The following is a 72,089-nucleotide window of genomic DNA, read 5'->3' as shown; positions in this document are numbered from 1 at the left end:
TCCGTGCCGGATGGCGTGGTAGGTGTGTTTTGCTATCTGGGACGGACCTGGACGAGTGCAAGTTCATATCTGCCGCAAATCCGTCAAAGAGATCCAAAACAATTTTGGACCGATGTGCGTTTGGACGCCGGATCAGGTCCATTATAAAGATCCGTGCCGAATGTTGTGGTACATGTGGCCCAGTTCCGTCCCAGTGCAGTTTTGCTATCTGGGCGGCCAGTAGCTCATTGAGGCCCTTTGTGTTGTATGCGCTTGGTTTGAAGCTTCTAAGACCTTCCAATTTCAAGCTATGAAGGAAAAGTGAAGACACGTTTACTTTTCATATTTCATGACAGTTGGCTGAGACGGCCAAAACATGCGCTCGTGGAAACTTTTTTCAAAATCCACTTTGGGCTTGTAAGCTGTTGTAAAGTGACTTTCTGTCACAATGCAGTACATGCACCTCAACACCCAACTTCATGAACACCACATCAGAGTGAATGATGCGACTGAACCGCGTGCGCTGGAGCCACCAGTGAGCGGCCAGTAGCTCATTGAGGCCCTTTGTGTTGTATGCGCTTGGTTTCAAGCTTCTAAGACCTTCCAATTTCAAGCTATGAAGGAAAAGTGAAGACACGTTTACTTTTCATATTTCATGACAGTTGGCTGAGACGGCCAAAACATGCGCTCGTGGAAACTTTTTTCAAAATCCACTTTGGGCTTGTAAGATGTTGTAAAGTGACTTTCTGTCACAATGCAGTACATGCACCTCAACACCCAACTTCATGAACACCACATCAGAGTGAATGATGCGACTGAACCGCGTGCGCTGGAGCCACCAGTGAGCGGCCAGTAGCTCATTGAGGCCCTTTGTGTTGTATGCGCTTGGTTTCAAGCTTCTAAGACCTTCCAATTTCAAGCTATGAAGGAAAAGTGAAGACACGTTTACTTTTCATATTTCATGACAGTTGGCTGAGACGGCCAAAACATGCGCTCGTGGAAACTTTTTTCAAAATCCACTTTGGGCTTGTAAGCTGTTGTAAAGTGACTTTCTGTCACAATGCAGTACATGCACCTCAACACCCAACTTCATGAACACCACATCAGAGTGAATGATGCGACTGAACCGCGTGCGCTGGAGCCACCAGTGAGCGGCCAGTAGCTCATTGAGGCCCTTTGTGTTGTATGCGCTTGGTTTCAAGCTTCTAAGACCTTCCAATTTCAAGCTATGAAGGAAAAGTGAAGACACGTTTACTTTTCATATTTCATGACAGTTGGCTGAGACGGCCAAAACATGCGCTCGTGGAAACTTTTTTCAAAATCCACTTTGGGCTTGTAAGATGTTGTAAAGTGACTTTCTGTCACAATGCAGTACATGCACCTCAACACCCAACTTCATGAACACCACATCAGAGTGAATGATGCGACTGAACCGCGTGCGCTGGAGCCACCAGTGAGCGGCCAGTAGCTCATTGAGGCCCTTTGTGTTGTATGCGCTTGGTTTCAAGCTTCTAAGACCTTCCAATTTCAAGCTATGAAGGAAAAGTGAAGACACGTTTACTTTTCATATTTCATGACAGTTGGCTGAGACGGCCAAAACATGCGCTCGTGGAAACTTTTTTCAAAATCCACTTTGGGCTTGTAAGCTGTTGTAAAGTGACTTTCTGTCACAATGCAGTACATGCACCTCAACACCCAACTTCATGAACACCACATCAGAGTGAATGATGCGACTGAACCGCGTGCGCTGGAGCCACCAGTGAGCGGCCAGTAGCTCATTGAGGCCCTTTGTGTTGTATGCGCTTGGTTTCAAGCTTCTAAGACCTTCCAATTTCAAGCTATGAAGGAAAAGTGAAGACACGTTTACTTTTCATATTTCATGACAGTTGGCTGAGACGGCCAAAACATGCGCTCGTGGAAACTTTTTTCAAAATCCACTTTGGGCTTGTAAGATGTTGTAAAGTGACTTTCTGTCACAATGCAGTACATGCACCTCAACACCCAACTTCATGAACACCACATCAGAGTGAATGATGCGACTGAACCGCGTGCGCTGGAGCCACCAGTGAGCGGCCAGTAGCTCATTGAGGCCCTTTGTGTTGTATGCGCTTGGTTTCAAGCTTCTAAGACCTTCCAATTTCAAGCTATGAAGGAAAAGTGAAGACACGTTTACTTTTCATATTTCATGACAGTTGGCTGAGACGGCCAAAACATGCGCTCGTGGAAACTTTTTTCAAAATCCACTTTGGGCTTGTAAGATGTTGTAAAGTGACTTTCTGTCACAATGCAGTACATGCACCTCAACACCCAACTTCATGAACACCACATCAGAGTGAATGATGCGACTGAACCGCGTGCGCTGGAGCCACCAGTGAGCGGCCAGTAGCTCATTGAGGCCCTTTGTGTTGTATGCGCTTGGTTTCAAGCTTCTAAGACCTTCCAATTTCAAGCTATGAAGGAAAAGTGAAGACACGTTTACTTTTCATATTTCATGACAGTTGGCTGAGACGGCCAAAACATGCGCTCGTGGAAACTTTTTTCAAAATCCACTTTGGGCTTGTAAGCTGTTGTAAAGTGACTTTCTGTCACAATGCAGTACATGCACCTCAACACCCAACTTCATGAACACCACATCAGAGTGAATGATGCGACTGAACCGCGTGCGCTGGAGCCACCAGTGAGCGGCCAGTAGCTCATTGAGGCCCTTTGTGTTGTATGCGCTTGGTTTCAAGCTTCTAAGACCTTCCAATTTCAAGCTATGAAGGAAAAGTGAAGACACGTTTACTTTTCATATTTCATGACAGTTGGCTGAGACGGCCAAAACATGCGCTCGTGGAAACTTTTTTCAAAATCCACTTTGGGCTTGTAAGCTGTTGTAAAGTGACTTTCTGTCACAATGCAGTACATGCACCTCAACACCCAACTTCATGAACACCACATCAGAGTGAATGATGCGACTGAACCGCGTGCGCTGGAGCCACCAGTGAGCGGCCAGTAGCTCATTGAGGCCCTTTGTGTTGTATGCGCTTGGTTTCAAGCTTCTAAGACCTTCCAATATCAAGCTATGAAGGAAAAGTGAAGACACGTTTACTTTTCATATTTCATGACAGTTGGCTGAGACGGCCAAAACATGCGCTCGTGGAAACTTTTTTCAAAATCCACTTTGGGCTTGTAAGCTGTTGTAAAGTGACTTTCTGTCACAATGCAGTACATGCACCTCAACACCCAACTTCATGAACACCACATCAGAGTGAATGATGCGACTGAACCGCGTGCGCTGGAGCCACCAGTGAGCGGCCAGTAGCTCATTGAGGCCCTTTGTGTTGTATGCGCTTGGTTTCAAGCTTCTAAGACCTTCCAATTTCAAGCTATGAAGGAAAAGTGAAGACACGTTTACTTTTCATATTTCATGACAGTTGGCTGAGACGGCCAAAACATGCGCTCGTGGAAACTTTTTTCAAAATCCACTTTGGGCTTGTAAGCTGTTGTAAAGTGACTTTCTGTCACAATGCAGTATATGCACCTCAACACCCAACTTCATGAACACCACATCAGAGTGAATGATGCGACTGAACCGCGTGCGCTGGAGCCACCAGTGAGCGGCCAGTAGCTCATTGAGGCCCTTTGTGTTGTATGCGCTTGGTTTCAAGCTTCTAAGACCTTCCAATTTCAAGCTATGAAGGAAAAGTGAAGACACGTTTACTTTTCATATTTCATGACAGTTGGCTGAGACGGCCAAAACATGCGCTCGTGGAAACTTTTTTCAAAATCCACTTTGGGCTTGTAAGCTGTTGTAAAGTGACTTTCTGTCACAATGCAGTACATGCACCTCAACACCCAACTTCATGAACACCACATCAGAGTGAATGATGCGACTGAACCGCGTGCGCTGGAGCCACCAGTGAGCGGCCAGTAGCTCATTGAGGCCCTTTGTGTTGTATGCGCTTGGTTTCAAGCTTCTAAGACCTTCCAATTTCAAGCTATGAAGGAAAAGTGAAGACACGTTTACTTTTCATATTTCATGACAGTTGGCTGAGACGGCCAAAACATGCGCTCGTGGAAACTTTTTTCAAAATCCACTTTGGGCTTGTAAGCTGTTGTAAAGTGACTTTCTGTCACAATGCAGTACATGCACCTCAACACCCAACTTCATGAACACCACATCAGAGTGAATGATGCGACTGAACCGCGTGCGCTGGAGCCACCAGTGAGCGGCCAGTAGCTCATTGAGGCCCTTTGTGTTGTATGCGCTTGGTTTCAAGCTTCTAATACCTTCCAATTTCAAGCTATGAAGGAAAAGTGAAGACACGTTTACTTTTCATATTTCATGACAGTTGGCTGAGACGGCCAAAACATGCGCTCGTGGAAACTTTTTTCAAAATCCACTTTGGGCTTGTAAGCTGTTGTAAAGTGACTTTCTGTCACAATGCAGTACATGCACCTCAACACCCAACTTCATGAACACCACATCAGAGTGAATGATGCGACTGAACCGCGTGCGCTGGAGCCACCAGTGAGCGGCCAGTAGCTCATTGAGGCCCTTTGTGTTGTATGCGCTTGGTTTCAAGCTTCTAAGACCTTCCAATTTCAAGCTATGAAGGAAAAGTGAAGACACGTTTACTTTTCATATTTCATGACAGTTGGCTGAGACGGCCAAAACATGCGCTCGTGGAAACTTTTTTCAAAATCCACTTTGGGCTTGTAAGATGTTGTAAAGTGACTTTCTGTCACAATGCAGTACATGCACCTCAACACCCAACTTCATGAACACCACATCAGAGTGAATGATGCGACTGAACCGCGTGCGCTGGAGCCACCAGTGAGCGGCCAGTAGCTCATTGAGGCCCTTTGTGTTGTATGCGCTTGGTTTCAAGCTTCTAAGACCTTCCAATTTCAAGCTATGAAGGAAAAGTGAAGACACGTTTACTTTTCATATTTCATGACAGTTGGCTGAGACGGCCAAAACATGCGCTCGTGGAAACTTTTTTCAAAATCCACTTTGGGCTTGTAAGATGTTGTAAAGTGACTTTCTGTCACAATGCAGTACATGCACCTCAACACCCAACTTCATGAACACCACATCAGAGTGAATGATGCGACTGAACCACGTGCGCTGGAGCCACCAGTGAGCGGCCAGTAGCTCATTGAGGCCCTTTGTGTTGTATGCGCTTGGTTTCAAGCTTCTAAGACCTTCCAATTTCAAGCTATGAAGGAAAAGTGAAGACACGTTTACTTTTCATATTTCATGACAGTTGGCTGAGACGGCCAAAACATGCGCTCGTGGAAACTTTTTTCAAAATCCACTTTGGGCTTGTAAGCTGTTGTAAAGTGACTTTCTGTCACAATGCAGTACATGCACCTCAACACCCAACTTCATGAACACCACATCAGAGTGAATGATGCGACTGAACCGCGTGCGCTGGAGCCACCAGTGAGCGGCCAGTAGCTCATTGAGGCCCTTTGTGTTGTATGCGCTTGGTTTCAAGCTTCTAAGACCTTCCAATTTCAAGCTATGAAGGAAAAGTGAAGACACGTTTACTTTTCATATTTCATGACAGTTGGCTGAGACGGCCAAAACATGCGCTCGTGGAAACTTTTTTCAAAATCCACTTTGGGCTTGTAAGCTGTTGTAAAGTGACTTTCTGTCACAATGCAGTACATGCACTTCAACACCCAACTTCATGAACACCACATCAGAGTGAATGATGCGACTGAACCGCGTGCGCTGGAGCCACCAGTGAGCGGCCAGTAGCTCATTGAGGCCCTTTAGCTGTGTCTCATTCCAGGGGCTGCGTGGTTCTAAGGCCGGATTCGTAGACCGGTTGCGTCATAGTGGCGCGCCTAGTACTGTCCCATTCCGTGGGCTCCTTCGAATCCGGCCGACAAACCCACCCTTCTTTTCCCCGAAACGGAGTGTGCATCGGATGTATGCTTCGCGGCCTACCTGGCCACCAAGATTCGATACGTTTATGACGTTTCATTGAGTTTCATTGAGTTGGCGAGATAGTCGGCAGAGGAGTAGCCTACACGTTTAAACATTTAATAAACGTTATAATAATATTTAAATGAAGTTATTATATATTTTCAGTTAAGTCTCAGTTTCGAAAATAACTTTTTGAAATGTGAACTATGCTTAAACGATGTCGCCGATTTCCGTAGGCTATCAAAATAATCTTCCTAAATAAAGCTCAAACATTGGCCTTTCACTTTCAAATGGTTTATCAAGTCATATGCCAATTAACATTATGCTCAGATAATCACTAGTGAGTAGGCCTAGGCTATATTATAACTGGTTCCCACTAGAAGATCGTAATGTTAGTTGATGGCCGTTTGCGTAAAGTCCAAGGGTGAATGACATCCACCAAATGTTTCTTAAAGCATTTGTTGGTGACATCTAGCCTAATGGAAACTAGATTAAATTTGATAGATTACAAATGTGTCCCTAGCAAATTAAGTAGCAAATACAATTCCATCAGTTCAAAGAAAATGTGTAGCCTGAATTAACCACAGCCTGCACACACGATGCCGCTAGTTTTCGTGTAGGCTATATAATCAGTAGCCTAAGCCTAATGAAAGCAAGCCTGCACTAATTGTAAACCTGCGATAATAGAATGCCTAACGGAGAGAGAGAGAGAGAGAGAGAGAGAGAGAGAGAGAGAGAGAGGGTGTGTGTTGCGTTGGGTCGCTTAATTAAAGTAAAGGAACGGACAAAAATAGAATTGAAACAAACTGCGACTGTCCTATAGCCTATGTAAAGTTTCTTGGTGATAAAGTTTGTAGAAGGCAGTAGGCTAGTCAGAGGTCCGAGGCACACCGATTAAGTGAAAGCATTTTTAAAAAATCCTTTATTTCATTGGATAAAGTTAGCGCGTTTCGACTTATATGAGAGCGCATCTTCTGCCGTTATATGAGACTGCCCTTCAACAGGAGCGGGTCTTCCTCAGGGCAATCCAATAGAGTAACCTACTTTGTCGATCTATTTTATGTGGCAAATGCATGTGATGCTTTGTGCATGATCGAGATATGAAAAGAGATAGCCTATTTAAACATGATATAAACCTACAAACAGCACTTGCGCAAGAGATCAACTTCTGCTAAATGGATAACATGGATATGATCATCAGCTGAGCCTCAATGACGTTTGTCAACGTTGCAATGGAGCTACAAGCTAGGTCAGTTAACGACAAAGTCCAATAGTTATGCATTTAAGCCTGCAAACGACCAGCATAAGTTCACATCAGCTGATCACAGCTCGTTATCCTGCAATTCCGCCAGTTATCTAAACTCCTGTTATATTCCCTCCGATGTTTTTGAAATTATGTCAAGCAGCGAAAGCAATTACGCTAGCCATGCCCATCTGTACCCTACCTGTAAAGTTTGGTTTTAACCAGGCTAGAAAGAAAAAGGGCAAGGCTACTCACATGAACGCTATATCCAACTGCCTTTGAAATAGCCATCTCTTGAAAAGTAGCCTAATGCGACAGTTGTGTGGCCGCTTTTAGCCGGTGGTTTAACAAATTATTTTAAATTGGAGATGGACAAGGCAAGCATAGAATATGGCCATATAGGCTATCCTATCACTGTTTTGATAATAAAATAAGATTGGCATTGCCTATGCCACATTAATTCCTTGTTAGCGTTTCCTCTGCACTGAATGTTATTCTAAGCGTCTGCTAAATAAAAAATAAAACATCGAATAGATGATTGTTCTCAGTCAGTAGTAGCATGTTGTACTGTTGTAGCCTATGAGTTAAATGTAACATGTTTTGATGACATGGGCGTGTTGAAAGGATGCTTTTCACGTAGCCTACATGAGTTTGACAGATCAGTAGGCCAAGCTCGGACTCATGACGTAACAGAGCCGTTCTTTTGGGCTAGACCGTCCCGTTTAAAAAAACGTTGGTCCAGCTAGGTCGGGTCTATGCGGTCACAGAAGACCGGTGCTAGGTAGCACGAATGCTCCGAAGCATCCAGCCCCTGAAATGAGACACAGCTTTTGTGTTGTATGCGCTTGGTTTCAAGCTTCTAAGACCTTCCAATTTCAAGCTATGAAGGAAAAGTGAAGACACGTTTACTTTTCATATTTCATGACAGTTGGCTGAGACGGCCAAAACATGCGCTCGTGGAAACTTTTTTCAAAATCCACTTTGGGCTTGTAAGATGTTGTAAAGTGACTTTCTGTCACAATGCAGTACATGCACCTCAACACCCAACTTCATGAACACCACATCAGAGTGAATGATGCGACTGAACCGCGTGCGCTGGAGCCACCAGTGAGCGGCCAGTAGCTCATTGAGGCCCTTTGTGTTGTATGCGCTTGGTTTCAAGCTTCTAAGACCTTCCAATTTCAAGCTATGAAGGAAAAGTGAAGACACGTTTACTTTTCATATTTCATGACAGTTGGCTGAGACGGCCAAAACATGCGCTCGTGGAAACTTTTTTCAAAATCCACTTTGGGCTTGTAAGCTGTTGTAAAGTGACTTTCTGTCACAATGCAGTACATGCACCTCAACACCCAACTTCATGAACACCACATCAGAGTGAATGATGCGACTGAACCGCGTGCGCTGGAGCCACCAGTGAGCGGCCAGTAGCTCATTGAGGCCCTTTGTGTTGTATGCGCTTGGTTTCAAGCTTCTAAGACCTTCCAATTTCAAGCTATGAAGGAAAAGTGAAGACACGTTTACTTTTCATATTTCATGACAGTTGGCTGAGACGGCCAAAACATGCGCTCGTGGAAACTTTTTTCAAAATCCACTTTGGGCTTGTAAGCTGTTGTAAAGTGACTTTCTGTCACAATGCAGTACATGCACCTCAACACCCAACTTCATGAACACCACATCAGAGTGAATGATGCGACTGAACCGCGTGCGCTGGAGCCACCAGTGAGCGGCCAGTAGCTCATTGAGGCCCTTTGTGTTGTATGCGCTTGGTTTCAAGCTTCTAAGACCTTCCAATTTCAAGCTATGAAGGAAAAGTGAAGACACGTTTACTTTTCATATTTCATGACAGTTGGCTGAGACGGCCAAAACATGCGCTCGTGGAAACTTTTTTCAAAATCCACTTTGGGCTTGTAAGCTGTTGTAAAGTGACTTTCTGTCACAATGCAGTACATGCACCTCAACACCCAACTTCATGAACACCACATCAGAGTGAATGATGCGACTGAACCGCGTGCGCTGGAGCCACCAGTGAGCGGCCAGTAGCTCATTGAGGCCCTTTGTGTTGTATGCGCTTGGTTTCAAGCTTCTAAGACCTTCCAATTTCAAGCTATGAAGGAAAAGTGAAGACACGTTTACTTTTCATATTTCATGACAGTTGGCTGAGACGGCCAAAACATGCGCTCGTGGAAACTTTTTTCAAAATCCACTTTGGGCTTGTAAGATGTTGTAAAGTGACTTTCTGTCACAATGCAGTACATGCACCTCAACACCCAACTTCATGAACACCACATCAGAGTGAATGATGCGACTGAACCGCGTGCGCTGGAGCCACCAGTGAGCGGCCAGTAGCTCATTGAGGCCCTTTGTGTTGTATGCGCTTGGTTTCAAGCTTCTAAGACCTTCCAATTTCAAGCTATGAAGGAAAAGTGAAGACACGTTTACTTTTCATATTTCATGACAGTTGGCTGAGACGGCCAAAACATGCGCTCGTGGAAACTTTTTTCAAAATCCACTTTGGGCTTGTAAGATGTTGTAAAGTGACTTTCTGTCACAATGCAGTACATGCACCTCAACACCCAACTTCATGAACACCACATCAGAGTGAATGATGCGACTGAACCGCGTGCGCTGGAGCCACCAGTGAGCGGCCAGTAGCTCATTGAGGCCCTTTGTGTTGTATGCGCTTGGTTTCAAGCTTCTAAGACCTTCCAATTTCAAGCTATGAAGGAAAAGTGAAGACACGTTTACTTTTCATATTTCATGACAGTTGGCTGAGACGGCCAAAACATGCGCTCGTGGAAACTTTTTTCAAAATCCACTTTGGGCTTGTAAGATGTTGTAAAGTGACTTTCTGTCACAATGCAGTACATGCACCTCAACACCCAACTTCATGAACACCACATCAGAGTGAATGATGCGACTGAACCGCGTGCGCTGGAGCCACCAGTGAGCGGCCAGTAGCTCATTGAGGCCCTTTGTGTTGTATGCGCTTGGTTTCAAGCTTCTAAGACCTTCCAATTTCAAGCTATGAAGGAAAAGTGAAGACACGTTTACTTTTCATATTTCATGACAGTTGGCTGAGACGGCCAAAACATGCGCTCGTGGAAACTTTTTTCAAAATCCACTTTGGGCTTGTAAGATGTTGTAAAGTGACTTTCTGTCACAATGCAGTACATGCACCTCAACACCCAACTTCATGAACACCACATCAGAGTGAATGATGCGACTGAACCGCGTGCGCTGGAGCCACCAGTGAGCGGCCAGTAGCTCATTGAGGCCCTTTGTGTTGTATGCGCTTGGTTTCAAGCTTCTAAGACCTTCCAATTTCAAGCTATGAAGGAAAAGTGAAGACACGTTTACTTTTCATATTTCATGACAGTTGGCTGAGACGGCCAAAACATGCGCTCGTGGAAACTTTTTTCAAAATCCACTTTGGGCTTGTAAGCTGTTGTAAAGTGACTTTCTGTCACAATGCAGTACATGCACCTCAACACCCAACTTCATGAACACCACATCAGAGTGAATGATGCGACTGAACCGCGTGCGCTGGAGCCACCAGTGAGCGGCCAGTAGCTCATTGAGGCCCTTTGTGTTGTATGCGCTTGGTTTCAAGCTTCTAAGACCTTCCAATTTCAAGCTATGAAGGAAAAGTGAAGACACGTTTACTTTTCATATTTCATGACAGTTGGCTGAGACGGCCAAAACATGCGCTCGTGGAAACTTTTTTCAAAATCCACTTTGGGCTTGTAAGCTGTTGTAAAGTGACTTTCTGTCACAATGCAGTACATGCACTTCAACACCCAACTTCAATAACACCACATCAGAGTGAATGATGCGACTGAACCGCGTGCGCTGGAGCCACCAGTGAGCGGCCAGTAGCTCATTGAGGCCCTTTGTGTTGTATGCGCTTGGTTTCAAGCTTCTAAGACCTTCCAATTTCAAGCTATGAAGGAAAAGTGAAGACACGTTTACTTTTCATATTTCATGACAGTTGGCTGAGACGGCCAAAACATGGGCTCGTGGAAACTTTTTTCAAAATCCACTTTGGGCTTGTAAGCTGTTGTAAAGTGACTTTCTGTCACAATGCAGTACATGCACCTCAACACCCAACTTCATGAACACCACATCAGAGTGAATGATGCGACTGAACCGCGTGCGCTGGAGCCACCAGTGAGCGGCCAGTAGCTCATTGAGGCCCTTTGTGTTGTATGCGCTTGGTTTCAAGCTTCTAAGACCTTCCAATTTCAAGCTATGAAGGAAAAGTGAAGACACGTTTACTTTTCATATTTCATGACAGTTGGCTGAGACGGCCAAAACATGCGCTCGTGGAAACTTTTTTCAAAATCCACTTTGGGCTTGTAAGATGTTGTAAAGTGACTTTCTGTCACAATGCAGTACATGCACCTCAACACCCAACTTCATGAACACCACATCAGAGTGAATGATGCGACTGAACCGCGTGCGCTGGAGCCACCAGTGAGCGGCCAGTAGCTCATTGAGGCCCTTTGTGTTGTATGCGCTTGGTTTCAAGCTTCTAAGACCTTCCAATTTCAAGCTATGAAGGAAAAGTGAAGACACGTTTACTTTTCATATTTCATGACAGTTGGCTGAGACGGCCAAAACATGCGCTCGTGGAAACTTTTTTCAAAATCCACTTTGGGCTTGTAAGATGTTGTAAAGTGACTTTCTGTCACAATGCAGTACATGCACCTCAACACCCAACTTCATGAACACCACATCAGAGTGAATGATGCGACTGAACCGCGTGCGCTGGAGCCACCAGTGAGCGGCCAGTAGCTCATTGAGGCCCTTTGTGTTGTATGCGCTTGGTTTCAAGCTTCTAAGACCTTCCAATTTCAAGCTATGAAGGAAAAGTGAAGACACGTTTACTTTTCATATTTCATGACAGTTGGCTGAGACGGCCAAAACATGCGCTCGTGGAAACTTTTTTCAAAATCCACTTTGGGCTTGTAAGCTGTTGTAAAGTGACTTTCTGTCACAATGCAGTACATGCACCTCAACACCCAACTTCATGAACACCACATCAGAGTGAATGATGCGACTGAACCGCGTGCGCTGGAGCCACCAGTGAGCGGCCAGTAGCTCATTGAGGCCCTTTGTGTTGTATGCGCTTGGTTTCAAGCTTCTAAGACCTTCCAATTTCAAGCTATGAAGGAAAAGTGAAGACACGTTTACTTTTCATATTTCATGACAGTTGGCTGAGACGGCCAAAACATGCGCTCGTGGAAACTTTTTTCAAAATCCACTTTGGGCTTGTAAGCTGTTGTAAAGTGACTTTCTGTCACAATGCAGTACATGCACTTCAACACCCAACTTCATGAACACCACATCAGAGTGAATGATGCGACTGAACCGCGTGCGCTGGAGCCACCAGTGAGCGGCCAGTAGCTCATTGAGGCCCTTTGTGTTGTATGCGCTTGGTTTCAAGCTTCTAAGACCTTCCAATTTCAAGCTATGAAGGAAAAGTGAAGACACGTTTACTTTTCATATTTCATGACAGTTGGCTGAGACGGCCAAAACATGCGCTCGTGGAAACTTTTTTCAAAATCCACTTTGGGCTTGTAAGATGTTGTAAAGTGACTTTCTGTCACAATGCAGTACATGCACCTCAACACCCAACTTCATGAACACCACATCAGAGTGAATGATGCGACTGAACCGCGTGCGCTGGAGCCACCAGTGAGCGGCCAGTAGCTCATTGAGGCCCTTTGTGTTGTATGCGCTTGGTTTCAAGCTTCTAAGACCTTCCAATTTCAAGCTATGAAGGAAAAGTGAAGACACGTTTACTTTTCATATTTCATGACAGTTGGCTGAGACGGCCAAAACATGCGCTCGTGGAAACTTTTTTCAAAATCCACTTTGGGCTTGTAAGCTGTTGTAAAGTGACTTTCTGTCACAATGCAGTACATGCACCTCAACACCCAACTTCATGAACACCACATCAGAGTGAATGATGCGACTGAACCGCGTGCGCTGGAGCCACCAGTGAGCGGCCAGTAGCTCATTGAGGCCCTTTGTGTTGTATGCGCTTGGTTTCAAGCTTCTAAGACCTTCCAATTTCAAGCTATGAAGGAAAAGTGAAGACACGTTTACTTTTCATATTTCATGACAGTTGGCTGAGACGGCCAAAACATGCGCTCGTGGAAACTTTTTTCAAAATCCACTTTGGGCTTGTAAGCTGTTGTAAAGTGACTTTCTGTCACAATGCAGTACATGCACCTCAACACCCAACTTCATGAACACCACATCAGAGTGAATGATGCGACTGAACCGCGTGCGCTGGAGCCACCAGTGAGCGGCCAGTAGCTCATTGAGGCCCTTTGTGTTGTATGCGCTTGGTTTCAAGCTTCTAAGACCTTCCAATTTCAAGCTATGAAGGAAAAGTGAAGACACGTTTACTTTTCATATTTCATGACAGTTGGCTGAGACGGCCAAAACATGCGCTCGTGGAAACTTTTTTCAAAATCCACTTTGGGCTTGTAAGATGTTGTAAAGTGACTTTCTGTCACAATGCAGTACATGCACCTCAACACCCAACTTCATGAACACCACATCAGAGTGAATGATGCGACTGAACCGCGTGCGCTGGAGCCACCAGTGAGCGGCCAGTAGCTCATTGAGGCCCTTTGTGTTGTATGCGCTTGGTTTCAAGCTTCTAAGACCTTCCAATTTCAAGCTATGAAGGAAAAGTGAAGACACGTTTACTTTTCATATTTCATGACAGTTGGCTGAGACGGCCAAAACATGCGCTCGTGGAAACTTTTTTCAAAATCCACTTTGGGCTTGTAAGCTGTTGTAAAGTGACTTTCTGTCACAATGCAGTACATGCACCTCAACACCCAACTTCATGAACACCACATCAGAGTGAATGATGCGACTGAACCGCGTGCGCTGGAGCCACCAGTGAGCGGCCAGTAGCTCATTGAGGCCCTTTGTGTTGTATGCGCTTGGTTTCAAGCTTCTAAGACCTTCCAATTTCAAGCTATGAAGGAAAAGTGAAGACACGTTTACTTTTCATATTTCATGACAGTTGGCTGAGACGGCCAAAACATGCGCTCGTGGAAACTTTTTTCAAAATCCACTTTGGGCTTGTAAGCTGTTGTAAAGTGACTTTCTGTCACAATGCAGTACATGCACCTCAACACCCAACTTCATGAACACCACATCAGAGTGAATGATGCGACTGAACCGCGTGCGCTGGAGCCACCAGTGAGCGGCCAGTAGCTCATTGAGGCCCTTTGTGTTGTATGCGCTTGGTTTCAAGCTTCTAAGACCTTCCAATTTCAAGCTATGAAGGAAAAGTGAAGACACGTTTACTTTTCATATTTCATGACAGTTGGCTGAGACGGCCAAAACATGCGCTCGTGGAAACTTTTTTCAAAATCCACTTTGGGCTTGTAAGCTGTTGTAAAGTGACTTTCTGTCACAATGCAGTACATGCACTTCAACACCCAACTTCATGAACACCACATCAGAGTGAATGATGCGACTGAACCGCGTGCGCTGGAGCCACCAGTGAGCGGCCAGTAGCTCATTGAGGCCCTTTGTGTTGTATGCGCTTGGTTTCAAGCTTCTAAGACCTTCCAATTTCAAGCTATGAAGGAAAAGTGAAGACACGTTTACTTTTCATATTTCATGACAGTTGGCTGAGACGGCCAAAACATGCGCTCGTGGAAACTTTTTTCAAAATCCACTTTGGGCTTGTAAGATGTTGTAAAGTGACTTTCTGTCACAATGCAGTACATGCACCTCAACACCCAACTTCATGAACACCACATCAGAGTGAATGATGCGACTGAACCGCGTGCGCTGGAGCCACCAGTGAGCGGCCAGTAGCTCATTGAGGCCCTTTGTGTTGTATGCGCTTGGTTTCAAGCTTCTAAGACCTTCCAATTTCAAGCTATGAAGGAAAAGTGAAGACACGTTTACTTTTCATATTTCATGACAGTTGGCTGAGACGGCCAAAACATGCGCTCGTGGAAACTTTTTTCAAAATCCACTTTGGGCTTGTAAGCTGTTGTAAAGTGACTTTCTGTCACAATGCAGTACATGCACCTCAACACCCAACTTCATGAACACCACATCAGAGTGAATGATGCGACTGAACCGCGTGCGCTGGAGCCACCAGTGAGCGGCCAGTAGCTCATTGAGGCCCTTTGTGTTGTATGCGCTTGGTTTCAAGCTTCTAAGACCTTCCAATTTCAAGCTATGAAGGAAAAGTGAAGACACGTTTACTTTTCATATTTCATGACAGTTGGCTGAGACGGCCAAAACATGCGCTCGTGGAAACTTTTTTCAAAATCCACTTTGGGCTTGTAAGCTGTTGTAAAGTGACTTTCTGTCACAATGCAGTACATGCACCTCAACACCCAACTTCATGAACACCACATCAGAGTGAATGATGCGACTGAACCGCGTGCGCTGGAGCCACCAGTGAGCGGCCAGTAGCTCATTGAGGCCCTTTGTGTTGTATGCGCTTGGTTTCAAGCTTCTAAGACCTTCCAATTTCAAGCTATGAAGGAAAAGTGAAGACACGTTTACTTTTCATATTTCATGACAGTTGGCTGAGACGGCCAAAACATGCGCTCGTGGAAACTTTTTTCAAAATCCACTTTGGGCTTGTAAGATGTTGTAAAGTGACTTTCTGTCACAATGCAGTACATGCACCTCAACACCCAACTTCATGAACACCACATCAGAGTGAATGATGCGACTGAACCGCGTGCGCTGGAGCCACCAGTGAGCGGCCAGTAGCTCATTGAGGCCCTTTGTGTTGTATGCGCTTGGTTTCAAGCTTCTAAGACCTTCCAATTTCAAGCTATGAAGGAAAAGTGAAGACACGTTTACTTTTCATATTTCATGACAGTTGGCTGAGACGGCCAAAACATGCGCTCGTGGAAACTTTTTTCAAAATCCACTTTGGGCTTGTAAGCTGTTGTAAAGTGACTTTCTGTCACAATGCAGTACATGCACCTCAACACCCAACTTCATGAACACCACATCAGAGTGAATGATGCGACTGAACCGCGTGCGCTGGAGCCACCAGTGAGCGGCCAGTAGCTCATTGAGGCCCTTTGTGTTGTATGCGCTTGGTTTCAAGCTTCTAAGACCTTCCAATTTCAAGCTATGAAGGAAAAGTGAAGACACGTTTACTTTTCATATTTCATGACAGTTGGCTGAGACGGCCAAAACATGCGCTCGTGGAAACTTTTTTCAAAATCCACTTTGGGCTTGTAAGCTGTTGTAAAGTGACTTTCTGTCACAATGCAGTACATGCACTTCAACACCCAACTTCAATAACACCACATCAGAGTGAATGATGCGACTGAACCGCGTGCGCTGGAGCCACCAGTGAGCGGCCAGTAGCTCATTGAGGCCCTTTGTGTTGTATGCGCTTGGTTTCAAGCTTCTAAGACCTTCCAATTTCAAGCTATGAAGGAAAAGTGAAGACACGTTTACTTTTCATATTTCATGACAGTTGGCTGAGACGGCCAAAACATGCGCTCGTGGAAACTTTTTTCAAAATCCACTTTGGGCTTGTAAGATGTTGTAAAGTGACTTTCTGTCACAATGCAGTACATGCACCTCAACACCCAACTTCATGAACACCACATCAGAGTGAATGATGCGACTGAACCGCGTGCGCTGGAGCCACCAGTGAGCGGCCAGTAGCTCATTGAGGCCCTTTGTGTTGTATGCGCTTGGTTTCAAGCTTCTAAGACCTTCCAATTTCAAGCTATGAAGGAAAAGTGAAGACACGTTTACTTTTCATATTTCATGACAGTTGGCTGAGACGGCCAAAACATGCGCTCGTGGAAACTTTTTTCAAAATCCACTTTGGGCTTGTAAGATGTTGTAAAGTGACTTTCTGTCACAATGCAGTACATGCACCTCAACACCCAACTTCATGAACACCACATCAGAGTGAATGATGCGACTGAACCGCGTGCGCTGGAGCCACCAGTGAGCGGCCAGTAGCTCATTGAGGCCCTTTGTGTTGTATGCGCTTGGTTTCAAGCTTCTAAGACCTTCCAATTTCAAGCTATGAAGGAAAAGTGAAGACACGTTTACTTTTCATATTTCATGACAGTTGGCTGAGACGGCCAAAACATGCGCTCGTGGAAACTTTTTTCAAAATCCACTTTGGGCTTGTAAGATGTTGTAAAGTGACTTTCTGTCACAATGCAGTACATGCACCTCAACACCCAACTTCATGAACACCACATCAGAGTGAATGATGCGACTGAACCGCGTGCGCTGGAGCCACCAGTGAGCGGCCAGTAGCTCATTGAGGCCCTTTGTGTTGTATGCGCTTGGTTTCAAGCTTCTAAGACCTTCCAATTTCAAGCTATGAAGGAAAAGTGAAGACACGTTTACTTTTCATATTTCATGACAGTTGGCTGAGACGGCCAAAACATGCGCTCGTGGAAACTTTTTTCAAAATCCACTTTGGGCTTGTAAGCTGTTGTAAAGTGACTTTCTGTCACAATGCAGTACATGCACCTCAACACCCAACTTCATGAACACCACATCAGAGTGAATGATGCGACTGAACCGCGTGCGCTGGAGCCACCAGTGAGCGGCCAGTAGCTCATTGAGGCCCTTTGTGTTGTATGCGCTTGGTTTCAAGCTTCTAAGACCTTCCAATTTCAAGCTATGAAGGAAAAGTGAAGACACGTTTACTTTTCATATTTCATGACAGTTGGCTGAGACGGCCAAAACATGCGCTCGTGGAAACTTTTTTCAAAATCCACTTTGGGCTTGTAAGATGTTGTAAAGTGACTTTCTGTCACAATGCAGTACATGCACCTCAACACCCAACTTCATGAACACCACATCAGAGTGAATGATGCGACTGAACCGCGTGCGCTGGAGCCACCAGTGAGCGGCCAGTAGCTCATTGAGGCCCTTTGTGTTGTATGCGCTTGGTTTCAAGCTTCTAAGACCTTCCAATTTCAAGCTATGAAGGAAAAGTGAAGACACGTTTACTTTTCATATTTCATGACAGTTGGCTGAGACGGCCAAAACATGCGCTCGTGGAAACTTTTTTCAAAATCCACTTTGGGCTTGTAAGATGTTGTAAAGTGACTTTCTGTCACAATGCAGTACATGCACCTCAACACCCAACTTCATGAACACCACATCAGAGTGAATGATGCGACTGAACCGCGTGCGCTGGAGCCACCAGTGAGCGGCCAGTAGCTCATTGAGGCCCTTTGTGTTGTATGCGCTTGGTTTCAAGCTTCTAAGACCTTCCAATTTCAAGCTATGAAGGAAAAGTGAAGACACGTTTACTTTTCATATTTCATGACAGTTGGCTGAGACGGCCAAAACATGCGCTCGTGGAAACTTTTTTCAAAATCCACTTTGGGCTTGTAAGCTGTTGTAAAGTGACTTTCTGTCACAATGCAGTACATGCACCTCAACACCCAACTTCATGAACACCACATCAGAGTGAATGATGCGACTGAACCGCGTGCGCTGGAGCCACCAGTGAGCGGCCAGTAGCTCATTGAGGCCCTTTGTGTTGTATGCGCTTGGTTTCAAGCTTCTAAGACCTTCCAATTTCAAGCTATGAAGGAAAAGTGAAGACACGTTTACTTTTCATATTTCATGACAGTTGGCTGAGACGGCCAAAACATGCGCTCGTGGAAACTTTTTTCAAAATCCACTTTGGGCTTGTAAGCTGTTGTAAAGTGACTTTCTGTCACAATGCAGTATATGCACCTCAACACCCAACTTCATGAACACCACATCAGAGTGAATGATGCGACTGAACCGCGTGCGCTGGAGCCACCAGTGAGCGGCCAGTAGCTCATTGAGGCCCTTTGTGTTGTATGCGCTTGGTTTCAAGCTTCTAAGACCTTCCAATTTCAAGCTATGAAGGAAAAGTGAAGACACGTTTACTTTTCATATTTCATGACAGTTGGCTGAGACGGCCAAAACATGCGCTCGTGGAAACTTTTTTCAAAATCCACTTTGGGCTTGTAAGATGTTGTAAAGTGACTTTCTGTCACAATGCAGTACATGCACCTCAACACCCAACTTCATGAACACCACATCAGAGTGAATGATGCGACTGAACCGCGTGCGCTGGAGCCACCAGTGAGCGGCCAGTAGCTCATTGAGGCCCTTTGTGTTGTATGCGCTTGGTTTCAAGCTTCTAAGACCTTCCAATTTCAAGCTATGAAGGAAAAGTGAAGACACGTTTACTTTTCATATTTCATGACAGTTGGCTGAGACGGCCAAAACATGCGCTCGTGGAAACTTTTTTCAAAATCCACTTTGGGCTTGTAAGATGTTGTAAAGTGACTTTCTGTCACAATGCAGTACATGCACCTCAACACCCAACTTCATGAACACCACATCAGAGTGAATGATGCGACTGAACCGCGTGCGCTGGAGCCACCAGTGAGCGGCCAGTAGCTCATTGAGGCCCTTTGTGTTGTATGCGCTTGGTTTCAAGCTTCTAAGACCTTCCAATTTCAAGCTATGAAGGAAAAGTGAAGACACGTTTACTTTTCATATTTCATGACAGTTGGCTGAGACGGCCAAAACATGCGCTCGTGGAAACTTTTTTCAAAATCCACTTTGGGCTTGTAAGCTGTTGTAAAGTGACTTTCTGTCACAATGCAGTACATGCACCTCAACACCCAACTTCATGAACACCACATCAGAGTGAATGATGCGACTGAACCGCGTGCGCTGGAGCCACCAGTGAGCGGCCAGTAGCTCATTGAGGCCCTTTGTGTTGTATGCGCTTGGTTTCAAGCTTCTAAGACCTTCCAATTTCAAGCTATGAAGGAAAAGTGAAGACACGTTTACTTTTCATATTTCATGACAGTTGGCTGAGACGGCCAAAACATGCGCTCGTGGAAACTTTTTTCAAAATCCACTTTGGGCTTGTAAGATGTTGTAAAGTGACTTTCTGTCACAATGCAGTACATGCACCTCAACACCCAACTTCATGAACACCACATCAGAGTGAATGATGCGACTGAACCGCGTGCGCTGGAGCCACCAGTGAGCGGCCAGTAGCTCATTGAGGCCCTTTGTGTTGTATGCGCTTGGTTTCAAGCTTCTAAGACCTTCCAATTTCAAGCTATGAAGGAAAAGTGAAGACACGTTTACTTTTCATATTTCATGACAGTTGGCTGAGACGGCCAAAACATGCGCTCGTGGAAACTTTTTTCAAAATCCACTTTGGGCTTGTAAGATGTTGTAAAGTGACTTTCTGTCACAATGCAGTACATGCACCTCAACACCCAACTTCATGAACACCACATCAGAGTGAATGATGCGACTGAACCGCGTGCGCTGGAGCCACCAGTGAGCGGCCAGTAGCTCATTGAGGCCATTTGTGTTGTATGCGCTTGGTTTCAAGCTTCTAAGACCTTCCAATTTCAAGCTATGAAGGAAAAGTGAAGACACGTTTACTTTTCATATTTCATGACAGTTGGCTGAGACGGCCAAAACATGCGCTCGTGGAAACTTTTTTCAAAATCCACTTTGGGCTTGTAAGATGTTGTAAAGTGACTTTCTGTCACAATGCAGTACATGCACCTCAACACCCAACTTCATGAACACCACATCAGAGTGAATGATGCGACTGAACCGCGTGCGCTGGAGCCACCAGTGAGCGGCCAGTAGCTCATTGAGGCCCTTTGTGTTGTATGCGCTTGGTTTCAAGCTTCTAAGACCTTCCAATTTCAAGCTATGAAGGAAAAGTGAAGACACGTTTACTTTTCATATTTCATGACAGTTGGCTGAGACGGCCAAAACATGCGCTCGTGGAAACTTTTTTCAAAATCCACTTTGGGCTTGTAAGCTGTTGTAAAGTGACTTTCTGTCACAATGCAGTACATGCACCTCAACACCCAACTTCATGAACACCACATCAGAGTGAATGATGCGACTGAACCGCGTGCGCTGGAGCCACCAGTGAGCGGCCAGTAGCTCATTGAGGCCCTTTGTGTTGTATGCGCTTGGTTTCAAGCTTCTAAGACCTTCCAATTTCAAGCTATGAAGGAAAAGTGAAGACACGTTTACTTTTCATATTTCATGACAGTTGGCTGAGACGGCCAAAACATGCGCTCGTGGAAACTTTTTTCAAAATCCACTTTGGGCTTGTAAGATGTTGTAAAGTGACTTTCTGTCACAATGCAGTACATGCACCTCAACACCCAACTTCATGAACACCACATCAGAGTGAATGATGCGACTGAACCGCGTGCGCTGGAGCCACCAGTGAGCGGCCAGTAGCTCATTGAGGCCCTTTGTGTTGTATGCGCTTGGTTTCAAGCTTCTAAGACCTTCCAATTTCAAGCTATGAAGGAAAAGTGAAGACACGTTTACTTTTCATATTTCATGACAGTTGGCTGAGACGGCCAAAACATGCGCTCGTGGAAACTTTTTTCAAAATCCACTTTGGGCTTGTAAGATGTTGTAAAGTGACTTTCTGTCACAATGCAGTACATGCACCTCAACACCCAACTTCATGAACACCACATCAGAGTGAATGATGCGACTGAACCGCGTGCGCTGGAGCCACCAGTGAGCGGCCAGTAGCTCATTGAGGCCATTTGTGTTGTATGCGCTTGGTTTCAAGCTTCTAAGACCTTCCAATTTCAAGCTATGAAGGAAAAGTGAAGACACGTTTACTTTTCATATTTCATGACAGTTGGCTGAGACGGCCAAAACATGCGCTCGTGGAAACTTTTTTCAAAATCCACTTTGGGCTTGTAAGATGTTGTAAAGTGACTTTCTGTCACAATGCAGTACATGCACCTCAACACCCAACTTCATGAACACCACATCAGAGTGAATGATGCGACTGAACCGCGTGCGCTGGAGCCACCAGTGAGCGGCCAGTAGCTCATTGAGGCCATTTGTGTTGTATGCGCTTGGTTTCAAGCTTCTAAGACCTTCCAATTTCAAGCTATGAAGGAAAAGTGAAGACACGTTTACTTTTCATATTTCATGACAGTTGGCTGAGACGGCCAAAACATGCGCTCGTGGAAACTTTTTTCAAAATCCACTTTGGGCTTGTAAGCTGTTGTAAAGTGACTTTCTGTCACAATGCAGTACATGCACCTCAACACCCAACTTCATGAACACCACATCAGAGTGAATGATGCGACTGAACCGCGTGCGCTGGAGCCACCAGTGAGCGGCCAGTAGCTCATTGAGGCCCTTTGTGTTGTATGCGCTTGGTTTCAAGCTTCTAAGACCTTCCAATTTCAAGCTATGAAGGAAAAGTGAAGACACGTTTACTTTTCATATTTCATGACAGTTGGCTGAGACGGCCAAAACATGCGCTCGTGGAAACTTTTTTCAAAATCCACTTTGGGCTTGTAAGATGTTGTAAAGTGACTTTCTGTCACAATGCAGTACATGCACCTCAACACCCAACTTCATGAACACCACATCAGAGTGAATGATGCGACTGAACCGTGTGCGCTGGAGCCACCAGTGAGCGGCCAGTAGCTCATTGAGGCCCTTTGTGTTGTATGCGCTTGGTTTCAAGCTTCTAAGACCTTCCAATTTCAAGCTATGAAGGAAAAGTGAAGACACGTTTACTTTTCATATTTCATGACAGTTGGCTGAGACGGCCAAAACATGTGCTCGTGGAAACTTTTTTCAAAATCCACTTTGGGCTTGTAAGATGTTGTAAAGTGACTTTCTGTCACAATGCAGTACATGCACCTCAACACCCAACTTCATGAACACCACATCAGAGTGAATGATGCGACTGAACCGCGTGCGCTGGAGCCACCAGTGAGCGGCCAGTAGCTCATTGAGGCCCTTTGTGTTGTATGCGCTTGGTTTCAAGCTTCTAAGACCTTCCAATTTCAAGCTATGAAGGAAAAGTGAAGACACGTTTACTTTTCATATTTCATGACAGTTGGCTGAGACGGCCAAAACATGCGCTCGTGGAAACTTTTTTCAAAATCCACTTTGGGCTTGTAAGATGTTGTAAAGTGACTTTCTGTCACAATGCAGTACATGCACCTCAACACCCAACTTCATGAACACCACATCAGAGTGAATGATGCGACTGAACCGCGTGCGCTGGAGCCACCAGTGAGCGGCCAGTAGCTCATTGAGGCCCTTTGTGTTGTATGCGCTTGGTTTCAAGCTTCTAAGACCTTCCAATTTCAAGCTATGAAGGAAAAGTGAAGACACGTTTACTTTTCATATTTCATGACAGTTGGCTGAGACGGCCAAAACATGCGCTCGTGGAAACTTTTTTCAAAATCCACTTTGGGCTTGTAAGCTGTTGTAAAGTGACTTTCTGTCACAATGCAGTACATGCACCTCAACACCCAACTTCATGAACACCACATCAGAGTGAATGATGCGACTGAACCGCGTGCGCTGGAGCCACCAGTGAGCGGCCAGTAGCTCATTGAGGCCCTTTGTGTTGTATGCGCTTGGTTTCAAGCTTCTAAGACCTTCCAATTTCAAGCTATGAAGGAAAAGTGAAGACACGTTTACTTTTCATATTTCATGACAGTTGGCTGAGACGGCCAAAACATGCGCTCGTGGAAACTTTTTTCAAAATCCACTTTGGGCTTGTAAGATGTTGTAAAGTGACTTTCTGTCACAATGCAGTACATGCACCTCAACACCCAACTTCATGAACACCACATCAGAGTGATTGATGCGACTGAACCGCGTGCGCTGGAGCCACCAGTGAGCGGCCAGTAGCTCATTGAGGCCCTTTGTGTTGTATGCGCTTGGTTTCAAGCTTCTAAGACCTTCCAATTTCAAGCTATGAAGGAAAAGTGAAGACACGTTTACTTTTCATATTTCATGACAGTTGGCTGAGACGGCCAAAACATGCGCTCGTGGAAACTTTTTTCAAAATCCACTTTGGGCTTGTAAGATGTTGTAAAGTGACTTTCTGTCACAATGCAGTACATGCACCTCAACACCCAACTTCATGAACACCACATCAGAGTGAATGATGCGACTGAACCGCGTGCGCTGGAGCCACCAGTGAGCGGCCAGTAGCTCATTGAGGCCATTTGTGTTGTATGCGCTTGGTTTCAAGCTTCTAAGACCTTCCAATTTCAAGCTATGAAGGAAAAGTGAAGACACGTTTACTTTTCATATTTCATGACAGTTGGCTGAGACGGCCAAAACATGCGCTCGTGGAAACTTTTTTCAAAATCCACTTTGGGCTTGTAAGATGTTGTAAAGTGACTTTCTGTCACAATGCAGTACATGCACCTCAACACCCAACTTCATGAACACCACATCAGAGTGAATGATGCGACTGAACCGCGTGCGCTGGAGCCACCAGTGAGCGGCCAGTAGCTCATTGAGGCCCTTTGTGTTGTATGCGCTTGGTTTCAAGCTTCTAAGACCTTCCAATTTCAAGCTATGAAGGAAAAGTGAAGACACGTTTACTTTTCATATTTCATGACAGTTGGCTGAGACGGCCAAAACATGCGCTCGTGGAAACTTTTTTCAAAATCCACTTTGGGCTTGTAAGATGTTGTAAAGTGACTTTCTGTCACAATGCAGTACATGCACCTCAACACCCAACTTCATGAACACCACATCAGAGTGAATGATGCGACTGAACCGCGTGCGCTGGAGCCACCAGTGAGCGGCCAGTAGCTCATTGAGGCCCTTTGTGTTGTATGCGCTTGGTTTCAAGCTTCTAAGACCTTCCAATTTCAAGCTATGAAGGAAAAGTGAAGACACGTTTACTTTTCATATTTCATGACAGTTGGCTGAGACGGCCAAAACATGCGCTCGTGGAAACTTTTTTCAAAATCCACTTTGGGCTTGTAAGCTGTTGTAAAGTGACTTTCTGTCACAATGCAGTACATGCACCTCAACACCCAACTTCATGAACACCACATCAGAGTGAATGATGCGACTGAACCGCGTGCGCTGGAGCCACCAGTGAGCGGCCAGTAGCTCATTGAGGCCCTTTGTGTTGTATGCGCTTGGTTTCAAGCTTCTAAGACCTTCCAATTTCAAGCTATGAAGGAAAAGTGAAGACACGTTTACTTTTCATATTTCATGACAGTTGGCTGAGACGGCCAAAACATGCGCTCGTGGAAACTTTTTTCAAAATCCACTTTGGGCTTGTAAGATGTTGTAAAGTGACTTTCTGTCACAATGCAGTACATGCACCTCAACACCCAACTTCATGAACACCACATCAGAGTGAATGATGCGACTGAACCGCGTGCGCTGGAGCCACCAGTGAGCGGCCAGTAGCTCATTGAGGCCCTTTGTGTTGTATGCGCTTGGTTTCAAGCTTCTAAGACCTTCCAATTTCAAGCTATGAAGGAAAAGTGAAGACACGTTTACTTTTCATATTTCATGACAGTTGGCTGAGACGGCCAAAACATGCGCTCGTGGAAACTTTTTTCAAAATCCACTTTGGGCTTGTAAGATGTTGTAAAGTGACTTTCTGTCACAATGCAGTACATGCACCTCAACACCCAACTTCATGAACACCACATCAGAGTGAATGATGCGACTGAACCGCGTGCGCTGGAGCCACCAGTGAGCGGACAGTAGCTCATTGAGGCCCTTTGTGTTGTATGCGCTTGGTTTCAAGCTTCTAAGACCTTCCAATTTCAAGCTATGAAGGAAAAGTGAAGACACGTTTACTTTTCATATTTCATGACAGTTGGCTGAGACGGCCAAAACATGCGCTCGTGGAAACTTTTTTCAAAATCCACTTTGGGCTTGTAAGATGTTGTAAAGTGACTTTCTGTCACAATGCAGTACATGCACCTCAACACCCAACTTCATGAACACCACATCAGAGTGAATGATGCGACTGAACCGCGTGCGCTGGAGCCACCAGTGAGCGGCCAGTAGCTCATTGAGGCCCTTTGTGTTGTATGCGCTTGGTTTCAAGCTTCTAAGACCTTCCAATTTCAAGCTATGAAGGAAAAGTGAAGACACGTTTACTTTTCATATTTCATGACAGTTGGCTGAGACGGCCAAAACATGCGCTCGTGGAAACTTTTTTCAAAATCCACTTTGGGCTTGTAAGCTGTTGTAAAGTGACTTTCTGTCACAATGCAGTACATGCACCTCAACACCCAACTTCATGAACACCACATCAGAGTGAATGATGCGACTGAACCGCGTGCGCTGGAGCCACCAGTGAGCGGCCAGTAGCTCATTGAGGCCCTTTGTGTTGTATGCGCTTGGTTTCAAGCTTCTAAGACCTTCCAATTTCAAGCTATGAAGGAAAAGTGAAGACACGTTTACTTTTCATATTTCATGACAGTTGGCTGAGACGGCCAAAACATGCGCTCGTGGAAACTTTTTTCAAAATCCACTTTGGGCTTGTAAGCTGTTGTAAAGTGACTTTCTGTCACAATGCAGTATATGCACCTCAACACCCAACTTCATGAACACCACATCAGAGTGAATGATGCGACTGAACCGCGTGCGCTGGAGCCACCAGTGAGCGGCCAGTAGCTCATTGAGGCCCTTTGTGTTGTATGCGCTTGGTTTCAAGCTTCTAAGACCTTCCAATTTCAAGCTATGAAGGAAAAGTGAAGACACGTTTACTTTTCATATTTCATGACAGTTGGCTGAGACGGCCAAAACATGCGCTCGTGGAAACTTTTTTCAAAATCCACTTTGGGCTTGTAAGATGTTGTAAAGTGACTTTCTGTCACAATGCAGTACATGCACCTCAACACCCAACTTCATGAACACCACATCAGAGTGAATGATGCGACTGAACCGCGTGCGCTGGAGCCACCAGTGAGCGGCCAGTAGCTCATTGAGGCCCTTTGTGTTGTATGCGCTTGGTTTCAAGCTTCTAAGACCTTCCAATTTCAAGCTATGAAGGAAAAGTGAAGACACGTTTACTTTTCATATTTCATGACAGTTGGCTGAGACGGCCAAAACATGCGCTCGTGGAAACTTTTTTCAAAATCCACTTTGGGCTTGTAAGATGTTGTAAAGTGACTTTCTGTCACAATGCAGTACATGCACCTCAACACCCAACTTCATGAACACCACATCAGAGTGAATGATGCGACTGAACCGCGTGCGCTGGAGCCACCAGTGAGCGGCCAGTAGCTCATTGAGGCCCTTTGTGTTGTATGCGCTTGGTTTCAAGCTTCTAAGACCTTCCAATTTCAAGCTATGAAGGAAAAGTGAAGACACGTTTACTTTTCATATTTCATGACAGTTGGCTGAGACGGCCAAAACATGCGCTCGTGGAAACTTTTTTCAAAATCCACTTTGGGCTTGTAAGCTGTTGTAAAGTGACTTTCTGTCACAATGCAGTACATGCACCTCAACACCCAACTTCATGAACACCACATCAGAGTGAATGATGCGACTGAACCGCGTGCGCTGGAGCCACCAGTGAGCGGCCAGTAGCTCATTGAGGCCCTTTGTGTTGTATGCGCTTGGTTTCAAGCTTCTAAGACCTTCCAATTTCAAGCTATGAAGGAAAAGTGAAGACACGTTTACTTTTCATATTTCATGACAGTTGGCTGAGACGGCCAAAACATGCGCTCGTGGAAACTTTTTTCAAAATCCACTTTGGGCTTGTAAGATGTTGTAAAGTGACTTTCTGTCACAATGCAGTACATGCACCTCAACACCCAACTTCATGAACACCACATCAGAGTGAATGATGCGACTGAACCGCGTGCGCTGGAGCCACCAGTGAGCGGCCAGTAGCTCATTGAGGCCCTTTGTGTTGTATGCGCTTGGTTTCAAGCTTCTAAGACCTTCCAATTTCAAGCTATGAAGGAAAAGTGAAGACACGTTTACTTTTCATATTTCATGACAGTTGGCTGAGACGGCCAAAACATGCGCTCGTGGAAACTTTTTTCAAAATCCACTTTGGGCTTGTAAGCTGTTGTAAAGTGACTTTCTGTCACAATGCAGTACATGCACCTCAACACCCAACTTCATGAACACCACATCAGAGTGAATGATGCGACTGAACCGCGTGCGCTGGAGCCACCAGTGAGCGGCCAGTAGCTCATTGAGGCCCTTTGTGTTGTATGCGCTTGGTTTCAAGCTTCTAAGACCTTCCAATTTCAAGCTATGAAGGAAAAGTGAAGACACGTTTACTTTTCATATTTCATGACAGTTGGCTGAGACGGCCAAAACATGCGCTCGTGGAAACTTTTTTCAAAATCCACTTTGGGCTTGTAAGATGTTGTAAAGTGACTTTCTGTCACAATGCAGTACATGCACCTCAACACCCAACTTCATGAACACCACATCAGAGTGAATGATGCGACTGAACCGCGTGCGCTGGAGCCACCAGTGAGCGGCCAGTAGCTCATTGAGGCCCTTTGTGTTGTATGCGCTTGGTTTCAAGCTTCTAAGACCTTCCAATTTCAAGCTATGAAGGAAAAGTGAAGACACGTTTACTTTTCATATTTCATGACAGTTGGCTGAGACGGCCAAAACATGCGCTCGTGGAAACTTTTTTCAAAATCCACTTTGGGCTTGTAAGATGTTGTAAAGTGACTTTCTGTCACAATGCAGTACATGCACCTCAACACCCAACTTCATGAACACCACATCAGAGTGAATGATGCGACTGAACCGCGTGCGCTGGAGCCACCAGTGAGCGGCCAGTAGCTCATTGAGGCCCTTTGTGTTGTATGCGCTTGGTTTCAAGCTTCTAAGACCTTCCAATTTCAAGCTATGAAGGAAAAGTGAAGACACGTTTACTTTTCATATTTCATGACAGTTGGCTGAGACGGCCAAAACATGCGCTCGTGGAAACTTTTTTCAAAATCCACTTTGGGCTTGTAAGCTGTTGTAAAGTGACTTTCTGTCACAATGCAGTACATGCACCTCAACACCCAACTTCATGAACACCACATCAGAGTGAATGATGCGACTGAACCGCGTGCGCTGGAGCCACCAGTGAGCGGCCAGTAGCTCATTGAGGCCCTTTGTGTTGTATGCGCTTGGTTTCAAGCTTCTAAGACCTTCCAATTTCAAGCTATGAAGGAAAAGTGAAGACACGTTTACTTTTCATATTTCATGACAGTTGGCTGAGACGGCCAAAACATGCGCTCGTGGAAACTTTTTTCAAAATCCACTTTGGGCTTGTAAGATGTTGTAAAGTGACTTTCTGTCACAATGCAGTACATGCACCTCAACACCCAACTTCATGAACACCACATCAGAGTGAATGATGCGACTGAACCGCGTGCGCTGGAGCCACCAGTGAGCGGCCAGTAGCTCATTGAGGCCCTTTGTGTTGTATGCGCTTGGTTTCAAGCTTCTAAGACCTTCCAATTTCAAGCTATGAAGGAAAAGTGAAGACACGTTTACTTTTCATATTTCATGACAGTTGGCTGAGACGGCCAAAACATGCGCTCGTGGAAACTTTTTTCAAAATCCACTTTGGGCTTGTAAGATGTTGTAAAGTGACTTTCTGTCACAATGCAGTACATGCACCTCAACACCCAACTTCATGAACACCACATCAGAGTGAATGATGCGACTGAACCGCGTGCGCTGGAGCCACCAGTGAGCGGACAGTAGCTCATTGAGGCCCTTTGTGTTGTATGCGCTTGGTTTCAAGCTTCTAAGACCTTCCAATTTCAAGCTATGAAGGAAAAGTGAAGACACGTTTACTTTTCATATTTCATGACAGTTGGCTGAGACGGCCAAAACATGCGCTCGTGGAAACTTTTTTCAAAATCCACTTTGGGCTTGTAAGATGTTGTAAAGTGACTTTCTGTCACAATGCAGTACATGCACCTCAACACCCAACTTCATGAACACCACATCAGAGTGAATGATGCGACTGAACCGCGTGCGCTGGAGCCACCAGTGAGCGGCCAGTAGCTCATTGAGGCCCTTTGTGTTGTATGCGCTTGGTTTCAAGCTTCTAAGACCTTCCAATTTCAAGCTATGAAGGAAAAGTGAAGACACGTTTACTTTTCATATTTCATGACAGTTGGCTGAGACGGCCAAAACATGCGCTCGTGGAAACTTTTTTCAAAATCCACTTTGGGCTTGTAAGATGTTGTAAAGTGACTTTCTGTCACAATGCAGTACATGCACCTCAACACCCAACTTCATGAACACCACATCAGAGTGAATGATGCGACTGAACCGCGTGCGCTGGAGCCACCAGTGAGCGGACAGTAGCTCATTGAGGCCCTTTGTGTTGTATGCGCTTGGTTTCAAGCTTCTAAGACCTTCCAATTTCAAGCTATGAAGGAAAAGTGAAGACACGTTTACTTTTCATATTTCATGACAGTTGGCTGAGACGGCCAAAACATGCGCTCGTGGAAACTTTTTTCAAAATCCACTTTGGGCTTGTAAGATGTTGTAAAGTGACTTTCTGTCACAATGCAGTACATGCACCTCAACACCCAACTTCATGAACACCACATCAGAGTGAATGATGCGACTGAACCGCGTGCGCTGGAGCCACCAGTGAGCGGCCAGTAGCTCATTGAGGCCCTTTGTGTTGTATGCGCTTGGTTTCAAGCTTCTAAGACCTTCCAATTTCAAGCTATGAAGGAAAAGTGAAGACACGTTTACTTTTCATATTTCATGACAGTTGGCTGAGACGGCCAAAACATGCGCTCGTGGAAACTTTTTTCAAAATCCACTTTGGGCTTGTAAGATGTTGTAAAGTGACTTTCTGTCACAATGCAGTACATGCACCTCAACACCCAACTTCATGAACACCACATCAGAGTGAATGATGCGACTGAACCGCGTGCGCTGGAGCCACCAGTGAGCGGCCAGTAGCTCATTGAGGCCCTTTGTGTTGTATGCGCTTGGTTTCAAGCTTCTAAGACCTTCCAATTTCAAGCTATGAAGGAAAAGTGAAGACACGTTTACTTTTCATATTTCATGACAGTTGGCTGAGACGGCCAAAACATGCGCTCGTGGAAACTTTTTTCAAAATCCACTTTGGGCTTGTAAGCTGTTGTAAAGTGACTTTCTGTCACAATGCAGTACATGCACCTCAACACCCAACTTCATGAACACCACATCAGAGTGAATGATGCGACTGAACCGCGTGCGCTGGAGCCACCAGTGAGCGGCCAGTAGCTCATTGAGGCCCTTTGTGTTGTATGCGCTTGGTTTCAAGCTTCTAAGACCTTCCAATTTCAAGCTATGAAGGAAAAGTGAAGACACGTTTACTTTTCATATTTCATGACAGTTGGCTGAGACGGCCAAAACATGCGCTCGTGGAAACTTTTTTCAAAATCCACTTTGGGCTTGTAAGCTGTTGTAAAGTGACTTTCTGTCACAATGCAGTACATGCACCTCAACACCCAACTTCATGAACACCACATCAGAGTGAATGATGCGACTGAACCGCGTGCGCTGGAGCCACCAGTGAGCGGCCAGTAGCTCATTGAGGCCCTTTGTGTTGTATGCGCTTGGTTTCAAGCTTCTAAGACCTTCCAATTTCAAGCTATGAAGGAAAAGTGAAGACACGTTTACTTTTCATATTTCATGACAGTTGGTTGAGAAGGCCAAAACATGCGCTCGTGGAAACTTTTTTCAAAATCCACTTTGGGCTTGTAAGCTGTTGTAAAGTGACTTTCTGTCACAATGCAGTACATGCACCTCAACACCCAACTTCATGAACACCACATCAGAGTGAATGATGCGACTGAACCGCGTGCGCTGGAGCCACCAGTGAGCGGCCAGTAGCTCATTGAGGCCCTTTGTGTTGTATGCGCTTGGTTTCAAGCTTCTAAGACCTTCCAATTTCAAGCTATGAAGGAAAAGTGAAGACACGTTTACTTTTCATATTTCATGACAGTTGGCTGAGACGGCCAAAACATGCGCTCGTGGAAACTTTTTTCAAAATCCACTTTGGGCTTGTAAGATGTTGTAAAGTGACTTTCTGTCACAATGCAGTACATGCACCTCAACACCCAACTTCATGAACACCACATCAGAGTGAATGATGCGACTGAACCGCGTGCGCTGGAGCCACCAGTGAGCGGCCAGTAGCTCATTGAGGCCCTTTGTGTTGTATGCGCTTGGTTTCAAGCTTCTAAGACCTTCCAATTTCAAGCTATGAAGGAAAAGTGAAGACACGTTTACTTTTCATATTTCATGACAGTTGGCTGAGACGGCCAAAACATGCGCTCGTGGAAACTTTTTTCAAAATCCACTTTGGGCTTGTAAGATGTTGTAAAGTGACTTTCAGTCACAATGCAGTACATGCACCTCAACACCCAACTTCATGAACACCACATCAGAGTGAATGATGCGACTGAACCGCGTGCGCTGGAGCCACCAGTGAGCGGCCAGTAGCTCATTGAGGCCCTTTGTGTTGTATGCGCTTGGTTTCAAGCTTCTAAGACCTTCCAATTTCAAGCTATGAAGGAAAAGTGAAGACACGTTTACTTTTCATATTTCATGACAGTTGGCTGAGACGGCCAAAACATGCGCTCGTGGAAACTTTTTTCAAAATCCACTTTGGGCTTGTAAACTGTTGTAAAGTGACTTTCTGTCACAATGCAGTACATGCACCTCAACACCCAACTTCATGAACACCACATCAGAGTGAATGATGCGACTGAACCGCGTGCGCTGGAGCCACCAGTGAGCGGCCAGTAGCTCATTGAGGCCCTTTGTGTTGTATGCGCTTGGTTTCAAGCTTCTAAGACCTTCCAATTTCAAGCTATGAAGGAAAAGTGAAGACACGTTTACTTTTCATATTTCATGACAGTTGGCTGAGACGGCCAAAACATGCGCTCGTGGAAACTTTTTTCAAAATCCACTTTGGGCTTGTAAGATGTTGTAAAGTGACTTTCTGTCACAATGCAGTACATGCACCTCAACACCCAACTTCATGAACACCACATCAGAGTGAATGATGCGACTGAACCGCGTGCGCTGGAGCCACCAGTGAGCGGCCAGTAGCTCATTGAGGCCCTTTGTGTTGTATGCGCTTGGTTTCAAGCTTCTAAGACCTTCCAATTTCAAGCTATGAAGGAAAAGTGAAGACACGTTTACTTTTCATATTTCATGACAGTTGGCTGAGACGGCCAAAACATGCGCTCGTGGAAACTTTTTTCAAAATCCACTTTGGGCTTGTAAGATGTTGTAAAGTGACTTTCTGTCACAATGCAGTACATGCACCTCAACACCCAACTTCATGAACACCACATCAGAGTGAATGATGCGACTGAACCGCGTGCGCTGGAGCCACCAGTGAGCGGCCAGTAGCTCATTGAGGCCCTTTGTGTTGTATGCGCTTGGTTTCAAGCTTCTAAGACCTTCCAATTTCAAGCTATGAAGGAAAAGTGAAGACACGTTTACTTTTCATATTTCATGACAGTTGGCTGAGACGGCCAAAACATGCGCTCGTGGAAACTTTTTTCAAAATCCACTTTGGGCTTGTAAGATGTTGTAAAGTGACTTTCTGTCACAATGCAGTACATGCACCTCAACACCCAACTTCATGAACACCACATCAGAGTGAATGATGCGACTGAACCGCGTGCGCTGGAGCCACCAGTGAGCGGCCAGTAGCTCATTGAGGCCCTTTGTGTTGTATGCGCTTGGTTTCAAGCTTCTAAGACCTTCCAATTTCAAGCTATGAAGGAAAAGTGAAGACACGTTTACTTTTCATATTTCATGACAGTTGGCTGAGACGGCCAAAACATGCGCTCGTGGAAACTTTTTTCAAAATCCACTTTGGGCTTGTAAGATGTTGTAAAGTGACTTTCTGTCACAATGCAGTACATGCACCTCAACACCCAACTTCATGAACACCACATCAGAGTGAATGATGCGACTGAACCGCGTGCGCTGGAGCCACCAGTGAGCGGCCAGTAGCTCATTGAGGCCCTTTGTGTTGTATGCGCTTGGTTTCAAGCTTCTAAGACCTTCCAATTTCAAGCTATGAAGGAAAAGTGAAGACACGTTTACTTTTCATATTTCATGACAGTTGGCTGAGACGGCCAAAACATGCGCTCGTGGAAACTTTTTTCAAAATCCACTTTGGGCTTGTAAGATGTTGTAAAGTGACTTTTTGTCACAATGCAGTACATGCACCTCAACACCCAACTTCATGAACAACACATCAGAGTGAATGATGCGACTGAACCGCGTGCGCTGGAGCCACCAGTGAGCGGCCAGTAGCTCATTGAGGCCCTTTGTGTTGTATGCGCTTGGTTTCAAGCTTCTAAGACCTTCCAATTTCAAGCTATGAAGGAAAAGTGAAGACACGTTTACTTTTCATATTTCATGACAGTTTGCTGAGACGGCCAAAACATGCGCTCGTGGAAACTTTTTTCAAAATCCACTTTGGGCTTGTAAGATGTTGTAAAGTGACTTTCTGTCACAATGCAGTACATGCACCTCAACACCCAACTTCATGAACACCACATCAGAGTGAATGATGCGACTGAACCGCGTGCGCTGGAGCCACCAGTGAGCGGCCAGTAGCTCATTGAGGCCCTTTGTGTTGTATGCGCTTGGTTTCAAGCTTCTAAGACCTTCCAATTTCAAGCTATGAAGGAAAAGTGAAGACACGTTTACTTTTCATATTTCATGACAGTTGGCTGAGACGGCCAAAACATGCGCTCGTGGAAACTTTTTTCAAAATCCACTTTGGGCTTGTAAGCTGTTGTAAAGTGACTTTCTGTCACAATGCAGTACATGCACCTCAACACCCAACTTCATGAACACCACATCAGAGTGAATGATGCGACTGAACCGCGTGCGCTGGAGCCACCAGTGAGCGGCCAGTAGCTCATTGAGGCCCTTTGTGTTGTATGCGCTTGGTTTCAAGCTTCTAAGACCTTCCAATTTCAAGCTATGAAGGAAAAGTGAAGACAGGTTTACTTTTCATATTTCATGACAGTTGGCTGAGACGGCCAAAACATGCGCTCGTGGAAACTTTTTTCAAAATCCACTTTGGGCTTGTAAGATGTTGTAAAGTGACTTTCTGTCACAATGCAGTACATGCACCTCAACACCCAACTTCATGAACACCACATCAGAGTGAATGATGCGACTGAACCGCGTGCGCTGGAGCCACCAGTGAGCGGCCAGTAGCTCATTGAGGCCCTTTGTGTTGTATGCGCTTGGTTTCAAGCTTCTAAGACCTTCCAATTTCAAGCTATGAAGGAAAAGTGAAGACACGTTTACTTTTCATATTTCATGACAGTTGGCTGAGACGGCCAAAACATGCGCTCGTGGAAACTTTTTTCAAAATCCACTTTGGGCTTGTAAGCTGTTGTAAAGTGACTTTCTGTCACAATGCAGTACATGCACCTCAACACCCAACTTCATGAACACCACATCAGAGTGAATGATGCGACTGAACCGCGTGCGCTGGAGCCACCAGTGAGCGGCCAGTAGCTCATTGAGGCCCTTTGTGTTGTATGCGCTTGGTTTCAAGCTTCTAAGACCTTCCAATTTCAAGCTATGAAGGAAAAGTGAAGACACGTTTACTTTTCATATTTCATGACAGTTGGTTGAGACGGCCAAAACATGCGCTCGTGGAAACTTTTTTCAAAATCCACTTTGGGCTTGTAAGCTGTTGTAAAGTGACTTTCTGTCACAATGCAGTACATGCACCTCAACACCCAACTTCATGAACACCACATCAGAGTGAATGATGCGACTGAACCGCGTGCGCTGGAGCCACCAGTGAGCGGCCAGTAGCTCATTGAGGCCCTTTGTGTTGTATGCGCTTGGTTTCAAGCTTCTAAGACCTTCCAATTTCAAGCTATGAAGGAAAAGTGAAGACACGTTTACTTTTCATATTTCATGACAGTTGGCTGAGACGGCCAAAACATGCGCTCGTGGAAACTTTTTTCAAAATCCACTTTGGGCTTGTAAGATGTTGTAAAGTGACTTTCTGTCACAATGCAGTACATGCACCTCAACACCCAACTTCATGAACACCACATCAGAGTGAATGATGCGACTGAACCGCGTGCGCTGGAGCCACCAGTGAGCGGCCAGTAGCTCATTGAGGCCCTTTGTGTTGTATGCGCTTGGTTTCAAGCTTCTAAGACCTTCCAATTTCAAGCTATGAAGGAAAAGTGAAGACACGTTTACTTTTCATATTTCATGACAGTTGGCTGAGACGGCCAAAACATGCGCTCGTGGAAACTTTTTTCAAAATCCACTTTGGGCTTGTAAGCTGTTGTAAAGTGACTTTCTGTCACAATGCAGTACATGCACCTCAACACCCAACTTCATGAACACCACATCAGAGTGAATGATGCGACTGAACCGCGTGCGCTGGAGCCACCAGTGAGCGGCCAGTAGCTCATTGAGGCCCTTTGTGTTGTATGCGCTTGGTTTCAAGCTTCTAAGACCTTCCAATTTCAAGCTATGAAGGAAAAGTGAAGACACGTTTACTTTTCATATTTCATGACAGTTGGCTGAGACGGCCAAAACATGCGCTCGTGGAAACTTTTTTCAAAATCCACTTTGGGCTTGTAAGATGTTGTAAAGTGACTTTCTGTCACAATGCAGTACATGCACCTCAACACCCAACTTCATGAACACCACATCAGAGTGAATGATGCGACTGAACCGCGTGCGCTGGAGCCACCAGTGAGCGGCCAGTAGCTCATTGAGGCCCTTTGTGTTGTATGCGCTTGGTTTCAAGCTTCTAAGACCTTCCAATTTCAAGCTATGAAGGAAAAGTGAAGACACGTTTACTTTTCATATTTCATGACAGTTGGCTGAGACGGCCAAAACATGCGCTCGTGGAAACTTTTTTCAAAATCCACTTTGGGCTTGTAAGCTGTTGTAAAGTGACTTTCTGTCACAATGCAGTACATGCACCTCAACACCCAACTTCATGAACACCACATCAGAGTGAATGATGCGACTGAACCGCGTGCGCTGGAGCTACCAGTGAGCGGCCAGTAGCTCATTGAGGCCCTTTGTGTTGTATGCGCTTGGTTTCAAGCTTCTAAGACCTTCCAATTTCAAGCTATGAAGGAAAAGTGAAGACACGTTTACTTTTCATATTTCATGACAGTTGGCTGAGACGGCCAAAACATGCGCTCGTGGAAACTTTTTTCAAAATCCACTTTGGGCTTGTAAGATGTTGTAAAGTGACTTTCTGTCACAATGCAGTACATGCACCTCAACACCCAACTTCATGAACACCACATCAGAGTGAATGATGCGACTGAACCGCGTGCGCTGGAGCCACCAGTGAGCGGCCAGTAGCTCATTGAGGCCCTTTGTGTTGTATGCGCTTGGTTTCAAGCTTCTAAGACCTTCCAATTTCAAGCTATGAAGGAAAAGTGAAGACACGTTTACTTTTCATATTTCATGACAGTTGGCTGAGACGGCCAAAACATGCGCTCGTGGAAACTTTTTTCAAAATCCACTTTGGGCTTGTAAGCTGTTGTAAAGTGACTTTCTGTCACAATGCAGTACATGCACCTCAACACCCAACTTCATGAACACCACATCAGAGTGAATGATGCGACTGAACCGCGTGCGCTGGAGCCACCAGTGAGCGGCCAGTAGCTCATTGAGGCCCTTTGTGTTGTATGCGCTTGGTTTCAAGCTTCTAAGACCTTCCAATTTCAAGCTATGAAGGAAAAGTGAAGACACGTTTACTTTTCATATTTCATGACAGTTGGTTGAGACGGCCAAAACATGCGCTCGTGGAAACTTTTTTCAAAATCCACTTTGGGCTTGTAAGCTGTTGTAAAGTGACTTTCTGTCACAATGCAGTACATGCACCTCAACACCCAACTTCATGAACACCACATCAGAGTGAATGATGCGACTGAACCGCGTGCGCTGGAGCCACCAGTGAGCGGCCAGTAGCTCATTGAGGCCCTTTGTGTTGTATGCGCTTGGTTTCAAGCTTCTAAGACCTTCCAATTTCAAGCTATGAAGGAAAAGTGAAGACACGTTTACTTTTCATATTTCATGACAGTTGGCTGAGACGGCCAAAACATGCGCTCGTGGAAACTTTTTTCAAAATCCACTTTGGGCTTGTAAGATGTTGTAAAGTGACTTTCTGTCACAATGCAGTACATGCACCTCAACACCCAACTTCATGAACACCACATCAGAGTGAATGATGCGACTGAACCGCGTGCGCTGGAGCCACCAGTGAGCGGCCAGTAGCTCATTGAGGCCCTTTGTGTTGTATGCGCTTGGTTTCACGCTTCTAAGACCTTCCAATTTCAAGCTATGAAGGAAAAGTGAAGACACGTTTACTTTTCATATTTCATGACAGTTGGCTGAGACGGCCAAAACATGCGCTCGTGGAAACTTTTTTCAAAATCCACTTTGGGCTTGTAAGCTGTTGTAAAGTGACTTTCTGTCACAATGCAGTACATGCACCTCAACACCCAACTTCATGAACACCACATCAGAGTGAATGATGCGACTGAACCGCGTGCGCTGGAGCCACCAGTGAGCGGCCAGTAGCTCATTGAGGCCCTTTGTGTTGTATGCGCTTGGTTTCAAGCTTCTAAGACCTTCCAATTTCAAGCTATGAAGGAAAAGTGAAGACACGTTTACTTTTCATATTTCATGACAGTTGGCTGAGACGGCCAAAACATGCGCTCGTGGAAACTTTTTTCAAAATCCACTTTGGGCTTGTAAGATGTTGTGAAGTGACTTTCTGTCACAATGCAGTACATGCACCTCAACACCCAACTTCATGAACACCACATCAGAGTGAATGATGCGACTGAACCGCGTGCGCTGGAGCCACCAGTGAGCGGCCAGTAGCTCATTGAGGCCCTTTGTGTTGTATGCGCTTGGTTTCAAGCTTCTAAGACCTTCCAATTTCAAGCTATGAAGGAAAAGTGAAGACACGTTTACTTTTCATATTTCATGACAGTTGGCTGAGACGGCCAAAACATGCGCTCGTGGAAACTTTTTTCAAAATCCACTTTGGGCTTGTAAGATGTTGTAAAGTGACTTTCTGTCACAATGCAGTACATGCACCTCAACACCCAACTTCATGAACACCACATCAGAGTGAATGATGCGACTGAACCGCGTGCGCTGGAGCCACCAGTGAGCGGCCAGTAGCTCATTGAGGCCCTTTGTGTTGTATGCGCTTGGTTTCAAGCTTCTAAGACCTTCCAATTTCAAGCTATGAAGGAAAAGTGAAGACACGTTTACTTTTCATATTTCATGACAGTTGGCTGAGACGGCCAAAACATGCGCTCGTGGAAACTTTTTTCAAAATCCACTTTGGGCTTGTAAGATGTTGTAAAGTGACTTTCTGTCACAATGCAGTACATGCACCTCAACACCCAACTTCATGAACACCACATCAGAGTGAATGATGCGACTGAACCGCGTGCGCTGGAGCCACCAGTGAGCGGCCAGTAGCTCATTGAGGCCCTTTGTGTTGTATGCGCTTGGTTTCAAGCTTCTAAGACCTTCCAATTTCAAGCTATGAAGGAAAAGTGAAGACACGTTTACTTTTCATATTTCATGACAGTTGGCTGAGACGGCCAAAACATGCGCTCGTGGAAACTTTTTTCAAAATCCACTTTGGGCTTGTAAGATGTTGTAAAGTGACTTTCTGTCACAATGCAGTACATGCACCTCAACACCCAACTTCATGAACACCACATCAGAGTGAATGATGCGACTGAACCGCGTGCGCTGGAGCCACCAGTGAGCGGCCAGTAGCTCATTGAGGCCCTTTGTGTTGTATGCGCTTGGTTTCATGCTTCTAAGACCTTCCAATTTCAAGCTATGAAGGAAAAGTGAAGACACGTTTACTTTTCATATTTCATGACAGTTGGCTGAGACGGCCAAAACATGCGCTCGTGGAAACTTTTTTCAAAATCCACTTTGGGCTTGTAAGATGTTGTAAAGTGACTTTCTGTCACAATGCAGTACATGCACCTCAACACCCAACTTCATGAACACCACATCAGAGTGAATGATGCGACTGAACCGCGTGCGCTGGAGCCACCAGTGAGCGGCCAGTAGCTCATTGAGGCCCTTTGTGTTGTATGCGCTTGGTTTCAAGCTTCTAAGACCTTCCAATTTCAAGCTATGAAGGAAAAGTGAAGACACGTTTACTTTTCATATTTCATGACAGTTGGCTGAGACGGCCAAAACATGCGCTCGTGGAAACTTTTTTCAAAATCCACTTTGGGCTTGTAAGATGTTGTAAAGTGACTTTCTGTCACAATGCAGTACATGCACCTCAACACCCAACTTCATGAACACCACATCAGAGTGAATGATGCGACTGAACCGCGTGCGCTGGAGCCACCAGTGAGCGGCCAGTAGCTCATTGAGGCCCTTTGTGTTGTATGCGCTTGGTTTCAAGCTTCTAAGACCTTCCAATTTCAAGCTATGAAGGAAAAGTGAAGACACGTTTACTTTTCATATTTCATGACAGTTGGCTGAGACGGCCAAAACATGCGCTCGTGGAAACTTTTTTCAAAATCCACTTTGGGCTTGTAAGATGTTGTAAAGTGACTTTCTGTCACAATGCAGTACATGCACCTCAACACCCAACTTCATGAACACCACATCAGAGTGAATGATGCGACTGAACCGCGTGCGCTGGAGCCACCAGTGAGCGGCCAGTAGCTCATTGAGGCCCTTTGTGTTGTATGCGCTTGGTTTCAAGCTTCTAAGACCTTCCAATTTCAAGCTATGAAGGAAAAGTGAAGACACGTTTACTTTTCATATTTCATGACAGTTGGCTGAGACGGCCAAAACATGCGCTCGTGGAAACTTTTTTCAAAATCCACTTTGGGCTTGTAAGATGTTGTAAAGTGACTTTCTGTCACAATGCAGTACATGCACCTCAACACCCAACTTCATGAACACCACATCAGAGTGAATGATGCGACTGAACCGCGTGCGCTGGAGCCACCAGTGAGCGGCCAGTAGCTCATTGAGGCCCTTTGTGTTGTATGCGCTTGGTTTCAAGCTTCTAAGACCTTCCAATTTCAAGCTATGAAGGAAAAGTGAAGACACGTTTACTTTTCATATTTCATGACAGTTGGCTGAGACGGCCAAAACATGCGCTCGTGGAAACTTTTTTCAAAATCCACTTTGGGCTTGTAAGCTGTTGTAAAGTGACTTTCTGTCACAATGCAGTACATGCACCTCAACACCCAACTTCATGAACACCACATCAGAGTGAATGATGCGACTGAACCGCGTGCGCTGGAGCCACCAGTGAGCGGCCAGTAGCTCATTGAGGCCCTTTGTGTTGTATGCGCTTGGTTTCAAGCTTCTAAGACCTTCCAATTTCAAGCTATGAAGGAAAAGTGAAGACACGTTTACTTTTCATATTTCATGACAGTTGGCTGAGACGGCCAAAACATGCGCTCGTGGAAACTTTTTTCAAAATCCACTTTGGGCTTGTAAGCTGTTGTAAAGTGACTTTCTGTCACAATGCAGTACATGCACCTCAACACCCAACTTCATGAACACCACATCAGAGTGAATGATGCGACTGAACCGCGTGCGCTGGAGCCACCAGTGAGCGGCCAGTAGCTCATTGAGGCCCTTTGTGTTGTATGCGCTTGGTTTCAAGCTTCTAAGACCTTCCAATTTCAAGCTATGAAGGAAAAGTGAAGACACGTTTACTTTTCATATTTCATGACAGTTGGCTGAGACGGCCAAAACATGCGCTCGTGGAAACTTTTTTCAAAATCCACTTTGGGCTTGTAAGATGTTGTAAAGTGACTTTCTGTCACAATGCAGTACATGCACCTCAACACCCAACTTCATGAACACCACATCAGAGTGAATGATGCGACTGAACCGCGTGCGCTGGAGCCACCAGTGAGCGGCCAGTAGCTCATTGAGGCCCTTTGTGTTGTATGCGCTTGGTTTCAAGCTTCTAAGACCTTCCAATTTCAAGCTATGAAGGAAAAGTGAAGACACGTTTACTTTTCATATTTCATGACAGTTGGCTGAGACGGCCAAAACATGCGCTCGTGGAAACTTTTTTCAAAATCCACTTTGGGCTTGTAAGATGTTGTAAAGTGACTTTCTGTCACAATGCAGTACATGCACCTCAACACCCAACTTCATGAACACCACATCAGAGTGAATGATGCGACTGAACCGCGTGCGCTGGAGCCACCAGTGAGCGGCCAGTAGCTCATTGAGGCCCTTTGTGTTGTATGCGCTTGGTTTCAAGCTTCTAAGACCTTCCAATTTCAAGCTATGAAGGAAAAGTGAAGACACGTTTACTTTTCATATTTCATGACAGTTGGCTGAGACGGCCAAAACATGCGCTCGTGGAAACTTTTTTCAAAATCCACTTTGGGCTTGTAAGCTGTTGTAAAGTGACTTTCTGTCACAATGCAGTACATGCACCTCAACACCCAACTTCATGAACACCACATCAGAGTGAATGATGCGACTGAACCGCGTGCGCTGGAGCCACCAGTGAGCGGCCAGTAGCTCATTGAGGCCCTTTGTGTTGTATGCGCTTGGTTTCAAGCTTCTAAGACCTTCCAATTTCAAGCTATGAAGGAAAAGTGAAGACACGTTTACTTTTCATATTTCATGACAGTTGGCTGAGACGGCCAAAACATGCGCTCGTGGAAACTTTTTTCAAAATCCACTTTGGGCTTGTAAGATGTTGTAAAGTGACTTTCTGTCACAATGCAGTACATGCACCTCAACACCCAACTTCATGAACACCACATCAGAGTGAATGATGCGACTGAACCGCGTGCGCTGGAGCCACCAGTGAGCGGCCAGTAGCTCATTGAGGCCCTTTGTGTTGTATGCGCTTGGTTTCAAGCTTCTAAGACCTTCCAATTTCAAGCTATGAAGGAAAAGTGAAGACACGTTTACTTTTCATATTTCATGACAGTTGGCTGAGACGGCCAAAACATGCGCTCGTGGAAACTTTTTTCAAAATCCACTTTGGGCTTGTAAGATGTTGTAAAGTGACTTTCTGTCACAATGCAGTACATGCACCTCAACACCCAACTTCATGAACACCACATCAGAGTGAATGATGCGACTGAACCGCGTGCGCTGGAGCCACCAGTGAGCGGCCAGTAGCTCATTGAGGCCCTTTGTGTTGTATGCGCTTGGTTTCAAGCTTCTAAGACCTTCCAATTTCAAGCTATGAAGGAAAAGTGAAGACACGTTTACTTTTCATATTTCATGACAGTTGGCTGAGACGGCCAAAACATGCGCTCGTGGAAACTTTTTTCAAAATCCACTTTGGGCTTGTAAGCTGTTGTAAAGTGACTTTCTGTCACAATGCAGTACATGCACCTCAACACCCAACTTCATGAACACCACATCAGAGTGAATGATGCGACTGAACCGCGTGCGCTGGAGCCACCAGTGAGCGGCCAGTAGCTCATTGAGGCCCTTTGTGTTGTATGCGCTTGGTTTCAAGCTTCTAAGACCTTCCAATTTCAAGCTATGAAGGAAAAGTGAAGACACGTTTACTTTTCATATTTCATGACAGTTGGCTGAGACGGCCAAAACATGCGCTCGTGGAAACTTTTTTCAAAATCCACTTTGGGCTTGTAAGATGTTGTAAAGTGACTTTCTGTCACAATGCAGTACATGCACCTCAACACCCAACTTCATGAACACCACATCAGAGTGAATGATGCGACTGAACCGCGTGCGCTGGAGCCACCAGTGAGCGGCCAGTAGCTCATTGAGGCCCTTTGTGTTGTATGCGCTTGGTTTCAAGCTTCTAAGACCTTCCAATTTCAAGCTATGAAGGAAAAGTGAAGACACGTTTACTTTTCATATTTCATGACAGTTGGCTGAGACGGCCAAAACATGCGCTCGTGGAAACTTTTTTCAAAATCCACTTTGGGCTTGTAAGATGTTGTAAAGTGACTTTCTGTCACAATGCAGTACATGCACCTCAACACCCAACTTCATGAACACCACATCAGAGTGAATGATGCGACTGAACCGCGTGCGCTGGAGCCACCAGTGAGCGGCCAGTAGCTCATTGAGGCCCTTTGTGTTGTATGCGCTTGGTTTCAAGCTTCTAAGACCTTCCAATTTCAAGCTATGAAGGAAAAGTGAAGACACGTTTACTTTTCATATTTCATGACAGTTGGCTGAGACGGCCAAAACATGCGCTCGTGGAAACTTTTTTCAAAATCCACTTTGGGCTTGTAAGATGTTGTAAAGTGACTTTCTGTCACAATGCAGTACATGCACCTCAACACCCAACTTCATGAACACCACATCAGAGTGAATGATGCGACTGAACCGCGTGCGCTGGAGCCACCAGTGAGCGGCCAGTAGCTCATTGAGGCCCTTTGTGTTGTATGCGCTTGGTTTCAAGCTTCTAAGACCTTCCAATTTCAAGCTATGAAGGAAAAGTGAAGACACGTTTACTTTTCATATTTCATGACAGTTGGCTGAGACGGCCAAAACATGCGCTCGTGGAAACTTTTTTCAAAATCCACTTTGGGCTTGTAAGATGTTGTAAAGTGACTTTCTGTCACAATGCAGTACATGCACCTCAACACCCAACTTCATGAACACCACATCAGAGTGAATGATGCGACTGAACCGCGTGCGCTGGAGCCACCAGTGAGCGGCCAGTAGCTCATTGAGGCCCTTTGTGTTGTATGCGCTTGGTTTCAAGCTTCTAAGACCTTCCAATTTCAAGCTATGAAGGAAAAGTGAAGACACGTTTACTTTTCATATTTCATGACAGTTGGCTGAGACGGCCAAAACATGCGCTCGTGGAAACTTTTTTCAAAATCCACTTTGGGCTTGTAAGCTGTTGTAAAGTGACTTTCTGTCACAATGCAGTACATGCACCTCAACACCCAACTTCATGAACACCACATCAGAGTGAATGATGCGACTGAACCGCGTGCGCTGGAGCCACCAGTGAGCGGCCAGTAGCTCATTGAGGCCCTTTGTGTTGTATGCGCTTGGTTTCAAGCTTCTAAGACCTTCCAATTTCAAGCTATGAAGGAAAAGTGAAGACACGTTTACTTTTCATATTTCATGACAGTTGGCTGAGACGGCCAAAACATGCGCTCGTGGAAACTTTTTTCAAAATCCACTTTGGGCTTGTAAGCTGTTGTAAAGTGACTTTCTGTCACAATGCAGTACATGCACCTCAACACCCAACTTCATGAACACCACATCAGAGTGAATGATGCGACTGAACCGCGTGCGCTGGAGCCACCAGTGAGCGGCCAGTAGCTCATTGAGGCCCTTTGTGTTGTATGCGCTTGGTTTCAAGCTTCTAAGACCTTCCAATTTCAAGCTATGAAGGAAAAGTGAAGACACGTTTACTTTTCATATTTCATGACAGTTGGCTGAGACGGCCAAAACATGCGCTCGTGGAAACTTTTTTCAAAATCCACTTTGGGCTTGTAAGATGTTGTAAAGTGACTTTCTGTCACAATGCAGTACATGCACCTCAACACCCAACTTCATGAACACCACATCAGAGTGAATGATGCGACTGAACCGCGTGCGCTGGAGCCACCAGTGAGCGGCCAGTAGCTCATTGAGGCCCTTTGTGTTGTATGCGCTTGGTTTCAAGCTTCTAAGACCTTCCAATTTCAAGCTATGAAGGAAAAGTGAAGACACGTTTACTTTTCATATTTCATGACAGTTGGCTGAGACGGCCAAAACATGCGCTCGTGGAAACTTTTTTCAAAATCCACTTTGGGCTTGTAAGCTGTTGTAAAGTGACTTTCTGTCACAATGCAGTACATGCACCTCAACACCCAACTTCATGAACACCACATCAGAGTGAATGATGCGACTGAACCGCGTGCGCTGGAGCCACCAGTGAGCGGCCAGTAGCTCATTGAGGCCCTTTGTGTTGTATGCGCTTGGTTTCAAGCTTCTAAGACCTTCCAATTTCAAGCTATGAAGGAAAAGTGAAGACACGTTTACTTTTCATATTTCATGACAGTTGGCTGAGACGGCCAAAACATGCGCTCGTGGAAACTTTTTTCAAAATCCACTTTGGGCTTGTAAGATGTTGTAAAGTGACTTTCTGTCACAATGCAGTACATGCACCTCAACACCCAACTTCATGAACACCACATCAGAGTGAATGATGCGACTGAACCGCGTGCGCTGGAGCCACCAGTGAGCGGCCAGTAGCTCATTGAGGCCCTTTGTGTTGTATGCGCTTGGTTTCAAGCTTCTAAGACCTTCCAATTTCAAGCTATGAAGGAAAAGTGAAGACACGTTTACTTTTCATATTTCATGACAGTTGGCTGAGACGGCCAAAACATGCGCTCATGGAAACTTTTTTCAAAATCCACTTTGGGCTTGTAAGATGTTGTAAAGTGACTTTCTGTCACAATGCAGTACATGCACCTCAACACCCAACTTCATGAACACCACATCAGAGTGAATGATGCGACTGAACCGCGTGCGCTGGAGCCACCAGTGAGCGGCCAGTAGCTCATTGAGGCCCTTTGTGTTGTATGCGCTTGGTTTCAAGCTTCTAAGACCTTCCAATTTCAAGCTATGAAGGAAAAGTGAAGACACGTTTACTTTTCATATTTCATGACAGTTGGCTGAGACGGCCAAAACATGCGCTCGTGGAAACTTTTTTCAAAATCCACTTTGGGCTTGTAAGATGTTGTAAAGTGACTTTCTGTCACAATGCAGTACATGCACCTCAACACCCAACTTCATGAACACCACATCAGAGTGAATGATGCGACTGAACCGCGTGCGCTGGAGCCACCAGTGAGCGGCCAGTAGCTCATTGAGGCCCTTTGTGTTGTATGCGCTTGGTTTCAAGCTTCTAAGACCTTCCAATTTCAAGCTATGAAGGAAAAGTGAAGACACGTTTACTTTTCATATTTCATGACAGTTGGCTGAGACGGCCAAAACATGCGCTCGTGGAAACTTTTTTCAAAATCCACTTTGGGCTTGTAAGATGTTGTAAAGTGACTTTCTGTCACAATGCAGTACATGCACCTCAACACCCAACTTCATGAACACCACATCAGAGTGAATGATGCGACTGAACCGCGTGCGCTGGAGCCACCAGTGAGCGGCCAGTAGCTCATTGAGGCCCTTTGTGTTGTATGCGCTTGGTTTCAAGCTTCTAAGACCTTCCAATTTCAAGCTATGAAGGAAAAGTGAAGACACGTTTACTTTTCATATTTCATGACAGTTGGCTGAGACGGCCAAAACATGCGCTCGTGGAAACTTTTTTCAAAATCCACTTTGGGCTTGTAAGATGTTGTAAAGTGACTTTCTGTCACAATGCAGTACATGCACCTCAACACCCAACTTCATGAACACCACATCAGAGTGAATGATGCGACTGAACCGCGTGCGCTGGAGCCACCAGTGAGCGGCCAGTAGCTCATTGAGGCCCTTTGTGTTGTATGCGCTTGGTTTCAAGCTTCTAAGACCTTCCAATTTCAAGCTATGAAGGAAAAGTGAAGACACGTTTACTTTTCATATTTCATGACAGTTGGCTGAGACGGCCAAAACATGCGCTCGTGGAAACTTTTTTCAAAATCCACTTTGGGCTTGTAAGCTGTTGTAAAGTGACTTTCTGTCACAATGCAGTACATGCACCTCAACACCCAACTTCATGAACACCACATCAGAGTGAATGATGCGACTGAACCGCGTGCGCTGGAGCCACCAGTGAGCGGCCAGTAGCTCATTGAGGCCCTTTGTGTTGTATGCGCTTGGTTTCAAGCTTCTAAGACCTTCCAATTTCAAGCTATGAAGGAAAAGTGAAGACACGTTTACTTTTCATATTTCATGACAGTTGGCTGAGACGGCCAAAACATGCGCTCGTGGAAACTTTTTTCAAAATCCACTTTGGGCTTGTAAGCTGTTGTAAAGTGACTTTCTGTCACAATGCAGTACATGCACCTCAACACCCAACTTCATGAACACCACATCAGAGTGAATGATGCGACTGAACCGCGTGCGCTGGAGCCACCAGTGAGCGGCCAGTAGCTCATTGAGGCCCTTTGTATTGTATGCGCTTGGTTTCAAGCTTCTAAGACCTTCCAATTTCAAGCTATGAAGGAAAAGTGAAGACACGTTTACTTTTCATATTTCATGACAGTTGGCTGAGACGGCCAAAACATGCGCTCGTGGAAACTTTTTTCAAAATCCACTTTGGGCTTGTAAGCTGTTGTAAAGTGACTTTCTGTCACAATGCAGTACATGCACCTCAACACCCAACTTCATGAACACCACATCAGAGTGAATGATGCGACTGAACCGCGTGCGCTGGAGCCACCAGTGAGCGGCCAGTAGCTCATTGAGGCCCTTTGTGTTGTATGCGCTTGGTTTCAAGCTTCTAAGACCTTCCAATTTCAAGCTATGAAGGAAAAGTGAAGACACGTTTACTTTTCATATTTCATGACAGTTGGCTGAGACGGCCAAAACATGCGCTCGTGGAAACTTTTTTCAAAATCCACTTTGGGCTTGTAAGATGTTGTAAAGTGACTTTCTGTCACAATGCAGTACATGCACCTCAACACCCAACTTCATGAACACCACATCAGAGTGAATGATGCGACTGAACCGCGTGCGCTGGAGCCACCAGTGAGCGGCCAGTAGCTCATTGAGGCCCTTTGTGTTGTATGCGCTTGGTTTCAAGCTTCTAAGACCTTCCAATTTCAAGCTATGAAGGAAAAGTGAAGACACGTTTACTTTTCATATTTCATGACAGTTGGCTGAGACGGCCAAAACATGCGCTCGTGGAAACTTTTTTCAAAATCCACTTTGGGCTTGTAAGATGTTGTAAAGTGACTTTCTGTCACAATGCAGTACATGCACCTCAACACCCAACTTCATGAACACCACATCAGAGTGAATGATGCGACTGAACCGCGTGCGCTGGAGCCACCAGTGAGCGGCCAGTAGCTCATTGAGGCCCTTTGTGTTGTATGCGCTTGGTTTCAAGCTTCTAAGACCTTCCAATTTCAAGCTATGAAGGAAAAGTGAAGACACGTTTACTTTTCATATTTCATGACAGTTGGCTGAGACGGCCAAAACATGCGCTCGTGGAAACTTTTTTCAAAATCCACTTTGGGCTTGTAAGCTGTTGTAAAGTGACTTTCTGTCACAATGCAGTACATGCACCTCAACACCCAACTTCATGAACACCACATCAGAGTGAATGATGCGACTGAACCGCGTGCGCTGGAGCCACCAGTGAGCGGCCAGTAGCTCATTGAGGCCCTTTGTGTTGTATGCGCTTGGTTTCAAGCTTCTAAGACCTTCCAATTTCAAGCTATGAAGGAAAAGTGAAGACACGTTTACTTTTCATATTTCATGACAGTTGGCTGAGACGGCCAAAACATGCGCTCGTGGAAACTTTTTTCAAAATCCACTTTGGGCTTGTAAGATGTTGTAAAGTGACTTTCTGTCACAATGCAGTACATGCACCTCAACACCCAACTTCATGAACACCACATCAGAGTGAATGATGCGACTGAACCGCGTGCGCTGGAGCCACCAGTGAGCGGCCAGTAGCTCATTGAGGCCCTTTGTGTTGTATGCGCTTGGTTTCAAGCTTCTAAGACCTTCCAATTTCAAGCTATGAAGGAAAAGTGAAGACACGTTTACTTTTCATATTTCATGACAGTTGGCTGAGACGGCCAAAACATGCGCTCGTGGAAACTTTTTTCAAAATCCACTTTGGGCTTGTAAGATGTTGTAAAGTGACTTTCTGTCACAATGCAGTACATGCACCTCAACACCCAACTTCATGAACACCACATCAGAGTGAATGATGCGACTGAACCGCGTGCGCTGGAGCCACCAGTGAGCGGCCAGTAGCTCATTGAGGCCCTTTGTGTTGTATGCGCTTGGTTTCAAGCTTCTAAGACCTTCCAATTTCAAGCTATGAAGGAAAAGTGAAGACACGTTTACTTTTCATATTTCATGACAGTTGGCTGAGACGGCCAAAACATGCGCTCGTGGAAACTTTTTTCAAAATCCACTTTGGGCTTGTAAGCTGTTGTAAAGTGACTTTCTGTCACAATGCAGTACATGCACCTCAACACCCAACTTCATGAACACCACATCAGAGTGAATGATGCGACTGAACCGCGTGCGCTGGAGCCACCAGTGAGCGGCCAGTAGCTCATTGAGGCCCTTTGTGTTGTATGCGCTTGGTTTCAAGCTTCTAAGACCTTCCAATTTCAAGCTATGAAGGAAAAGTGAAGACACGTTTACTTTTCATATTTCATGACAGTTGGCTGAGACGGCCAAAACATGCGCTCGTGGAAACTTTTTTCAAAATCCACTTTGGGCTTGTAAGCTGTTGTAAAGTGACTTTCTGTCACAATGCAGTACATGCACCTCAACACCCAACTTCATGAACACCACATCAGAGTGAATGATGCGACTGAACCGCGTGCGCTGGAGCCACCAGTGAGCGGCCAGTAGCTCATTGAGGCCCTTTGTGTTGTATGCGCTTGGTTTCAAGCTTCTAAGACCTTCCAATTTCAAGCTATGAAGGAAAAGTGAAGACACGTTTACTTTTCATATTTCATGACAGTTGGCTGAGACGGCCAAAACATGCGCTCGTGGAAACTTTTTTCAAAATCCACTTTGGGCTTGTAAGCTTTTGTAAAGTGACTTTCTGTCACAATGCAGTACATGCACCTCAACACCCAACTTCATGAACACCACATCAGAGTGAATGATGCGACTGAACCGCGTGCGCTGGAGCCACCAGTGAGCGGCCAGTAGCTCATTGAGGCCCTTTGTGTTGTATGCGCTTGGTTTCAAGCTTCTAAGACCTTCCAATTTCAAGCTATGAAGGAAAAGTGAAGACACGTTTACTTTTCATATTTCATGACAGTTGGCTGAGACGGCCAAAACATGCGTTCGTGGAAACTTTTTTCAAAATCCACTTTGGGCTTGTAAGATGTTGTAAAGTGACTTTCTGTCACAATGCAGTACATGCACCTCAACACCCAACTTCATGAACACCACATCAGAGTGAATGATGCGACTGAACCGCGTGCGCTGGAGCCACCAGTGAGCGGCCAGTAGCTCATTGAGGCCCTTTGTGTTGTATGCGCTTGGTTTCAAGCTTCTAAGACCTTCCAATTTCAAGCTATGAAGGAAAAGTGAAGACACGTTTACTTTTCATATTTCATGACAGTTGGCTGAGACGGCCAAAACATGCGCTCGTGGAAACTTTTTTCAAAATCCACTTTGGGCTTGTAAGATGTTGTAAAGTGACTTTCTGTCACAATGCAGTACATGCACCTCAACACCCAACTTCATGAACACCACATCAGAGTGAATGATGCGACTGAACCGCGTGCGCTGGAGCCACCAGTGAGCGGCCAGTAGCTCATTGAGGCCCTTTGTGTTGTATGCGCTTGGTTTCAAGCTTCTAAGACCTTCCAATTTCAAGCTATGAAGGAAAAGTGAAGATACGTTTACTTTTCATATTTCATGACAGTTGGCTGAGACGGCCAAAACATGCGCTCGTGGAAACTTTTTTCAAAATCCACTTTGGGCTTGTAAGCTGTTGTAAAGTGACTTTCTGTCACAATGCAGTACATGCACCTCAACACCCAACTTCATGAACACCACATCAGAGTGAATGATGCGACTGAACCGCGTGCGCTGGAGCCACCAGTGAGCGGCCAGTAGCTCATTGAGGCCCTTTGTGTTGTATGCGCTTGGTTTCAAGCTTCTAAGACCTTCCAATTTCAAGCTATGAAGGAAAAGTGAAGACACGTTTACTTTTCATATTTCATGACAGTTGGCTGAGACGGCCAAAACATGCGCTCGTGGAAACTTTTTTCAAAATCCACTTTGGGCTTGTAAGCTGTTGTAAAGTGACTTTCTGTCACAATGCAGTACATGCACCTCAACACCCAACTTCATGAACACCACATCAGAGTGAATGATGCGACTGAACCGCGTGCGCTGGAGCCACCAGTGAGCGGCCAGTAGCTCATTGAGGCCCTTTGTGTTGTATGCGCTTGGTTTCAAGCTTCTAAGACCTTCCAATTTCAAGCTATGAAGGAAAAGTGAAGACACGTTTACTTTTCATATTTCATGACAGTTGGCTGAGACGGCCAAAACATGCGCTCGTGGAAACTTTTTTCAAAATCCACTTTGGGCTTGTAAGATGTTGTAAAGTGACTTTCTGTCACAATGCAGTACATGCACCTCAACACCCAACTTCATGAACACCACATCAGAGTGAATGATGCGACTGAACCGCGTGCGCTGGAGCCACCAGTGAGCGGCCAGTAGCTCATTGAGGCCCTTTGTGTTGTATGCGCTTGGTTTCAAGCTTCTAAGACCTTCCAATTTCAAGCTATGAAGGAAAAGTGAAGACACGTTTACTTTTCATATTTCATGACAGTTGGCTGAGACGGCCAAAACATGCGCTCGTGGAAACTTTTTTCAAAATCCACTTTGGGCTTGTAAGCTGTTGTAAAGTGACTTTCTGTCACAATGCAGTACATGCACCTCAACACCCAACTTCATGAACACCACATCAGAGTGAATGATGCGACTGAACCGCGTGCGCTGGAGCCACCAGTGAGCGGCCAGTAGCTCATTGAGGCCCTTTGTGTTGTATGCGCTTGGTTTCAAGCTTCTAAGACCTTCCAATTTCAAGCTATGAAGGAAAAGTGAAGACACGTTTACTTTTCATATTTCATGACAGTTGGCTGAGACGGCCAAAACATGCGCTCGTGGAAACTTTTTTCAAAATCCACTTTGGGCTTGTAAGATGTTGTAAAGTGACTTTCTGTCACAATGCAGTACATGCACCTCAACACCCAACTTCATGAACACCACATCAGAGTGAATGATGCGACTGAACCGCGTGCGCTGGAGCCACCAGTGAGCGGCCAGTAGCTCATTGAGGCCCTTTGTGTTGTATGCGCTTGGTTTCAAGCTTCTAAGACCTTCCAATTTCAAGCTATGAAGGAAAAGTGAAGACACGTTTACTTTTCATATTTCATGACAGTTGGGCTGAGACGGCCAAAACATGCGCTCGTGGAAACTTTTTTCAAAATCCACTTTGGGCTTGTAAGATGTTGTAAAGTGACTTTCTGTCACAATGCAGTACATGCACCTCAACACCCAACTTCATGAACACCACATCAGAGTGAATGATGCGACTGAACCGCGTGCGCTGGAGCCACCAGTGAGCGGCCAGTAGCTCATTGAGGCCCTTTGTGTTGTATGCGCTTGGTTTCAAGCTTCTAAGACCTTCCAATTTCAAGCTATGAAGGAAAAGTGAAGACACGTTTACTTTTCATATTTCATGACAGTTGGCTGAGACGGCCAAAACATGCGCTCGTGGAAACTTTTTTCAAAATCCACTTTGGGCTTGTAAGCTGTTGTAAAGTGACTTTCTGTCACAATGCAGTACATGCACCTCAACACCCAACTTCATGAACACCACATCAGAGTGAATGATGCGACTGAACCGCGTGCGCTGGAGCCACCAGTGAGCGGCCAGTAGCTCATTGAGGCCCTTTGTGTTGTATGCGCTTGGTTTCAAGCTTCTAAGACCTTCCAATTTCAAGCTATGAAGGAAAAGTGAAGACACGTTTACTTTTCATATTTCATGACAGTTGGCTGAGACGGCCAAAACATGCGCTCGTGGAAACTTTTTTCAAAATCCACTTTGGGCTTGTAAGCTGTTGTAAAGTGACTTTCTGTCACAATGCAGTACATGCACCTCAACACCCAACTTCATGAACACCACATCAGAGTGAATGATGCGACTGAACCGCGTGCGCTGGAGCCACCAGTGAGCGGCCAGTAGCTCATTGAGGCCCTTTGTGTTGTATGCGCTTGGTTTCAAGCTTCTAAGACCTTCCAATTTCAAGCTATGAAGGAAAAGTGAAGACACGTTTACTTTTCATATTTCATGACAGTTGGCTGAGACGGCCAAAACATGCGCTCGTGGAAACTTTTTTCAAAATCCACTTTGGGCTTGTAAGCTGTTGTAAAGTGACTTTCTGTCACAATGCAGTACATGCACCTCAACACCCAACTTCATGAACACCACATCAGAGTGAATGATGCGACTGAACCGCGTGCGCTGGAGCCACCAGTGAGCGGCCAGTAGCTCATTGAGGCCCTTTGTGTTGTATGCGCTTGGTTTCAAGCTTCTAAGACCTTCCAATTTCAAGCTATGAAGGAAAAGTGAAGACACGTTTACTTTTCATATTTCATGACAGTTGGCTGAGACGGCCAAAACATGCGCTCGTGGAAACTTTTTTCAAATCCACTTTGGGCTTGTAAGATGTTGTAAAGTGACTTTCTGTCACAATGCAGTACATGCACCTCAACACCCAACTTCATGAACACCACATCAGAGTGAATGATGCGACTGAACCGCGTGCGCTGGAGCCACCAGTGAGCGGCCAGTAGCTCATTGAGGCCCTTTGTGTTGTATGCGCTTGGTTTCAAGCTTCTAAGACCTTCCAATTTCAAGCTATGAAGGAAAAGTGAAGACACGTTTACTTTTCATATTTCATGACAGTTGGCTGAGACGGCCAAAACATGCGCTCGTGGAAACTTTTTTCAAAATCCACTTTGGGCTTGTAAGATGTTGTAAAGTGACTTTCTGTCACAATGCAGTACATGCACCTCAACACCCAACTTCATGAACACCACATCAGAGTGAATGATGCGACTGAACCGCGTGCGCTGGAGCCACCAGTGAGCGGCCAGTAGCTCATTGAGGCCCTTTGTGTTGTATGCGCTTGGTTTCAAGCTTCTAAGACCTTCCAATTTCAAGCTATGAAGGAAAAGTGAAGACACGTTTACTTTTCATATTTCATGACAGTTGGCTGAGACGGCCAAAACATGCGCTCGTGGAAACTTTTTTCAAAATCCACTTTGGGCTTGTAAGATGTTGTAAAGTGACTTTCTGTCACAATGCAGTACATGCACCTCAACACCCAACTTCATGAACACCACATCAGAGTGAATGATGCGACTGAACCGCGTGCGCTGGAGCCACCAGTGAGCGGCCAGTAGCTCATTGAGGCCCTTTGTGTTGTATGCGCTTGGTTTCAAGCTTCTAAGACCTTCCAATTTCAAGCTATGAAGGAAAAGTGAAGATACGTTTACTTTTCATATTTCATGACAGTTGGCTGAGACGGCCAAAACATGCGCTCGTGGAAACTTTTTTCAAAATCCACTTTGGGCTTGTAAGCTGTTGTAAAGTGACTTTCTGTCACAATGCAGTACATGCACCTCAACACCCAACTTCATGAACACCACATCAGAGTGAATGATGCGACTGAACCGCGTGCGCTGGAGCCACCAGTGAGCGGCCAGTAGCTCATTGAGGCCCTTTGTGTTGTATGCGCTTGGTTTCAAGCTTCTAAGACCTTCCAATTTCAAGCTATGAAGGAAAAGTGAAGACACGTTTACTTTTCATATTTCATGACAGTTGGCTGAGACGGCCAAAACATGCGCTCGTGGAAACTTTTTTCAAAATCCACTTTGGGCTTGTAAGCTGTTGTAAAGTGACTTTCTGTCACAATGCAGTACATGCACCTCAACACCCAACTTCATGAACACCACATCAGAGTGAATGATGCGACTGAACCGCGTGCGCTGGAGCCACCAGTGAGCGGCCAGTAGCTCATTGAGGCCCTTTGTGTTGTATGCGCTTGGTTTCAAGCTTCTAAGACCTTCCAATTTCAAGCTATGAAGGAAAAGTGAAGACACGTTTACTTTTCATATTTCATGACAGTTGGCTGAGACGGCCAAAACATGCGCTCGTGGAAACTTTTTTCAAAATCCACTTTGGGCTTGTAAGCTGTTGTAAAGTGACTTTCTGTCACAATGCAGTACATGCACCTCAACACCCAACTTCATGAACACCACATCAGAGTGAATGATGCGACTGAACCGCGTGCGCTGGAGCCACCAGTGAGCGGCCAGTAGCTCATTGAGGCCCTTTGTGTTGTATGCGCTTGGTTTCAAGCTTCTAAGACCTTCCAATTTCAAGCTATGAAGGAAAAGTGAAGACACGTTTACTTTTCATATTTCATGACAGTTGGCTGAGACGGCCAAAACATGCGCTCGTGGAAACTTTTTTCAAAATCCACTTTGGGCTTGTAAGATGTTGTAAAGTGACTTTCTGTCACAATGCAGTACATGCACCTCAACACCCAACTTCATGAACACCACATCAGAGTGAATGATGCGACTGAACCGCGTGCGCTGGAGCCACCAGTGAGCGGCCAGTAGCTCATTGAGGCCCTTTGTGTTGTATGCGCTTGGTTTCAAGCTTCTAAGACCTTCCAATTTCAAGCTATGAAGGAAAAGTGAAGACACGTTTACTTTTCATATTTCATGACAGTTGGCTGAGACGGCCAAAACATGCGCTCGTGGAAACTTTTTTCAAAATCCACTTTGGGCTTGTAAGATGTTGTAAAGTGACTTTCTGTCACAATGCAGTACATGCACCTCAACACCCAACTTCATGAACACCACATCAGAGTGAATGATGCGACTGAACCGCGTGCGCTGGAGCCACCAGTGAGCGGCCAGTAGCTCATTGAGGCCCTTTGTGTTGTATGCGCTTGGTTTCAAGCTTCTAAGACCTTCCAATTTCAAGCTATGAAGGAAAAGTGAAGACACGTTTACTTTTCATATTTCATGACAGTTGGCTGAGACGGCCAAAACATGCGCTCGTGGAAACTTTTTTCAAAATCCACTTTGGGCTTGTAAGATGTTGTAAAGTGACTTTCTGTCACAATGCAGTACATGCACCTCAACACCCAACTTCATGAACACCACATCAGAGTGAATGATGCGACTGAACCGCGTGCGCTGGAGCCACCAGTGAGCGGCCAGTAGCTCATTGAGGCCCTTTGTGTTGTATGCGCTTGGTTTCAAGCTTCTAAGACCTTCCAATTTCAAGCTATGAAGGAAAAGTGAAGATACGTTTACTTTTCATATTTCATGACAGTTGGCTGAGACGGCCAAAACATGCGCTCGTGGAAACTTTTTTCAAAATCCACTTTGGGCTTGTAAGCTGTTGTAAAGTGACTTTCTGTCACAATGCAGTACATGCACCTCAACACCCAACTTCATGAACACCACATCAGAGTGAATGATGCGACTGAACCGCGTGCGCTGGAGCCACCAGTGAGCGGCCAGTAGCTCATTGAGGCCCTTTGTGTTGTATGCGCTTGGTTTCAAGCTTCTAAGACCTTCCAATTTCAAGCTATGAAGGAAAAGTGAAGACACGTTTACTTTTCATATTTCATGACAGTTGGCTGAGACGGCCAAAACATGCGCTCGTGGAAACTTTTTTCAAAATCCACTTTGGGCTTGTAAGCTGTTGTAAAGTGACTTTCTGTCACAATGCAGTACATGCACCTCAACACCCAACTTCATGAACACCACATCAGAGTGAATGATGCGACTGAACCGCGTGCGCTGGAGCCACCAGTGAGCGGCCAGTAGCTCATTGAGGCCCTTTGTGTTGTATGCGCTTGGTTTCAAGCTTCTAAGACCTTCCAATTTCAAGCTATGAAGGAAAAGTGAAGACACGTTTACTTTTCATATTTCATGACAGTTGGCTGAGACGGCCAAAACATGCGCTCGTGGAAACTTTTTTCAAAATCCACTTTGGGCTTGTAAGATGTTGTAAAGTGACTTTCTGTCACAATGCAGTACATGCACCTCAACACCCAACTTCATGAACACCACATCAGAGTGAATGATGCGACTGAACCGCGTGCGCTGGAGCCACCAGTGAGCGGCCAGTAGCTCATTGAGGCCCTTTGTGTTGTATGCGCTTGGTTTCAAGCTTCTAAGACCTTCCAATTTCAAGCTATGAAGGAAAAGTGAAGACACGTTTACTTTTCATATTTCATGACAGTTGGCTGAGACGGCCAAAACATGCGCTCGTGGAAACTTTTTTCAAAATCCACTTTGGGCTTGTAAGCTGTTGTAAAGTGACTTTCTGTCACAATGCAGTACATGCACCTCAACACCCAACTTCATGAACACCACATCAGAGTGAATGATGCGACTGAACCGCGTGCGCTGGAGCCACCAGTGAGCGGCCAGTAGCTCATTGAGGCCCTTTGTGTTGTATGCGCTTGGTTTCAAGCTTCTAAGACCTTCCAATTTCAAGCTATGAAGGAAAAGTGAAGACACGTTTACTTTTCATATTTCATGACAGTTGGCTGAGACGGCCAAAACATGCGCTCGTGGAAACTTTTTTCAAAATCCACTTTGGGCTTGTAAGCTGTTGTAAAGTGACTTTCTGTCACAATGCAGTACATGCACCTCAACACCCAACTTCATGAACACCACATCAGAGTGAATGATGCGACTGAACCGCGTGCGCTGGAGCCACCAGTGAGCGGCCAGTAGCTCATTGAGGCCCTTTGTGTTGTATGCGCTTGGTTTCAAGCTTCTAAGACCTTCCAATTTCAAGCTATGAAGGAAAAGTGAAGACACGTTTACTTTTCATATTTCATGACAGTTGGCTGAGACGGCCAAAACATGCGCTCGTGGAAACTTTTTTCAAAATCCACTTTGGGCTTGTAAGCTGTTGTAAAGTGACTTTCTGTCACAATGCAGTACATGCACCTCAACACCCAACTTCATGAACACCACATCAGAGTGAATGATGCGACTGAACCGCGTGCGCTGGAGCCACCAGTGAGCGGCCAGTAGCTCATTGAGGCCCTTTGTGTTGTATGCGCTTGGTTTCAAGCTTCTAAGACCTTCCAATTTCAAGCTATGAAGGAAAAGTGAAGACACGTTTACTTTTCATATTTCATGACAGTTGGCTGAGACGGCCAAAACATGCGCTCGTGGAAACTTTTTTCAAAATCCACTTTGGGCTTGTAAGATGTTGTAAAGTGACTTTCTGTCACAATGCAGTACATGCACCTCAACACCCAACTTCATGAACACCACATCAGAGTGAATGATGCGACTGAACCGCGTGCGCTGGAGCCACCAGTGAGCGGCCAGTAGCTCATTGAGGCCCTTTGTGTTGTATGCGCTTGGTTTCAAGCTTCTAAGACCTTCCAATTTCAAGCTATGAAGGAAAAGTGAAGACACGTTTACTTTTCATATTTCATGACAGTTGGCTGAGACGGCCAAAACATGCGCTCGTGGAAACTTTTTTCAAAATCCACTTTGGGCTTGTAAGCTGTTGTAAAGTGACTTTCTGTCACAATGCAGTACATGCACCTCAACACCCAACTTCATGAACACCACATCAGAGTGAATGATGCGACTGAACCGCGTGCGCTGGAGCCACCAGTGAGCGGCCAGTAGCTCATTGAGGCCCTTTGTGTTGTATGCGCTTGGTTTCAAGCTTCTAAGACCTTCCAATTTCAAGCTATGAAGGAAAAGTGAAGACACGTTTACTTTTCATATTTCATGACAGTTGGCTGAGACGGCCAAAACATGCGCTCGTGGAAACTTTTTTCAAAATCCACTTTGGGCTTGTAAGATGTTGTAAAGTGACTTTCTGTCACAATGCAGTACATGCACCTCAACACCCAACTTCATGAACACCACATCAGAGTGAATGATGCGACTGAACCGCGTGCGCTGGAGCCACCAGTGAGCGGCCAGTAGCTCATTGAGGCCCTTTGTGTTGTATGCGCTTGGTTTCAAGCTTCTAAGACCTTCCAATTTCAAGCTATGAAGGAAAAGTGAAGACACGTTTACTTTTCATATTTCATGACAGTTGGCTGAGACGGCCAAAACATGCGCTCGTGGAAACTTTTTTCAAAATCCACTTTGGGCTTGTAAGCTGTTGTAAAGTGACTTTCTGTCACAATGCAGTACATGCACCTCAACACCCAACTTCATGAACACCACATCAGAGTGAATGATGCGACTGAACCGCGTGCGCTGGAGCCACCAGTGAGCGGCCAGTAGCTCATTGAGGCCCTTTGTGTTGTATGCGCTTGGTTTCAAGCTTCTAAGACCTTCCAATTTCAAGCTATGAAGGAAAAGTGAAGACACGTTTACTTTTCATATTTCATGACAGTTGGCTGAGACGGCCAAAACATGCGCTCGTGGAAACTTTTTTCAAAATCCACTTTGGGCTTGTAAGATGTTGTAAAGTGACTTTCTGTCACAATGCAGTACATGCACCTCAACACCCAACTTCATGAACACCACATCAGAGTGAATGATGCGACTGAACCGCGTGCGCTGGAGCCACCAGTGAGCGGCCAGTAGCTCATTGAGGCCCTTTGTGTTGTATGCGCTTGGTTTCAAGCTTCTAAGACCTTCCAATTTCAAGCTATGAAGGAAAAGTGAAGACACGTTTACTTTTCATATTTCATGACAGTTGGCTGAGACGGCCAAAACATGCGCTCGTGGAAACTTTTTTCAAAATCCACTTTGGGCTTGTAAGATGTTGTAAAGTGACTTTCTGTCACAATGCAGTACATGCACCTCAACACCCAACTTCATGAACACCACATCAGAGTGAATGATGCGACTGAACCGCGTGCGCTGGAGCCACCAGTGAGCGGCCAGTAGCTCATTGAGGCCCTTTGTGTTGTATGCGCTTGGTTTCAAGCTTCTAAGACCTTCCAATTTCAAGCTATGAAGGAAAAGTGAAGACACGTTTACTTTTCATATTTCATGACAGTTGGCTGAGACGGCCAAAACATGCGCTCGTGGAAACTTTTTTCAAAATCCACTTTGGGCTTGTAAGCTGTTGTAAAGTGACTTTCTGTCACAATGCAGTACATGCACCTCAACACCCAACTTCATGAACACCACATCAGAGTGAATGATGCGACTGAACCGCGTGCGCTGGAGCCACCAGTGAGCGGCCAGTAGCTCATTGAGGCCCTTTGTGTTGTATGCGCTTGGTTTCAAGCTTCTAAGACCTTCCAATTTCAAGCTATGAAGGAAAAGTGAAGACACGTTTACTTTTCATATTTCATGACAGTTGGCTGAGACGGCCAAAACATGCGCTCGTGGAAACTTTTTTCAAAATCCACTCTGGGCTTGTAAGCTGTTGTAAAGTGACTTTCTGTCACAATGCAGTACATGCACCTCAACACCCAACTTCATGAACACCACATCAGAGTGAATGATGCGACTGAACCGCGTGCGCTGGAGCCACCAGTGAGCGGCCAGTAGCTCATTGAGGCCCTTTGTGTTGTATGCGCTTGGTTTCAAGCTTCTAAGACCTTCCAATTTCAAGCTATGAAGGAAAAGTGAAGACACGTTTACTTTTCATATTTCATGACAGTTGGCTGAGACGGCCAAAACATGCGCTCGTGGAAACTTTTTTCAAAATCCACTTTGGGCTTGTAAGCTTTTGTAAAGTGACTTTCTGTCACAATGCAGTACATGCACCTCAACACCCAACTTCATGAACACCACATCAGAGTGAATGATGCGACTGAACCGCGTGCGCTGGAGCCACCAGTGAGCGGCCAGTAGCTCATTGAGGCCCTTTGTGTTGTATGCGCTTGGTTTCAAGCTTCTAAGACCTTCCAATTTCAAGCTATGAAGGAAAAGTGAAGACACGTTTACTTTTCATATTTCATGACAGTTGGCTGAGACGGCCAAAACATGCGCTCGTGGAAACTTTTTTCAAAATCCACTTTGGGCTTGTAAGATGTTGTAAAGTGACTTTCTGTCACAATGCAGTACATGCACCTCAACACCCAACTTCATGAACACCACATCAGAGTGAATGATGCGACTGAACCGCGTGCGCTGGAGCCACCAGTGAGCGGCCAGTAGCTCATTGAGGCCCTTTGTGTTGTATGCGCTTGGTTTCAAGCTTCTAAGACCTTCCAATTTCAAGCTATGAAGGAAAAGTGAAGACACGTTTACTTTTCATATTTCATGACAGTTGGCTGAGACGGCCAAAACATGCGCTCGTGGAAACTTTTTTCAAAATCCACTTTGGGCTTGTAAGATGTTGTAAAGTGACTTTCTGTCACAATGCAGTACATGCACCTCAACACCCAACTTCATGAACACCACATCAGAGTGAATGATGCGACTGAACCGCGTGCGCTGGAGCCACCAGTGAGCGGCCAGTAGCTCATTGAGGCCCTTTGTGTTGTATGCGCTTGGTTTCAAGCTTCTAAGACCTTCCAATTTCAAGCTATGAAGGAAAAGTGAAGATACGTTTACTTTTCATATTTCATGACAGTTGGCTGAGACGGCCAAAACATGCGCTCGTGGAAACTTTTTTCAAAATCCACTTTGGGCTTGTAAGCTGTTGTAAAGTGACTTTCTGTCACAATGCAGTACATGCACCTCAACACCCAACTTCATGAACACCACATCAGAGTGAATGATGCGACTGAACCGCGTGCGCTGGAGCCACCAGTGAGCGGCCAGTAGCTCATTGAGGCCCTTTGTGTTGTATGCGCTTGGTTTCAAGCTTCTAAGACCTTCCAATTTCAAGCTATGAAGGAAAAGTGAAGACACGTTTACTTTTCATATTTCATGACAGTTGGCTGAGACGGCCAAAACATGCGCTCGTGGAAACTTTTTTCAAAATCCACTTTGGGCTTGTAAGCTGTTGTAAAGTGACTTTCTGTCACAATGCAGTACATGCACCTCAACACCCAACTTCATGAACACCACATCAGAGTGAATGATGCGACTGAACCGCGTGCGCTGGAGCCACCAGTGAGCGGCCAGTAGCTCATTGAGGCCCTTTGTGTTGTATGCGCTTGGTTTCAAGCTTCTAAGACCTTCCAATTTCAAGCTATGAAGGAAAAGTGAAGACACGTTTACTTTTCATATTTCATGACAGTTGGCTGAGACGGCCAAAACATGCGCTCGTGGAAACTTTTTTCAAAATCCACTTTGGGCTTGTAAGATGTTGTAAAGTGACTTTCTGTCACAATGCAGTACATGCACCTCAACACCCAACTTCATGAACACCACATCAGAGTGAATGATGCGACTGAACCGCGTGCGCTGGAGCCACCAGTGAGCGGCCAGTAGCTCATTGAGGCCCTTTGTGTTGTATGCGCTTGGTTTCAAGCTTCTAAGACCTTCCAATTTCAAGCTATGAAGGAAAAGTGAAGACACGTTTACTTTTCATATTTCATGACAGTTGGCTGAGACGGCCAAAACATGCGCTCGTGGAAACTTTTTTCAAAATCCACTTTGGGCTTGTAAGCTGTTGTAAAGTGACTTTCTGTCACAATGCAGTACATGCACCTCAACACCCAACTTCATGAACACCACATCAGAGTGAATGATGCGACTGAACCGCGTGCGCTGGAGCCACCAGTGAGCGGCCAGTAGCTCATTGAGGCCCTTTGTGTTGTATGCGCTTGGTTTCAAGCTTCTAAGACCTTCCAATTTCAAGCTATGAAGGAAAAGTGAAGACACGTTTACTTTTCATATTTCATGACAGTTGGCTGAGACGGCCAAAACATGCGCTCGTGGAAACTTTTTTCAAAATCCACTTTGGGCTTGTAAGATGTTGTAAAGTGACTTTCTGTCACAATGCAGTACATGCACCTCAACACCCAACTTCATGAACACCACATCAGAGTGAATGATGCGACTGAACCGCGTGCGCTGGAGCCACCAGTGAGCGGCCAGTAGCTCATTGAGGCCCTTTGTGTTGTATGCGCTTGGTTTCAAGCTTCTAAGACCTTCCAATTTCAAGCTATGAAGGAAAAGTGAAGACACGTTTACTTTTCATATTTCATGACAGTTGGCTGAGACGGCCAAAACATGCGCTCGTGGAAACTTTTTTCAAAATCCACTTTGGGCTTGTAAGATGTTGTAAAGTGACTTTCTGTCACAATGCAGTACATGCACCTCAACACCCAACTTCATGAACACCACATCAGAGTGAATGATGCGACTGAACCGCGTGCGCTGGAGCCACCAGTGAGCGGCCAGTAGCTCATTGAGGCCCTTTGTGTTGTATGCGCTTGGTTTCAAGCTTCTAAGACCTTCCAATTTCAAGCTATGAAGGAAAAGTGAAGACACGTTTACTTTTCATATTTCATGACAGTTGGCTGAGACGGCCAAAACATGCGCTCGTGGAAACTTTTTTCAAAATCCACTTTGGGCTTGTAAGATGTTGTAAAGTGACTTTCTGTCACAATGCAGTACATGCACCTCAACACCCAACTTCATGAACACCACATCAGAGTGAATGATGCGACTGAACCGCGTGCGCTGGAGCCACCAGTGAGCGGCCAGTAGCTCATTGAGGCCCTTTGTGTTGTATGCGCTTGGTTTCAAGCTTCTAAGACCTTCCAATTTCAAGCTATGAAGGAAAAGTGAAGATACGTTTACTTTTCATATTTCATGACAGTTGGCTGAGACGGCCAAAACATGCGCTCGTGGAAACTTTTTTCAAAATCCACTTTGGGCTTGTAAGCTGTTGTAAAGTGACTTTCTGTCACAATGCAGTACATGCACCTCAACACCCAACTTCATGAACACCACATCAGAGTGAATGATGCGACTGAACCGCGTGCGCTGGAGCCACCAGTGAGCGGCCAGTAGCTCATTGAGGCCCTTTGTGTTGTATGCGCTTGGTTTCAAGCTTCTAAGACCTTCCAATTTCAAGCTATGAAGGAAAAGTGAAGACACGTTTACTTTTCATATTTCATGACAGTTGGCTGAGACGGCCAAAACATGCGCTCGTGGAAACTTTTTTCAAAATCCACTTTGGGCTTGTAAGCTGTTGTAAAGTGACTTTCTGTCACAATGCAGTACATGCACCTCAACACCCAACTTCATGAACACCACATCAGAGTGAATGATGCGACTGAACCGCGTGCGCTGGAGCCACCAGTGAGCGGCCAGTAGCTCATTGAGGCCCTTTGTGTTGTATGCGCTTGGTTTCAAGCTTCTAAGACCTTCCAATTTCAAGCTATGAAGGAAAAGTGAAGACACGTTTACTTTTCATATTTCATGACAGTTGGCTGAGACGGCCAAAACATGCGCTCGTGGAAACTTTTTTCAAAATCCACTTTGGGCTTGTAAGATGTTGTAAAGTGACTTTCTGTCACAATGCAGTACATGCACCTCAACACCCAACTTCATGAACACCACATCAGAGTGAATGATGCGACTGAACCGCGTGCGCTGGAGCCACCAGTGAGCGGCCAGTAGCTCATTGAGGCCCTTTGTGTTGTATGCGCTTGGTTTCAAGCTTCTAAGACCTTCCAATTTCAAGCTATGAAGGAAAAGTGAAGACACGTTTACTTTTCATATTTCATGACAGTTGGCTGAGACGGCCAAAACATGCGCTCGTGGAAACTTTTTTCAAAATCCACTTTGGGCTTGTAAGCTGTTGTAAAGTGACTTTCTGTCACAATGCAGTACATGCACCTCAACACCCAACTTCATGAACACCACATCAGAGTGAATGATGCGACTGAACCGCGTGCGCTGGAGCCACCAGTGAGCGGCCAGTAGCTCATTGAGGCCCTTTGTGTTGTATGCGCTTGGTTTCAAGCTTCTAAGACCTTCCAATTTCAAGCTATGAAGGAAAAGTGAAGACACGTTTACTTTTCATATTTCATGACAGTTGGCTGAGACGGCCAAAACATGCGCTCGTGGAAACTTTTTTCAAAATCCACTTTGGGCTTGTAAGATGTTGTAAAGTGACTTTCTGTCACAATGCAGTACATGCACCTCAACACCCAACTTCATGAACACCACATCAGAGTGAATGATGCGACTGAACCGCGTGCGCTGGAGCCACCAGTGAGCGGCCAGTAGCTCATTGAGGCCCTTTGTGTTGTATGCGCTTGGTTTCAAGCTTCTAAGACCTTCCAATTTCAAGATATGAAGGAAAAGTGAAGACACGTTTACTTTTCATATTTCATGACAGTTGGCTGAGACGGCCAAAACATGCGCTCGTGGAAACTTTTTTCAAAATCCACTTTGGGCTTGTAAGATGTTGTAAAGTGACTTTCTGTCACAATGCAGTACATGCACCTCAACACCCAACTTCATGAACACCACATCAGAGTGAATGATGCGACTGAACCGCGTGCGCTGGAGCCACCAGTGAGCGGCCAGTAGCTCATTGAGGCCCTTTGTGTTGTATGCGCTTGGTTTCAAGCTTCTAAGACCTTCCAATTTCAAGCTATGAAGGAAAAGTGAAGACACGTTTACTTTTCATATTTCATGACAGTTGGCTGAGACGGCCAAAACATGCGCTCGTGGAAACTTTTTTCAAAATCCACTTTGGGCTTGTAAGCTGTTGTAAAGTGACTTTCTGTCACAATGCAGTACATGCACCTCAACACCCAACTTCATGAACACCACATCAGAGTGAATGATGCGACTGAACCGCGTGCGCTGGAGCCACCAGTGAGCGGCCAGTAGCTCATTGAGGCCCTTTGTGTTGTATGCGCTTGGTTTCAAGCTTCTAAGACCTTCCAATTTCAAGCTATGAAGGAAAAGTGAAGACACGTTTACTTTTCATATTTCATGACAGTTGGCTGAGACGGCCAAAACATGCGCTCGTGGAAACTTTTTTCAAAATCCACTTTGGGCTTGTAAGCTGTTGTAAAGTGACTTTCTGTCACAATGCAGTACATGCACCTCAACACCCAACTTCATGAACACCACATCAGAGTGAATGATGCGACTGAACCGCGTGCGCTGGAGCCACCAGTGAGCGGCCAGTAGCTCATTGAGGCCCTTTGTGTTGTATGCGCTTGGTTTCAAGCTTCTAAGACCTTCCAATTTCAAGCTATGAAGGAAAAGTGAAGACACGTTTACTTTTCATATTTCATGACAGTTGGCTGAGACGGCCAAAACATGCGCTCGTGGAAACTTTTTTCAAAATCCACTTTGGGCTTGTAAGCTGTTGTAAAGTGACTTTCTGTCACAATGCAGTACATGCACCTCAACACCCAACTTCATGAACACCACATCAGAGTGAATGATGCGACTGAACCGCGTGCGCTGGAGCCACCAGTGAGCGGCCAGTAGCTCATTGAGGCCCTTTGTGTTGTATGCGCTTGGTTTCAAGCTTCTAAGACCTTCCAATTTCAAGCTATGAAGGAAAAGTGAAGACACGTTTACTTTTCATATTTCATGACAGTTGGCTGAGACGGCCAAAACATGCGCTCGTGGAAACTTTTTTCAAAATCCACTTTGGGCTTGTAAGATGTTGTAAAGTGACTTTCTGTCACAATGCAGTACATGCACCTCAACACCCAACTTCATGAACACCACATCAGAGTGAATGATGCGACTGAACCGCGTGCGCTGGAGCCACCAGTGAGCGGCCAGTAGCTCATTGAGGCCCTTTGTGTTGTATGCGCTTGGTTTCAAGCTTCTAAGACCTTCCAATTTCAAGCTATGAAGGAAAAGTGAAGACACGTTTACTTTTCATATTTCATGACAGTTGGCTGAGACGGCCAAAACATGCGCTCGTGGAAACTTTTTTCAAAATCCACTTTGGGCTTGTAAGATGTTGTAAAGTGACTTTCTGTCACAATGCAGTACATGCACCTCAACACCCAACTTCATGAACACCACATCAGAGTGAATGATGCGACTGAACCGCGTGCGCTGGAGCCACCAGTGAGCGGCCAGTAGCTCATTGAGGCCCTTTGTGTTGTATGCGCTTGGTTTCAAGCTTCTAAGACCTTCCAATTTCAAGCTATGAAGGAAAAGTGAAGATACGTTTACTTTTCATATTTCATGACAGTTGGCTGAGACGGCCAAAACATGCGCTCGTGGAAACTTTTTTCAAAATCCACTTTGGGCTTGTAAGCTGTTGTAAAGTGACTTTCTGTCACAATGCAGTACATGCACCTCAACACCCAACTTCATGAACACCACATCAGAGTGAATGATGCGACTGAACCGCGTGCGCTGGAGCCACCAGTGAGCGGCCAGTAGCTCATTGAGGCCCTTTGTGTTGTATGCGCTTGGTTTCAAGCTTCTAAGACCTTCCAATTTCAAGCTATGAAGGAAAAGTGAAGACACGTTTACTTTTCATATTTCATGACAGTTGGCTGAGACGGCCAAAACATGCGCTCGTGGAAACTTTTTTCAAAATCCACTTTGGGCTTGTAAGCTGTTGTAAAGTGACTTTCTGTCACAATGCAGTACATGCACCTCAACACCCAACTTCATGAACACCACATCAGAGTGAATGATGCGACTGAACCGCGTGCGCTGGAGCCACCAGTGAGCGGCCAGTAGCTCATTGAGGCCCTTTGTGTTGTATGCGCTTGGTTTCAAGCTTCTAAGACCTTCCAATTTCAAGCTATGAAGGAAAAGTGAAGACACGTTTACTTTTCATATTTCATGACAGTTGGCTGAGACGGCCAAAACATGCGCTCGTGGAAACTTTTTTCAAAATCCACTTTGGGCTTGTAAGATGTTGTAAAGTGACTTTCTGTCACAATGCAGTACATGCACCTCAACACCCAACTTCATGAACACCACATCAGAGTGAATGATGCGACTGAACCGCGTGCGCTGGAGCCACCAGTGAGCGGCCAGTAGCTCATTGAGGCCCTTTGTGTTGTATGCGCTTGGTTTCAAGCTTCTAAGACCTTCCAATTTCAAGCTATGAAGGAAAAGTGAAGACACGTTTACTTTTCATATTTCATGACAGTTGGCTGAGACGGCCAAAACATGCGCTCGTGGAAACTTTTTTCAAAATCCACTTTGGGCTTGTAAGCTGTTGTAAAGTGACTTTCTGTCACAATGCAGTACATGCACCTCAACACCCAACTTCATGAACACCACATCAGAGTGAATGATGCGACTGAACCGCGTGCGCTGGAGCCACCAGTGAGCGGCCAGTAGCTCATTGAGGCCCTTTGTGTTGTATGCGCTTGGTTTCAAGCTTCTAAGACCTTCCAATTTCAAGCTATGAAGGAAAAGTGAAGACACGTTTACTTTTCATATTTCATGACAGTTGGCTGAGACGGCCAAAACATGCGCTCGTGGAAACTTTTTTCAAAATCCACTTTGGGCTTGTAAGCTGTTGTAAAGTGACTTTCTGTCACAATGCAGTACATGCACCTCAACACCCAACTTCATGAACACCACATCAGAGTGAATGATGCGACTGAACCGCGTGCGCTGGAGCCACCAGTGAGCGGCCAGTAGCTCATTGAGGCCCTTTGTGTTGTATGCGCTTGGTTTCAAGCTTCTAAGACCTTCCAATTTCAAGCTATGAAGGAAAAGTGAAGACACGTTTACTTTTCATATTTCATGACAGTTGGCTGAGACGGCCAAAACATGCGCTCGTGGAAACTTTTTTCAAAATCCACTTTGGGCTTGTAAGCTGTTGTAAAGTGACTTTCTGTCACAATGCAGTACATGCACCTCAACACCCAACTTCATGAACACCACATCAGAGTGAATGATGCGACTGAACCGCGTGCGCTGGAGCCACCAGTGAGCGGCCAGTAGCTCATTGAGGCCCTTTGTGTTGTATGCGCTTGGTTTCAAGCTTCTAAGACCTTCCAATTTCAAGCTATGAAGGAAAAGTGAAGACACGTTTACTTTTCATATTTCATGACAGTTGGCTGAGACGGCCAAAACATGCGCTCGTGGAAACTTTTTTCAAAATCCACTTTGGGCTTGTAAGCTGTTGTAAAGTGACTTTCTGTCACAATGCAGTACATGCACCTCAACACCCAACTTCATGAACACCACATCAGAGTGAATGATGCGACTGAACCGCGTGCGCTGGAGCCACCAGTGAGCGGCCAGTAGCTCATTGAGGCCCTTTGTGTTGTATGCGCTTGGTTTCAAGCTTCTAAGACCTTCCAATTTCAAGCTATGAAGGAAAAGTGAAGACACGTTTACTTTTCATATTTCATGACAGTTGGCTGAGACGGCCAAAACATGCGCTCGTGGAAACTTTTTTCAAAATCCACTTTGGGCTTGTAAGCTGTTGTAAAGTGACTTTCTGTCACAATGCAGTACATGCACCTCAACACCCAACTTCATGAACACCACATCAGAGTGAATGATGCGACTGAACCGCGTGCGCTGGAGCCACCAGTGAGCGGCCAGTAGCTCATTGAGGCCCTTTGTGTTGTATGCGCTTGGTTTCAAGCTTCTAAGACCTTCCAATTTCAAGCTATGAAGGAAAAGTGAAGACACGTTTACTTTTCATATTTCATGACAGTTGGCTGAGACGGCCAAAACATGCGCTCGTGGAAACTTTTTTCAAAATCCACTTTGGGCTTGTAAGCTGTTGTAAAGTGACTTTCTGTCACAATGCAGTACATGCACCTCAACACCCAACTTCATGAACACCACATCAGAGTGAATGATGCGACTGAACCGCGTGCGCTGGAGCCACCAGTGAGCGGCCAGTAGCTCATTGAGGCCCTTTGTGTTGTATGCGCTTGGTTTCAAGCTTCTAAGACCTTCCAATTTCAAGCTATGAAGGAAAAGTGAAGACACGTTTACTTTTCATATTTCATGACAGTTGGCTGAGACGGCCAAAACATGCGCTCGTGGAAACTTTTTTCAAAATCCACTTTGGGCTTGTAAGATGTTGTAAAGTGACTTTCTGTCACAATGCAGTACATGCACCTCAACACCCAACTTCATGAACACCACATCAGAGTGAATGATGCGACTGAACCGCGTGCGCTGGAGCCACCAGTGAGCGGCCAGTAGCTCATTGAGGCCCTTTGTGTTGTATGCGCTTGGTTTCAAGCTTCTAAGACCTTCCAATTTCAAGCTATGAAGGAAAAGTGAAGACACGTTTACTTTTCATATTTCATGACAGTTGGCTGAGACGGCCAAAACATGCGCTCGTGGAAACTTTTTTCAAAATCCACTTTGGGCTTGTAAGATGTTGTAAAGTGACTTTCTGTCACAATGCAGTACATGCACCTCAACACCCAACTTCATGAACACCACATCAGAGTGAATGATGCGACTGAACCGCGTGCGCTGGAGCCACCAGTGAGCGGCCAGTAGCTCATTGAGGCCCTTTGTGTTGTATGCGCTTGGTTTCAAGCTTCTAAGACCTTCCAATTTCAAGCTATGAAGGAAAAGTGAAGACACGTTTACTTTTCATATTTCATGACAGTTGGCTGAGACGGCCAAAACATGCGCTCGTGGAAACTTTTTTCAAAATCCACTTTGGGCTTGTAAGCTGTTGTAAAGTGACTTTCTGTCACAATGCAGTACATGCACCTCAACACCCAACTTCATGAACACCACATCAGAGTGAATGATGCGACTGAACCGCGTGCGCTGGAGCCACCAGTGAGCGGCCAGTAGCTCATTGAGGCCCTTTGTGTTGTATGCGCTTGGTTTCAAGCTTCTAAGACCTTCCAATTTCAAGCTATGAAGGAAAAGTGAAGACACGTTTACTTTTCATATTTCATGACAGTTGGCTGAGACGGCCAAAACATGCGCTCGTGGAAACTTTTTTCAAAATCCACTTTGGGCTTGTAAGCTGTTGTAAAGTGACTTTCTGTCACAATGCAGTACATGCACCTCAACACCCAACTTCATGAACACCACATCAGAGTGAATGATGCGACTGAACCGCGTGCGCTGGAGCCACCAGTGAGCGGCCAGTAGCTCATTGAGGCCCTTTGTGTTGTATGCGCTTGGTTTCAAGCTTCTAAGACCTTCCAATTTCAAGCTATGAAGGAAAAGTGAAGACACGTTTACTTTTCATATTTCATGACAGTTGGCTGAGACGGCCAAAACATGCGCTCGTGGAAACTTTTTTCAAAATCCACTTTGGGCTTGTAAGCTGTTGTAAAGTGACTTTCTGTCACAATGCAGTACATGCACCTCAACACCCAACTTCATGAACACCACATCAGAGTGAATGATGCGACTGAACCGCGTGCGCTGGAGCCACCAGTGAGCGGCCAGTAGCTCATTGAGGCCCTTTGTGTTGTATGCGCTTGGTTTCAAGCTTCTAAGACCTTCCAATTTCAAGCTATGAAGGAAAAGTGAAGACACGTTTACTTTTCATATTTCATGACAGTTGGCTGAGACGGCCAAAACATGCGCTCGTGGAAACTTTTTTCAAAATCCACTTTGGGCTTG

Source organism: Sardina pilchardus, chromosome 21 (assembly GCF_963854185.1).
Source record: "Sardina pilchardus chromosome 21, fSarPil1.1, whole genome shotgun sequence".
Taxonomy (NCBI): Eukaryota; Metazoa; Chordata; class Actinopteri; order Clupeiformes; family Clupeidae; genus Sardina; species Sardina pilchardus.
Note: the sequence above shows the minus strand (reverse complement) of the source record.